Source organism: Pygocentrus nattereri, chromosome 6 (assembly GCF_015220715.1).
Source record: "Pygocentrus nattereri isolate fPygNat1 chromosome 6, fPygNat1.pri, whole genome shotgun sequence".
Lineage (NCBI taxonomy): Eukaryota > Metazoa > Chordata > Actinopteri > Characiformes > Serrasalmidae > Pygocentrus > Pygocentrus nattereri.
The window spans coordinates 48682007-48754095 of NC_051216.1; the positions used below are offsets into that span (position 1 = coordinate 48682007).

At 44.6% G+C, this 72089-nt stretch overlaps 2 protein-coding genes and 1 long non-coding RNA gene across 4 annotated transcripts in view; 2 read left to right on the forward strand and 1 right to left on the reverse strand.

Moving 5' to 3' along the window:
- Positions 1-4739: 4739 nt before the first annotated feature.
- On the forward strand, positions 4740-34952 carry LOC108440487 (GRIP and coiled-coil domain-containing protein 2). Of its 2 annotated transcripts, XM_017719363.2 has the most exons (23): positions 4740-4892; positions 6647-6700; positions 7054-7138; positions 7233-7303; positions 8901-9005; positions 10376-12541; positions 13607-13649; positions 19929-20029; positions 20171-20269; positions 21539-21658; positions 23159-23323; positions 23441-23545; positions 24329-24491; positions 24910-25010; positions 25279-25356; positions 25751-25888; positions 26626-26747; positions 27569-27745; positions 28529-28746; positions 29727-29921; positions 31060-31199; positions 32823-33024; positions 34302-34952. In XM_017719363.2, the coding sequence occupies exons 1-23, from the start codon at positions 4833-4835 to the stop codon at positions 34373-34375; spliced, it is 4782 nt and encodes a 1593-aa protein (XP_017574852.2). In that variant the 5' UTR covers positions 4740-4832; the 3' UTR covers positions 34376-34952. The 2 variants fall into 2 exon arrangements, with proteins under 2 accessions (XP_017574852.2, XP_037395453.1); XM_037539556.1 differs by lacking the exons at positions 23159-23323; positions 23441-23545.
- An 11793-nt stretch (positions 34953-46745) lies between these two features.
- LOC119263643 lies at positions 46746-47716 on the forward strand. Its single transcript, XR_005130423.1, has 3 exons — positions 46746-47046; positions 47197-47370; positions 47483-47716. It is a non-coding gene; the product is annotated as an uncharacterized LOC119263643 (long non-coding RNA).
- Positions 47717-70245: 22529 nt separating this feature from the next.
- The window catches only part of LOC108440498 (high-affinity choline transporter 1), a 19754-nt gene continuing 17910 nt past the window's right edge, over positions 70246-72089 (reverse strand). Inside the window, exon 9 of the mRNA XM_017719382.2 lies at positions 70246-72089. This exon is cut by the window's right edge and continues 2110 nt beyond it. The gene's annotated coding sequence lies outside the window, so the exon portion shown is untranslated.

Below are 72089 nucleotides of genomic sequence, written 5' to 3' on the forward strand. Positions count from 1 at the left end.
GTAGTGGCCGGGTTTAGAGGCAGTGTGTAAAGATGTAGTGACGGGGTTTAGAGGCAGTGTGTAAAGATGTAGTGGCCGGGTTTAGAGGCAGTGTGTAAAGATGTAGTGGCCGGATTTAGAGGCAGTGTGTAAAGATGTAGTGGCCGGGTTTAGAGGCAGTGTGTAAAGATGTAGTGGCCGGGTTTAGAGGCATTGTGTAAAGATGTAGTGGCCGGGTTTAGAGGCAGTGTGTAAAGATGTAGTGGCGGGGTTTAGAGGCAGTGTGTAAAGATGTAGTGGCCGGGTTTAGAGGCAGTGTGTAAAGATGTAGTGGCTGGGTTTAGAGGCAGTGTGTAAAGATGTAGTGGCTGGGTTTAGAGGCAGTATGTGAAGATGTAGTGGCTGGGTTTAGAGGCAGTGTGTAAAGATGTAGTGGCTGGGTTTAGAGGCAGTGTGTAAAGATGTAGAGGCCAGGTTTAGAGGCAGTGTGTAAAGATGTAGTGGCCGGGTTTAGAGGCAGTGTGTAAAGATGTAGTGGCTGGGTTTAGAGGCAGTGTGTAAAGATGTAGTGGCTCGGTTTAGAGGCAGTGTGTAAAGATGTAGTGGCTGGGTTTAGAGGCAGTGTGTAAAGATGTAGTGGCTGGGTTTAGAGGCAGTGTGTAAAGATGTAGTGGCCGGGTTTAGAGGCAGTGTGTAAAGATGTAGTGGCCGGGTTTAGAGGCAGTGTGTAAAGATGTAGTGGCCGGGTTTAGAGGCAGTGTGTAAAGATGTAGTGGCTGGGTTTAGAGGCAGTGTGTAAAGATGTAGTGGCCGGGTTTAGAGGCAGTGTGTAAAGATGTAGTGGCCGGGTTTAGAGGCAGTGTGTAAAGATGTAGAGGGCAGGTTTAGAGGCAGTGTGTAAAGATGTAGTGGCCGGGTTTAGAGGCAGTGTGTAAAGATGTAGTGGCTGGGTTTAGAGGCAGTGTGTAAAGATGTAGTGGCCGGGTTTAGAGGCAGTGTGTAAAGATGTAGAGGGCAGGTTTAGAGGCAGTGTGTAAAGATGTAGTGGCCGGGTTTAGAGGCAGTGTGTAAAGATGTAGAGGCCAGGTTTAGAGGCAGTGTTTAAAGATGTAGTGGCCGGGTTTAGAGGCAGTGTGTAAAGATGTAGAGGCCGGGTTTAGAGGCAGTGTGTAAAGATGTAGTGGCCGGGTTTAGAGGCAGTGTGTAAAGATGTAGAGGCCGGGTTTAGAGGCAGTGTGTAAAGATGTAGTGGCCGGGTTTAGAGGCAGTGTGTAAAGATGTAGTGGCCGGGTTTAGAGGCAGTGTGTAAAGATGTAGAGGCCGGGTTTAGAGGCAGTGTGTAAAGATGTAGAGGCCGGGTTTAGAGGCAGTGTGTAAAGATGTAGTGGCCGGGTTTAGAGGCAGTGTGTAAAGATGTAGTGGCCGGGTTTAGAGGCAGTGTGTAAAGATGTAGTGGCCGGGTTTAGAGGCAGTGTGTAAAGATGTAGTGGCCGGGTTTAGAGGCAGTGTGTAAAGATGTAGTGGCGGGGTTTAGAGGCAGTGTGTAAAGATGTAGTGGCCGGGTTTAGAGGCAGTGTGTAAAGATGTAGTGGCTGGGTTTAGAGGCAGTATGTGAAGATGTAGTGGCTGGGTTTAGAGGCAGTGTGTAAAGATGTAGTGGCCGGGTTTAGAGGCAGTGTGTAAAGATGTAGAGGGCAGGTTTAGAGGCAGTGTGTAAAGATGTAGTGGCCGGGTTTAGAGGCAGTGTGTAAAGATGTAGTGGCTGGGTTTAGAGGCAGTGTGTAAAGATGTAGTGGCCGGGTTTAGAGGCAGTGTGTAAAGATGTAGAGGGCAGGTTTAGAGGCAGTGTGTAAAGATGTAGTGGCCGGGTTTAGAGGCAGTGTGTAAAGATGTAGAGGCCAGGTTTAGAGGCAGTGTTTAAAGATGTAGTGGCCGGGTTTAGAGGCAGTGTGTAAAGATGTAGAGGCCAGGTTTAGAGGCAGTGTGTAAAGATGTAGTGGCCGGGTTTAGAGGCAGTGTGTAAAGATGTAGAGGCCGGGTTTAGAGGCAGTGTGTAAAGATGTAGTGGCTGGGTTTAGAGGCAGTGTGTAAAGATGTAGTGGCCGGGTTTAGAGGCAGTGTGTAAAGATGTAGTGGCCGGGTTTAGAGGCAGTGTGTAAAGATGTAGTGGCCGGGTTTAGAGGCAGTGTGTAAAGATGTAGTGGCCGGGTTTAGAGGCAGTGTGTAAAGATGTAGAGGGCAGGTTTAGAGGCAGTGTGTAAAGATGTAGTGGCCGGGTTTAGAGGCAGTGTGTAAAGATGTAGTGGCTGGGTTTAGAGGCAGTGTGTAAAGATGTAGTGGCCGGGTTTAGAGGCAGTGTGTAAAGATGTAGAGGGCAGGTTTAGAGGCAGTGTGTAAAGATGTAGTGGCCGGGTTTAGAGGCAGTGTGTAAAGATGTAGAGGCCAGGTTTAGAGGCAGTGTTTAAAGATGTAGTGGCCGGGTTTAGAGGCAGTGTGTAAAGATGTAGAGGCCGGGTTTAGAGGCAGTGTGTAAAGATGTAGTGGCCGGGTTTAGAGGCAGTGTGTAAAGATGTAGAGGCCGGGTTTAGAGGCAGTGTGTAAAGATGTAGTGGCCGGGTTTAGAGGCAGTGTGTAAAGATGTAGTGGCCGGGTTTAGAGGCAGTGTGTAAAGATGTAGTGGCCGGGTTTAGAGGCAGTGTGTAAAGATGTAGAGGCCGGGTTTAGAGGCAGTGTGTAAAGATGTAGTGGCCGGGTTTAGAGGCAGTGTGTAAAGATGTAGTGGCCGGGTTTAGAGGCAGTGTGTAAAGATGTAGTGGCCGGGTTTAGAGGCAGTGTGTAAAGATGTAGTGGCGGGGTTTAGAGGCAGTGTGTAAAGATGTAGTGGCCGGGTTTAGAGGCAGTGTGTAAAGATGTAGTGGCTGGGTTTAGAGGCAGTATGTGAAGATGTAGTGGCTGGGTTTAGAGGCAGTGTGTAAAGATGTAGTGGCCGGGTTTAGAGGCAGTGTGTAAAGATGTAGAGGCCAGGTTTAGAGGCAGTGTGTAAAGATGTAGTGGCCGGGTTTAGAGGCAGTGTGTAAAGATGTAGTGGCTGGGTTTAGAGGCAGTGTGTAAAGATGTAGTGGCTCGGTTTAGAGGCAGTGTGTAAAGATGTAGTGGCTGGGTTTAGAGGCAGTGTGTAAAGATGTAGTGGCTGGGTTTAGAGGCAGTGTGTAAAGATGTAGTGGCCGGGTTTAGAGGCAGTGTGTAAAGATGTAGTGGCCAGGTTTAGAGGCAGTGTGTAAAGATGTAGTGGCTGGGTTTAGAGGCAGTGTGTAAAGATGTAGTGGCCGGGTTTAGAGGCAGTGTGTAAAGATGTAGTGGCCGGGTTTAGAGGCAGTGTGTAAAGATGTAGAGGGCAGGTTTAGAGGCAGTGTGTAAAGATGTAGTGGCCGGGTTTAGAGGCAGTGTGTAAAGATGTAGTGGCTGGGTTTAGAGGCAGTGTGTAAAGATGTAGTGGCCGGGTTTAGAGGCAGTGTGTAAAGATGTAGAGGGCAGGTTTAGAGGCAGTGTGTAAAGATGTAGTGGCCGGGTTTAGAGGCAGTGTGTAAAGATGTAGAGGCCAGGTTTAGAGGCAGTGTTTAAAGATGTAGTGGCCGGGTTTAGAGGCAGTGTGTAAAGATGTAGAGGCCAGGTTTAGAGGCAGTGTGTAAAGATGTAGTGGCCGGGTTTAGAGGCAGTGTGTAAAGATGTAGAGGCCGGGTTTAGAGGCAGTGTGTAAAGATGTAGTGGCCGGGTTTAGAGGCAGTGTGTAAAGATGTAGTGGCCGGGTTTAGAGGCAGTGTGTAAAGATGTAGAGGCCGGGTTTAGAGGCAGTGTGTAAAGATGTAGTGGCCGGGTTTAGAGGCAGTGTGTAAAGATGTAGTGGCCGGGTTTAGAGGCAGTGTGTAAAGATGTAGTGGCCGGGTTTAGAGGCAGTGTGTAAAGATGTAGTGGCCGGATTTAGAGGCAGTGTGTAAAGATGTAGTGGCCGGGTTTAGAGGCAGTGTGTAAAGATGTAGTGGCCGGGTTTAGAGGCAGTGTGTAAAGATGAAGTGGCGGGGTTTAGAGGCAGTGTGTAAAGATGTAGTGGCCGGGTTTAGAGGCAGTGTGTAAAGATGTAGTGGCCGGGTTTAGAGGCAGTGTGTAAAGATGTAGCGACAGCAGCGCCATGCTGCCCTCCGAGCTCAGCAGCGCTGAGAAGATCACCGATAAAAAAACAAAAACAAAGCAGCCTTTTGTGTTTTCTGGCCTGCAGAGCGAGAAATGAAGGTTCTGCTCAGGTACAGTTTAGTTCCTTAAGCTCCGAACAGTGTAAACATTCCTCAAAACTCCAGCAGTGGTTCTAAGGTTCTTCAGGTGAGAAGCCGGATGTTTTAAAACAGGACAGAAGAATAAAAGCCTGGACACTAAATAAATGAATGATAATGGAAACACACCGGTGGGTCTTCCTTCTACTGTGGGACATTAAAGGGAGGTTCTGGGTGATTAGAGGCTGTTTTAACTGCTCGTTTTCAGCCGTTGGGTTCCATTCACTCCCATTCACTGAGGACTCGCTCGCGGGCGCCCCCTGCTGTTCAGCAGCCCTGTTTCTGATATAATGGGGGAAATAGGAAGCGGCTCCTCATAGACCGGCTCTGCTTCCGCCCCTCAGGCCCGCCTCCCGCGCACTGCGCATGCTCGCACACTTTCTGGCCCGTGCGCTTTTCGGCACACCCCGCGGCATGACGCACTGCTGACGAAGGCGGAAGTGAAGCAGGTCCGGTTTCCAGGTTTAGTCTTAGTTCGGCTGAAGTCGGTCCAGTCGGTCCAGCTGAGATGACCATCGGAACCGCTTCATGAGCCGATCAGGACTCAGTTACCCAGCAGGCGAGGCGCGGACCGGCGGCGGCATGGAGGTGAGCTTTCATCTCAACGCGGAACCCGGCTGTGCTTTACTGAGCCAGCATTAGCCGAGCTACAGAGGGGCTAATGGGCCACCTTAATGGACCACCACGAACCCTAATGGAGTAAAACATCACGGCTTTCTAATGGCAGTTGTCTCAGTGGGTACCAGTACTGACCATTAGTGACCATTAGTGGTTTCCTGTAGGACACCTTTAGATCCCATTAGGAAACCATCAAACGCAGGAGTGTCTGGTCCTGGTCCTGGTCCTGGTCCTGGACATCTCCCACACCTGGCTCTGATACTCAGATGGCCCTGAATGCCTTCATTACCTGGATCAGGTGTGCTTGGTCTGGTCTGGTCTGGGCTGGGCTGGACTGAGCTGAGCTGCGCTGGTGGGTCTCCAGGACCAGGACCAGGTCTGGTCTAGTGAGAGTGGAAGCCTCTGGTCGCCTGTTAAACCCTCAACACCCCAGGCTGTTACCTGCTGAGGCGCCCTGCTCAGTGGCTGCAGGGCTTCGGTGTGGACCAGCGGAGCTCGTCTCAGGGTGTAGAACTGAGTTCAGCACTTTGGCTCTGTAAGGCGTTAAAGCGTCCCTTACACTGTGATATCAACCCATTAAAAAAGCCAAAAAGCATTACAAAACCATCAGGAACCAACAGAAACGAGCCGAGTGTTGGTCAGACTGGTTTCTGTGCTGGGATTGTGTGGAGTGATCATTACGGAAAGGTTCTGCTGGTTCCTGCTGGTGTCCTATCACTAATGGTGTTCTGTGTCCTAATGGGTTGATATCAGAGTGTAAAGGACTCTATTGGTCTAGGTGTTCTACCTCCAGGTGCTTTTGATGGTTCCCTAATGGGATTTTCAAGCCAATTAGGCCAATTCCAAACCATTGAGGCTGTTCCCATTAGGAAAGGTTTTAGTCCTATTGGCGCTTATGGTCTTAAGCAGGTCAGCCCCCGAATTTGAATGAGTTGAATTTAAGTGTTCTAGTGGGATATCTAGAACGCATTTCAATTAATCTGACTGGATTTATTGGTCAGAGGACTGGGGTGACCGGTCATCTCTCTTAATGCTCTGGTCTCTCTCTTAATTGTTCTGTTGTCCTTAAAGGGATTTCAATTAATCAAATATCCAATTAATTAATCAGTTAATTAAGTTGATTATTTTTTAAATAAAATAACATTAATTTATTGATTTATTTTCTTTTTTTTCCTTATTTAATGATGAATGTGTGGTGCGGGGAATGACGGGGGGCTGGGTGCTCCGGGTGCTGCATAGATAGATAGATAGAACTCTGTTGATCCCGGAGGGAAACTGCGGATACGAGAGCTGCAGGACAAGCCGGACGCAGGGAGCGGCCGCTGGCGGACACGGACGTGTTTCTGCCCGGGATCGAACCGGGGGCGAACGTGATAACCTGTTGCCCACTGTGTTTGATATTACACTGGAGCTTTATCTTAAAATGAAAACATTTGATCACAAAAAAGGATGAAAACCTGATGGTTTTGATTTCTAATGGGAATTGGCTTCATGATTGCCATTAGAGACCAGGACTTTCCTGTAGAACACCTGTAGGTCCCATTAGGAATACTTCTAGGTACATTCAGAATCAGAGCACCTGTTGAGTCCTCTGTCATATCAACCCATCAGGTCATACATAGAAAACCATTAGAGGCTGTTCTGTGACACCACCAGAACCAGCAGGAACGTTTCCTGGTTTCTGTGATCGTTTCACGTCTCTTTGTTTCTTCGCTTGTTTGCAGCGGGACGGTGAAATGGAGGGTGTGAGTCCGTCCCCAGGCCTGGGGAAATCTAAGGTACGGTTCATTTTAATTTGTATGTAGGATGTTACTGGATACACTGACCAGACACTTCATCCTGACCACCTCCCTGTTTCTGCGTTCACTGTCCACTTTATCAGCTCCACTGACCGTATAGCTGCACTCTGTAGTTCTACAGTTACAGACTGTAGTCCATCTGTTTCTCTGATACTCTGTTACCCTGTTCTTCAGTGGTCAGAACCCCCATGGACCCTCACAGAGCAGGTACTATTAGAAAGAAACAGGGAGAAACAAGGAGGTGGGCTTAACGAAGTGGCTGGTCAGCGTATATGAGAGTGAAATCAGTTTAGTCTCTAATGTGATGTTTTCCCTGTCGTGGCTCATCGAAGCTGGACACGCTGTCCAAAGACGACCTGATCAAGTTTGCGAAGAAGCAGATGGCTGTGATGCAGAAGCTGAAGTCGAAATGTTCAGGTGGGCGGATTAAAGGTGTAGCTGCTGCTCCCGCTCGTGATTTGAGTCCGTTGTCCAAACGCTTGCTCATACTTGCTTGTGTGTGTTTTGGAAGATTTGGAAAAGGAAGCTGAAGGTCTAAAGGCCCGTCCGAGTGGCAGTTCAGACACCGCAGGTGTGATACAGGTGAGTGTTTAGTGTGTACGAACAGGTGATGCATTAAAGGAAAGAACAACATAGAGACTGGACCTCAGGTGTTGTGATCTTTACCCCTTGTTTTGGAGCGCTGCCCCTTGTTCCTGAGCTACAAGGCAGTGGTTGAGATCTTCCTCTGAAATGAGACCCTGTAATAAAAGAGCATCACTTCATTAACAGCTACTAGCGCCGCTCTGTAGGCGACCCTGCCCGTCTGCAGGGGCAGCAGAGGAGGGGAAAGTCCAGCTCCTCACTGGTGACCATCCTTAAAAGCTGTTCTTCTGGTTTTCTCACATCACGCTAGCGTATCATCATCGGACAGTGTCCAGCCTCGGATCTGCTTAGTTTATCCCAGTTTAAACATCCTTGGCCATCTTGACCGGAAACTCTCTGAACTGATGATGAGCACAGGTGTCCCAGTGGGAGCTACAGGCTGATGTTTATGCAAATCCGTATTAAATTCATTCTAAAAATGTAGCTGTAATGGGAAGTTGGACTAAAGCACCGTCTCTCAGCGGCTACTTCACATTAGAACTTCAACAAAAAGACAATAAGACTCATATAATGTGTGTATGTTTAACAGGAGGCACTAGGATGCGCAATATCATCATATTTTACATGAAATATGTAAAATATGAAGACTCATCTCTTTACACAGCACTTAAATGAGGATTGAACTATAAGCTGCACTTATTTTATTGTCCTGCACTCTGTACTGTAGTTTATTGTATTGTAGTTTATTGTATTGTAGTTTATTGTATTGTAGTTTATTGTACTGTAGTTTATTGTATTGTAGTTTATTGTACTGTAGTTTATTGTATTGTAGTTTATTGTATTGTAGTTTATTGTACTGTAGTTTATTGTATTGTAGTTTATTGTACTGTAGTTTATTGTACTGTAGTTTATTGTACTGTAGTTTATTGTATTGTAGTTTATTGTATTGTAGTTTATTGTTATTGTATTGAATGGCTCAGAGTTCTGCGTTCAACTCTGCTCCTTTTCTCTTGGTGTCTCAGTGACTGTGTTTCTATCAGTATCTGAGCTCAGGACCGTCTTTCTCTCTAAGCTACTGGTAACTAGCAAAGATACTTTCTCTAGATTGACAAAGCTCTTCTTGTAAGTCGCTCTGGATCAGAGCGTCTGCTAAAAGCTGTAAATGTAAATGAAATTAAACGTTTACCATAAATTTAGTGCTGAGGGACGCAGTCGACCATCCGCCTGCAGTTAGTTCCCGTCTAAAATGTCATTATGAACAGGTAAATACAAACAAGCTGACTATGATGATTTATTCTATTTATTACGTGTGTGTTGTTGTTTATCACGTGTAACGCGCAACATTTCCCATCCTCATTAAACGGGCTGTGCTTTATGAGCTGTCCGTGTTATAAACTGGACAGTTACAGGTCACTAAAGCTGCACGTGACTCCGGTTCTGTCGTTTTTGGGTTTTTATATGATGTGAAAGCGCCTGTTGCTCCTTTACTAATAAATCCCAGAATTCCTTGGTGAAAATCTGGTTCCGCTGACTTACATTAAAAATGAGGAGCGCGTGACGTTCACTGTAATATATTAGTCCTGTCCTGAATCAGGAGCTGACCGAGAGGATGGACGCTGTGCTGCTGGAGAAAGCCGAGACCCAGCAGACCCTCGTGTTGCTGCGCAAAGAGAATGAGAAGGTGAAGAAGCAGGCAGAGGTGAGTTCATGACTACATTTATCTAGAGCCTCTGGTTCTAAAGAGTAAAGCTGCAGGTTATCGCGGTTTGTTCAGCCTGAATCCTTCACTGATTTACATTAATGCTGCTCAGAAATCTGATCTTTGCATCTGGTTCCCACTTAAACATGATGGTTCCTCAAGGGTTTTTTAGTAAAGAAAATAGTTCTATATAGAACTACGAACACTTAAAGAACCCTTTGCATGGTTAAAGGGCTCTTTGCATCATGAAAGGGTTCTTCAGCGTGATTTAGAACGTGTTGGAAAAGGTTCTTCTATTATTTCGAGGTTGTACATAGAAACATCTCCATCAATCTGAAGAAACATGGTCATCTTCTTTACTAAAGAACCCTTGAAGAACCGTCTTTTGAAGCATGTAGATCAGTGTCGTCTATGTTTTGTCACTATTTCGCCGTAGATTATGAGGAAACTGCGCATAATCCGTCCATTCATTTGAGTGAAGAAGTTAAAGAATGAGTGAATTCCAGGTAATTCCGAGTCAGGAAGATTGGGTGTGTCAGTGTTTGAAAGTCTCTGCTGCTGCCAAGGCTGGATCGTTAAAGCCTAAACAGAATGGCTTGTGTGGACACGGAGCAGGGCTTACTGTGTCCCGGAACAAGCCGGATCCGGACCTGGCTCCTATTTTAGTGGAACCAGCAGCTCCTTCACACGTTAAACGCGGTCACCTGATGATCTGTATCAATAAAATCATAATAATCTTTCTAATCATAATAATCTTTTTTTGATTAAAGGGACAGAGCCAGCAACATGGACAGGGTTGCCAGATTGGGCACAAACCCCAGTTTGGTATTTTAATTCAACTTGCGATGGAAATTATTTATCAGTTAAAGTTTTCATTACCTTTCAGAATTCAAATTAAGGTGTATTAAAAAGCAATAATTATGCTAATTGTATGCAAAATAGTACACGATGATAAGTAATTACAATATTTATATTCATAAGTAAACATAATATTGTGTAATAATAACTCTATAATGTAAACAGTAATATAATGAGTATAAAAAGTTCTTTTATGCTGAGCAAATCATTTTATTTGAATAGTGAAGTTAAAGTTAAATGGACTGTTTAAAAGTAAAGAGTCCATATTTGCCGCCCGTTTACTGTAACGCTCCACTTCTCCATCAGACAGCAACGCCACACAGCACAAGACCTGAAGTGTAAAGGTTTCGTTTCGTCTTTCACAGTTTGGCTGCAGGCGACGGAAAAGGCAAAATTCCGTGTTTGTTTTGTGAATTTCTTGGTTTTCTGTTGCATCTGCTTGATTGTAACACATCTGTATTAATATGATAAACATAGCTGTCATCGTCCATTTCATTGACCTCTGTCAACAGGAGGCGCTGGAAAACGTCTCTGCCCTGCAAGAAAAACTGGACCACGCCAAAAAAGAGCACATGGAGAAGATGAAGGTCATGGAAAACAACTTTGAAACCTCTGAAGCAAAATACAGAGAAGAGCTGGAGCGCTCTAAGAACCGGGAGAGCGAGCAGAAGGAGAGCGAGGAAGCCCGGAGACAGAGGCTAACGGACGAGTTTAATTCCAGTGTAGAAGCCATTCGGCGAGAATATGAGAAAACGATCTCTGGCTTGCAGCTGGATCTGGAAACAGCCAAGAAAGAGTGGGCTGCTGAAACTGAAGCTCTGACGGAATCTCACAAAACGGCGCTCCGGAAATCTCAGGAAGATCTGGAAAGCCTGCACGAGGAGATCACGAGGCTGAGCAAAGAGCACGAGGCCGAGCTCAGAGACCTGGAGGAGCAGCTTCAGGAGAATGCGGCGCACTTTGAAATGGAGAGGGAGCGGCTGCTGTTGATCCAGGAGGAGCTGTCGGAGCAGCTCGCGGTGAAAGAGAGCTTCCTCCAAGATGTCCAAGAGGAGGAAGAGGACCTCAATAAGAACGGAGCCCAGAAGGCCTCAGGAACGATGGAGACGGTGGATTCCTCAGCGCTAGAAGAACCAGAGAATGAGACGGACAGGCTGAGGTTAACACTGCAGGACCTACAGTCCCAAAACACGATGCTTCAAGAGGAGCTCACGTTCCTCAGCAACGTGAAGACTGAGCTTGAGAGCGAACTGCAGCATCTGAAAGAAGAGTTCACCGTGGAGAAGGAGGAGCTGGAGTTCAAGATTAACGAGCTGCAAATGACCAAAGAAGACACCTGTCCGGAGAAGGACGCTCCTGCTGATAATGAGCAGGGAGCTGTAAGTGTGGCCCAGCATGAGCAGCAGCTCCAAGCGTTAAAAGAGCTGCACCAAACAGAAATGAAAGATCTAGAGTCTCGCCTGAACTGCAGCACCGAACGTGAAAAAGAGGTTGTTATGGAGCTGAAAGAGTGGCACTTTAAGTGTGAGGTGCTTTCCGAGGAGAAGAACGCTGTGATGGGTGAATATGAGCACACCAAGGAGATACTCCGGAACATTGAGGTGGAGCTCGGAGAGAAAACAAGTGACTTTGTGAAGCAGTACAACGTTATGAAAGAGCAAGCAGCGTCGTCCATCCAGGAGCTGCAAGAGCAGCTAACCGAGAAAGACAGATTGTTAGAGGAACTGAGAAGTTCTCTGACTGGTTCTCAAACAGTCCTGAGCGCGAATGAAGATCTCCCACAACCTCAGCTGCAGCAAGAGGAAGGTTTGGCTCCAGAGGTTTCAGAAAACCTTCTGGCTGTGACCTCATACGAAGAGAAGCAGGTGCCACCTGAGGAAATAACATCAGATAAAGGAAACAAAGGTGAATTTGGACAGACGGACACTGCCCAGCTCAGTCTTCAGAAGTTGGAGGACCTGTCAGCAGCTCTGGAGGGTTCCTTAGTGGAGAAGAACAGGCTTACGAGCTGTGTAGCTGATTTAGAGGCCCAACTGTCCACCACCATTGCTGAAAAAGACCAACTGGCCAAACACTGCAGTGCCTTGGAAGAGGACTGTGCTGCTCTTCAGGCCACGGAGGAGCAGACTAAAGCAGCTCTCGGGCAACTCCAGACGATCACGGAGGAGAAGGCTGAGCTACAGAAAGATCTCCAGTCTGTGTTAGAAGATAGAGATGCTCTGAGGAAGGAGCTGGAAATGAGTAATCGAAGGCTTCTCAACGCACAAGCACACGTCTCTGAGATACTGCTTCAGAGCTACTCTGTGACCTCAGGAGGAGACGATGAGATTTCTGTGCTGCTGGACCAGCTCCTGTCCAGAGTTCAAGAAGAAAAGACTATTTTGATGCAGCAGCTTGATGAACAGGCGGCACAGCTGACCGAGATGCGCTCTCAGGAGCGAGATGGCCGTCTAAACGAAGACACGGGAAGTCTGCGGGAAGACCACGCTGAAACGGAGACCCAGTGCGAGAAGCCTTCTCAGGTCACTGAGGTCGTTGATGAGCTGGTGGTCAAAGAACTTCAACCTCCAGACGAAGCAGGTGCTCAACAAACTGATGACATGAAAAGTTTCCAGCAGAAGCTCAGCGAGAAGGAGTCCATCATCTCCCAGCTGAGGGAAGAAATCGCCCATCTGCAGGTACGTATGGACTGTGTTCCGCTGAAGGTGGGGCTTAAATCTTTGACGTCACTGTGATTTGATTAGATTACGGTTCTTTAGGAATCATTTAGGAATGCTTCAGTGTGTGAAATCTCAGATTTCCCCATGATTCAGATGATTTGATCGTTTGGAATTATGCTTAAAATGCACCGAATGGCCTAAAGTACACTCTTACAAAATATGGTTCTTCAAGGGTTCTTTAGTAAAGAATGTGGTTCTACAAAGACTCATGAATACTCAAGGAACCCTTTGCATGATCAAAGAGTTGTTTGCATCATAAAAGGGCTCTTCAGAAAGTGCTTTAGAAGGCCCTATATAGTACCTTATTAAACATGGTTCTGTGTAGCACTTCAAAGCTTGCAACAAGAGAAAACCCTTTTGGGTTCTGTATAGAATCATCTACAGCACATTCTCTATCAGTCTGAACCTTTTCCTGATGCAAAGAACCATTTAATCATGCAAAGAGTTCTTTGAGTGTTCCTGGTTCTTTACAAAACCATTTTCTTTACTAAGGAACCCTTGAAGAACCACCTTTTTAAGGGTGTAGCTGGAGGTGGTGTTCACACAGTAGAGAAATATAGACAGTGAACAGAACATGGGATTATTTTAATGGTTTAATGTTTGCATGTAAAGATTTTTACACATTTTTAAACAAACTTCATAAACAGTTATATATATTAATATTACTGTCAGCTGTATTCGACTCTAGCGTTGAATCTCTGCGGCCCTGGCGATGCTCGTGATGATGCATTGGTGCTTTGTTTTAGCCCTAATTGAAGGCTTTGATGCGGCCGGTTTTAACAGTAGTCCGTTTGGCAAGGCATGAAAAATTTGTATTCATGTTTTAAATATTTTATTTATTAGTGTGTTTAATGCTGTTTCAGACAGATCTGGTCTCAATTCTACATTCCATCAACGTGTTTATATTAACGTCAGCAGAGCAGATACGTCCCTGTAAAACACCGAATAGATGCGACTGTATTCGACTTCTCTGTGTGTCCAGAAACTCTCGATTGACTCAGTGTTATGGCTCTTTATTTTCAGGAATCCAGATCGTCCAGCCTTCATGAGAATATGAGGCAGATGGGTATGAGCTTATTATTCCGTTTAATCTCCTGGTTGTACAGATTAACGTTTCCTCACAGGCCTGTTGTGTGTTTATCTGTTTTTTGTGTGCAGTTCAGTAAAAACTGAGTGACTGTGAACATAAGTACACTTTACCTTCACTGATCACTGATCACATTGATTTATCAGTCTACTCAGGCTTTAGCAGAGCTCAGTAACACTGAGATTAATAACTGATCACATTGATTTATCAGTCTACTCAGACTTTAGCAGAGCTCAGTAACGCTGAGATTAATAACTGATCACATTGATTTATCAGTCTACTCAGGCTTTAGCAGAGCTCAGTAACGCTGAGATTAATAACTGATCACATTGATTTATCAGTCTACTCAGGCTTTAGCAGAGCTCAGTAACACTGAGATTAATAACCGATCACATTGATTTATCAGTCTACTCAGGCTTTAGCAGAGCTCAGTAACACTGAGATTAATAACCGATCACATTGATTTATCAGTCTACTCAGGCTTTAGCAGAGCTCAGTAACGCTGAGATTAATAACTGATCACATTGATTTATCAGTCTACTCAGACTTTAGCAGAGCTCAGTAACACTGAGATTAATAACTGATCACATTGATTTATCAGTCTACTCAGACTTTAGCAGAGCTCAGTAACACTGAGATTAATAACTGATCACATTGATTTATCAGTCTACTCAGGCTTTAGCAGAGCTCAGTAACACTGAGATTAATAACCGATCACATTGATTTATCAGTCTACTCAGGCTTTAGCAGAGCTCAGTAACACTGAGATTAATAACCGATCACATTGATTTATCAGTCTACTCAGGCTTTAGCAGAGCTCAGTAACACTGAGATTAATAACTGATCACATTGATTTATCAGTCTACTCAGGCTTTAGCAGAGCTCAGTAACGCTGAGATTAATAACTGATCACAATGATTTATCAGTCTACTCAGGCTTTAGCAGAGCTCAGTAACGCTGAGATTAATAACTGATCACATTGATTTATCAGTCTACTCAGGCTTTAGCAGAGCTCAGTAACGCCGAGATTAATAACTGATCACATTGATTTATCAGTCTACTCAGGCTTTAGCAGAGCTCAGTAACGCTGAGATTAATAACCGATCACATTGATTTATCAGTCTACACAGACTTTAGCGGAGCTCAGTAACGCTGAGATTAATAACTGATCACATTGATTTATCAGTCTACTCAGGCTTTAGCAGAGCTCAGTAACACTGAGATTAATAACCGATCACATTGATTTATCAGTCTACTCAGGCTTTAGCAGAGCTCAGTAACACTGAGATTAATAACCGATCACATTGATTTATCAGTCTACTCAGACTTTAGCAGAGCTCAGTAACGCTGAGATTAATAACCGATCACATTGATTTATCAGTCTACTCAGGCTTTAGCAGAGCTCAGTAACGCTGAGATTAATAACTGATCACATTGATTTATCAGTCTACTCAGGCTTTAGCAGAGCTCAGTAACGCTGAGATTAATAACCGATCACATTGATTTATCAGTCTACTCAGGCTTTAGCAGAGCTCAGTAACGCTGAGATTAATAACCGATCACATTGATTTATCAGTCTACTCAGGCTTTAGCAGAGCTCAGTAACGCTGAGATTAATAACCGATCACATTGATTTATCAGTCTACTCAGGCTTTAGCAGAGCTCAGTAACGCTGAGATTAATAACCGATCACATTGATTTATCAGTCTACTCAGGCTTTAGCAGAGCTCAGTAACGCTGAGATTAATAACCGATCACATTGATTTATCAGTCTACTCAGGCTTTAGCAGACCTCAGTAACACTGAGATTAATAACTGATCACATTGATTTATCAGTCTACTCAGGCTTTAGCAGAGCTCAGGAACACTGAGATTAATAACTGATCACATTGATTTATCAGTCTACTCAGGCTTTAGCAGAGCTCAGTAACAGTGAGATTAATAACTGATCACATTGATTTATCAGTCTACTCAGGCTTTAGCAGAGCTCAGTAACACTGAGATTAATAACTGATCACATTGATTTATCAGTCTACTCAGGCTTTATCAGAGCTCAGTAACGCTGAGATTAATAACTGATCACATTGATTTATCAGTCTACTCAGGCTTTAGCAGAGCTCAGTAACGCTGAGATTAATAACCGATCACATTGATTTATCAGTCTACTCAGGCTTTAGCAGACCTCAGTAACACTGAGATTAATAACTGATCACATTGATTTATCAGTCTACTCAGACTTTAGCAGAGCTCAGTAACACTGAGATTAATAACCGATCACATTGATTTATCAGTCTACTCAGGCTTTAGCAGAGCTCAGTAACGCTGAGATTAATAACTGATCACATTGATTTATCAGTCTACTCAGGCTTTAGCAGAGCTCAGTAACACTGAGATTAATAACTGATCACATTGATTTATCAGTCTACTCAGGCTTTAGCAGAGCTCAGTAACACTGAGATTAATAACCGATCACATTGATTTATCAGTCTACTCAGGCTTTAGCAGAGCTCAGTAACGCTGAGATTAATAACTGATCACATTGATTTATCAGTCTACTCAGACTTTAGCAGAGCTCAGTAACGCTGAGATTAATAACTGATCACAATGATTTATCAGTCTACTCAGGCTTTAGCAGAGCTCAGTAACGCTGAGATTAATAACTGATCACATTGATTTATCAGTCTACTCAGGCTTTAGCAGAGCTCAGTAACGCTGAGATTAATAACCGATCACATTGATTTATCAGTCTACTCAGGCTTTAGCAGAGCTCAGTAACGCTGAGATTAATAACCGATCACATTGATTTATCAGTCTACTCAGACTTTAGCAGAGCTCAGTAACGCTGAGATTAATAACCGATCACATTGATTTATCAGTCTACTCAGACTTTAGCAGAGCTCAGTAACGCTGAGATTAATAACTGATCACATTGATTTATCAGTCTACTCAGGCTTTAGCAGAGCTCAGTAACACTGAGATTAATAACTGATCACATTGATTTATCAGTCTACTCAGGCTTTAGCAGAGCTCAGTAACACTGAGATTAATAACCGATCACATTGATTTATCAGTCTACTCAGGCTTTAGCAGAGCTCAGTAACGCTGAGATTAATAACTGATCACATTGATTTATCAGTCTACTCAGGCTTTAGCAGAGCTCAGTAACGCTGAGATTAATAACTGATCACATTGATTTATCAGTCTACTCAGGCTTTAGCAGAGCTCAGTAACGCTGAGATTAATAACCGATCACATTGATTTATCAGTCTACTCAGGCTTTAGCAGAGCTCAGTAACGCTGAGATTAATAACCGATCACATTGATTTATCAGTCTACTCAGGCTTTAGCAGAGCTCAGTAACGCTGAGATTAATAACCGATCACATTGATTTATCAGTCTACTCAGGCTTTAGCAGAGCTCAGTAACACTGAGATTAATAACTGATCACATTGATTTATCAGTCTACTCAGGCTTTAGCAGAGCTCAGTAACACTGAGATTAATAACCGATCACATTGATTTATCAGTCTACTCAGGCTTTAGCAGAGCTCAGTAACACTGAGATTAATAACTGATCACATTGATTTATCAGTCTACTCAGGCTTTAGCAGAGCTCAGTAACGCTGAGATTAATAACTGATCACATTGATTTATCAGTCTACTCAGGCTTTAGCAGAGCTCAGTAACGCTGAGATTAATAACTGATCACATTGATTTATCAGTCTACTCAGGCTTTAGCAGAGCTCAGTAACGGTGAGATTAATAACCGATCACATTGATTTATCAGTCTACTCAGGCTTTAGCAGAGCTCAGTAACGCTGAGATTAATAACTGATCACATTGATTTATCAGTCTACTCAGACTTTAGCAGAGCTCAGTAACGCTGAGATTAATAACTGATCACATTGATTTATCAGTCTACTCAGGCTTTAGCAGAGCTCAGTAACGCTGAGATTAATAACCGATCACATTGATTTATCAGTCTACTCAGGCTTTAGCAGAGCTCAGTAACGCTGAGATTAATAACCGATCACATTGATTTATCAGTCTACTCAGACTTTAGCAGAGCTCAGTAACGCTGAGATTAATAACCGATCACATTGATTTATCAGTCTACTCAGGCTTTAGCAGAGCTCAGTAACGCTGAGATTAATAACCGATCACATTGATTTATCAGTCTACTCAGACTTTAGCAGAGCTCAGTAACACTGAGATTAATAACTGATCACATTGATTTATCAGTCTACTCAGGCTTTAGCAGAGCTCAGTAACACTGAGATTAATAACTGATCACATTGATTTATCAGTCTACTCAGGCTTTAGCAGAGCTCTGTAACGCTGAGATTAATAACCGATCACATTGATTTATCAGTCTACTCAGACTTTAGCAGAGCTCAGTAACGCTGCGATTAATAACCGATCACATTGATTTATCAGTCTACTCAGGCTTTAGCAGAGCTCAGTAACACTGAGATTAATAACCGATCACATTGATTTATCAGTCTACTCAGGCTTTAGCAGAGCTCAGTAACACTGAGATTAATAACCGATCACATTGATTTATCAGTCTACTCAGGCTTTAGCAGAGCTCAGTAACGCTGAGATTAATAACCGATCACATTGATTTATCAGTCTACTCAGGCTTTAGCAGAGCTCAGTAACGCTGAGATTAATAACCGATCACATTGATTTATCAGTCTACTCAGACTTTAGCAGAGCTCAGTAACGCTGAGATTAATAACTGATCACATTGATTTATCAGTCTACTCAGACTTTAGCAGAGCTCAGTAACGCTGAGATTAATAACCGATCACATTGATTTATCAGTCTACTCAGGCTTTAGCAGAGCTCAGTAACGCTGAGATTAATAACCGATCACATTGATTTATCAGTCTACTCAGACTTTAGCAGAGCTCAGTAACACTGAGATTAATAACTGATCACATTGATTTATCAGTCTACTCAGGCTTTAGCAGAGCTCAGTAACACTGAGATTAATAACCGATCACATTGATTTATCAGTCTACTCAGGCTTTAGCAGAGCTCAGTAACTCAGAGATTAATAACCGATCACATTGATTTATCAGTCTACTCAGACTTTAGCAGAGCTCAGTAACGCTGAGATTAATAACCGATCACATTGATTTATCAGTCTACTCAGACTTTAGCAGAGCTCAGTAACGCTGAGATTAATAACCGATCACATTGATTTATCAGTCTACTCAGACTTTAGCAGAGCTCAGTAACGCTGAGATTAATAACCGATCACATTGATTTATCAGTCTACTCAGACTTTAGCAGAGCTCAGTAACGCTGAGATTAATAACCGATCACATTGATTTATCAGTCTACTCAGACTTTAGCAGAGCTCAGTAACGCTGAGATTAATAACTGATCACATTGATTTATCAGTCTACTCAGGCTTTAGCAGAGCTCAGTAACGCTGAGATTAATAACTGATCACATTGATTTATCAGTCTACTCAGGCTTTAGCAGAGCTCAGTAACACTGAGATTAATCACTGATCACATTGATTTATCAGTCTACTCAGGCTTTAGCAGAGCTCAGTAACGCTGAGATTAATAACCGATCACATTGATTTATCAGTCTACTCAGGCTTTAGCAGAGCTCAGTAACACTGAGATTAATAACCGATCACATTGATTTATCAGTCTACTCAGGCTTTAGCAGAGCTCAGTAACGCTGAGATTAATAACCGATCACATTGATTTATCAGTCTACTCAGACTTTAGCAGAGCTCAGTAACGCTGAGATTAATAACCGATCACATTGATTTATCAGTCTACTCAGACTTTAGCAGAGCTCAGTAACGCTGAGATTAATAACCGATCACATTGATTTATCAGTCTACTCAGGCTTTAGCAGAGCTCAGTAACGCTGAGATTAATAACTGATCACATTGATTTATCAGTCTACTCAGGCTTTAGCAGAGCTCAGTAACGCTGAGATTAATAACCGATCACATTGATTTATCAGTCTACTCAGGCTTTAGCAGAGCTCAGTAACGCTGAGATTAATAACTGATCACATTGATTTATCAGTCTACTCAGGCTTTAGCAGAGCTCAGTAACGCTGAGATTAATAACTGATCACCCTGGGTGGCGTTTCAGGGACTGATGCCTTTATCAATGATGAATCGTCCCCAGCAGAATATGAGATCAGTGATTGTTTACTCATCGTTTTTGTGCACTGAGTCACAAACACTATGATTCATTTCTTTCAAAATCATTTTTCATAGAAATCCTGGAGAAGGAGAGTAAAGAGAAAGACGAACGCATGAATAAAATCAAAGCTGTAGCTGTGAAGGCCAGGAAGGAGCTGGAGATCAGCAAGAAGGAGGTTTGACATCTTCCTCCTAGCCTCGTCTCTCTGTTAGCGCGCTGTTGGTTCACGTTTGCTCATTTCTGAGACTTGATGTTGATTTTTAATGTATATATTTTAATGTCATGTATTTAAAATGCTAAATCTCCTTGTAAACAGGCTTCTGAGCTGAAGGAGCAGCTGGAGGCTCTGAAGGCTGAGCGGGAGAAGCTGTCAGACTCGATGAAGGGCATCATTCACGGTGCTGAGGACTACAAGGTATAAAGCTCTTAAAGCTGAACGGCGTTTCACTGCTTTTGGAATATTTTATCAAAGTGATTTCATTTACCTGCTGTGGAATTATAGTGATGTTATTATTAGTAGTAGTGGCAGCATTAGTAATTACTAATATTATTAATTCATAATGAATGAATAATTAGTGGCAGCATTAGTAATTACTAATATTATTAATTCATAATGAATGAATAATTAGTGGCAGCATTAGTAATTCCTAATATTATTAATGAATAATGAATGAATAATTAGTGGCAGCATTAGTAATTCCTAATATTATTAATGAATAATGAATGAATAATTAGTAGCAGCATTAGTCATTCCTAATATTATTAATGAATAATGAATGAATAATTAGTAGCAGCATTAGTCATTCCTAATATTATTAATTAATAATGAATGAATAATTAGTGGCAGCATTAGTCATTCCTAATATTATTAATTAATAATGAATGAATAATTAGTGGCAGCATTAGTAATTCCTAATATTATTAATTAATAATGAATGAATAATTAGTGGCAGCATTAGTAATTCCTAATATTATTAATGAATAATGAATGAATAATTAGTGGCAGCATTAGTAATTCCTAATATTATTAATTAATAATGAATGAATAATTAGTGGCAGCATTAGTAATTCCTAATATTATTAATGAATAATGAATGAATAATTAGTGGCAGCATTAGTAATTCCTAATATTATTAATGAATAATGAATGAATAATTAGTGGCAGCATTAGTAATTCCTAATATTATTAATGAATAATGAATGAATAATTAGTAGCAGCATTAGTCATTCCTAATATTATTAATGAATAATGAATGAATAATTAGTAGCAGCATTAGTCATTCCTAATATTATTAATTAATAATGAATGAATAATTAGTGGCAGCATTAGTCATTCCTAATATTATTAATTAATAATGAATGAATAATTAGTGGCAGCATTAGTAATTCCTAATATTATTAATTAATAATGAATGAATAATTAGTGGCAGCATTAGTAATTCCTAATATTATTAATGAATAATGAATGAATAATTAGTGGCAGCATTAGTAATTCCTAATATTATTAATTAATAATGAATGAATAATTAGTGGCAGCATTAGTAATTCCTAATATTATTAATGAATAATGAATGAATAATTAGTGGCAGCATTAGTAATTCCTAATATTATTAATGAATAATGAATGAATAATGAATAATTAGTAATGCTTTTAGTATTTGTTGTGTCCGATTTGACTTCACAGAATCTCATGATTGATTACGATAAGCAGACGGAGCTGCTGGATAGAGAGAAGGAGAAAGTGGACGCAGCCGAGAAACTGAGCGCAGACTTGACCAGACGACTGCAGGCGGCTGTCGAACAGGTTATTGATCATCTGTACTGCCATTTATTCAAATAACATTAAGAGAATGAAGTAGAGACGTGGCGTACACACTTAAAAAGATGGTTCTTCAAGGGTTCTTTAGTAGGGAAAGTGGTTCTATAGAACCTTGAACATTCAAAATCCCTTTGCATTGTTAAAAGGTTCTTCATGTGGACGGAGATTGTGTTTAGAATCTTTCTGAAAAGTGTGGTATGTAGCATTAAAAAGGGTTCTTCTCTTCTCTTGGTGCTGTATAGAACCATATACAACACATTCTCCGTCAATCTAAAGAACCATTTTAACGATGCAGAGAAAGAGGTCTTTGAGTGTTCATGGTTCTATACAGACCCATTTCCTTTACTAAAGAACCCTTGAAGAACCATCTTTTTAAGCGTGTACGCCGCCTTTTTGAGGTGAAAATTGACTTCTACTGTAAGAGGAATGATGTTCAAGCAGTAGAACCCGAGAGGGAACATCCCGGCTGTGATCTGGTGTCTGTAGATCATCCCAGCCGTGATGTTATTGGTGATAACTCCCTCCTCGAGTGCTCTACTGCTTTAATACAGCAGTTAAATAAATACAGTAAGAAATGAATAAACTGGCCGTGAACGCGGCTTTAATATGTTTTAATGTTCAGCTCCTTCCTCCTAATTAGAGCTCCTTAACGAGCAGCTCGTTGCTACGTCAGGGTAACGAGCTCCGCCCACTCGCTGTTCAGCCGGCAGTTCGTTCTCCAGCTCCTTACACTAAATTCCCAAACTGTCGTCTCCACTGAGCAGCTTTTCAGTCGGCAGCTGTGACAGAAGAACAGCTGAACAACCTGGAATCAGCCAGAAATGAACCCAACACCATTCGCCAGACGTGTCTGATCTTCAGAGTCGGACCAAATCAGACTGAGCCGTAAAACTGACCCAATATCAGGTTCAGCTCAGTTTGGTCAGTTTGTCCAGATCAGTATTAATGTTGTTTTGTTCCAGCCGGTCTGTAAAGCTTCTTACAGCCCGTTTAGTTTGGCGAATGGTGTTGGGTTCATTTCTGGCTGATTCCAGGTTGTTCAGCTGTTCTTCTGTCACAGCTGCCGACTGAAAAGCTGCTCAGTGGTGACGACAGAAAGTAAATACGTTCAGATGGCTCGAGCGTCTCCTACAGCTGTCAGAGTCGTTGCTTAGCAACGGCATCTCAGTGGAGTGATACGGTGTTGGTGAAAAACCCTTTTACTATGAACCTTTCGCAGTTCAGCTTATTCTGAGTGTGGAAACCCGCTGCTGTACTGATCTCTACTCTACACTTAAAACATCTGTATGTCCTGAGGATCCTGACAGTTCCAGGCCGGTGCTTCTGCGGGTGTTTTGAATCAAACTGTTCATGGAATTGAACCAAATCGTGCAGGCCACTGTTTAATCATGTCACGTTATTGATCAGCCAGTGCATTTTAATAATCATCATAAAACGCTTTACAAACGTAATAGAAACTAAACTAAGGCTCTGTCTGCCTGTCAGAATAAGCAGCTGCTGTCTGAGAGAGAAGACCTGATGGCCCGCGTGGAGACTCTCCAGAGTAACGTCCGACAGCTGGAGGCTCAGACGCTGGAGCTGCACAAGCTGAAATCTGGGCTGGAGAGAGACCTGGAGACGGAAAGGCTTTTAAAAGAGCAGAAAACAAAGGTAGGAGCAGCCGAACCGAAGCTCTGAGAGCTCTGCCCTGTCTGTACGCTGCTCATGTAGGAAATCTGCACAGCCTTTTTAATGAACCGTACAACTGGGTGTCTGTTGTGTCTCCAGGACCACCAGGCGGCCGTTAAGGAATCTGAAGAGCTGAACGCTTTACTACAGAAACAGAAGCAGCAGCTCCAGCAGACGGAGCAGCAGCTGGAGCAGCTCAGAAAGGCACGTCCAGAACCCACACAGTGGACTTTACCTTTAATCTCTGACAGGTTCTTTAATGTGGGAATCGATTTACGCTAAGCATACGTTTATATACACGCCCATGCTTTTTAACGGGAACTCCACCAAAGTTATAACTTAAGCTCAGAGATGTGTACAGAGCAGAGTCTGCAATATAACGATGTTTGATCTTTATCCTGATAAATTAAGCCACAGTGCAGTTTTTTTTTGTTTTTTTTTTTAACGGCATTTGGCTGACGCTCTTATCCAGAGCGACTTACAATTTGATCATTTTACACAATCGGCCTGACTGCATGTCTTTGGACTGTGGGAGGAAATCGGAGAACCTGGAGGAAACCCACACAGACACGGGGAGAACATGCAAACTCCACACAGAGAGGACCCCGTTCGCCCGGCCGGGGAATCGAACCCAGGCCCTCCTCGCTGTGAGGCGACAGCGCCACCCACCACGCCACCGTGCCAGCAGTTTACAGAGCATATTGTGGACCTCGTCAGTACTTAAAGAGCACCGACTAACAAGTGTTTCATTACAAAGTGAACATTATCATATGATTGTGATGCGTGTCAGATACTTTGATTAGCTTGTGATTTATAATGTTTTTTTCCATATCGCCCAATTCGTATAATTCTGAGTTGCTCTTGAGTGGCCCAGCTGCCTAAGTGTCGTCAATGCAGTTGAATCATCAGCCACTGAATCCCCCAGCAGCTGTGATGATGATGTACCACCAGACCTTTTCATTTTATTTATTTATTTATTTTTCTCAGGATGTCCAGCAGAGCGCCCTGTTGGACATGGAGATGGCCGATTATGAGCGGCTGGTTAAAGAGCTGAACCACCAGCTGTCCGAGACGAACAGGCAGATAGAGGAGCAGGAGAGTCGCGCTGAGGCTCAGAGAGACCGAGAGGAGAAGCTGTTGCAGGAGATCGGTGAGATTCTGACGTCTCTACATTCACAGCCAGCGCAGGGTAATATTACTGATCCTCGACGAGCCAGAGGTTTCTGGACAGCTGTGTGACCGGTATGTGTTATATATACGTTCAGTATTAGAGGGACTGTAGAAAAACAGCCAGCCATCAAGGCTACAGCTACACCGTGAGATCTGCTCCGATTCGCCTGTTCCAGCAAGTTTCCGCTCACAGCGACTCTGGCTGGAAACTCGTTCACAGTCCTGGGGTTGTAGGCGATCCTCTATTCAGCCGTCTTTGTGTGACAGCGCACTCTGCTGGGCAGCCTGTCGAGAAACGTTGTCATTAAATCTAACCTTACATTAGACCGAATGAGACCTCACAGAGCGTCTCTTCAGATCATCACCACGGCTGAATCTTTTCCTTTACTCTTCCTCAGCGTCTCTAAAATCACTGGCAGATAACGCAGAAGAAAAGGCCTCAAAGATAAAGCAGCTGCTGGTGAAGACCAAGAAGGATCTGGCGGATGCCAAGAAGGAAGTGAGTCGAGTGATTCTGTGAAAAAGTAAACAAACATTTACATTTACCTCAAACTCTCTGCCTTCTAGTCCAGGCAGTCAGTTGGCTTCTCTGTGTGAGAGAACAAAGCTGTGATTCTGTGACTCCAGGTGTAATCAGTGCTTCTGGACAGCTGTATGTGTCCATTTCCACAGACAGATGTGGAACAGTGATAGAGCAGAACCCTGTGATGTTTAAGGATTTTGTCTTCCGGTGTAAAAAGCCTTGACCGTGATTGGTTGTTTGGCAGGAAGCGTCTCAGATGATCGTACAGTCTTCTCTGAAAGGAGAGCTGGAGGCCAGTCAGCAGCAGCTTGAGAGCTATAAGGTAAGTCCATGAACAGGATCAGCGCAGACGTAAATCCAGGAATATCCACTTTTCTGGCATGAAGCTTGAACAGACCACCAGTTAGCTGAGATGGCTGTGATGTCACACATCTGATCTCAGAGGTGTTCTGTAGCTTCTGATTGAATCTTTATGAAGTAATTACAGTCAGTCGTGGACAAAAGGTTTGAAAATGAAAGCAAGTTGTCTTCTAAGTGTCTTGGTCGTCGTTCTGGCACCGCGCTCTGTTGGAAGCGGCGGAGCGGCACAGAGTGGGGGACCGTGTCTGACAGGCCTTCAGTGTTTACATTACTGTCAGAACTAACTTGTAGAATCCAAAGGCATTTCAGCAGTGAGACTGTGTCATTCTCGTGTGTGTGCATGTGGTCTGTCTCAGATTCAGTGCAGCGACCTGACCGCAGATCGGCACCGACTTCAGGAGCAGCTCAAGTCGGCGAACGACCACCATCAGAAGGTGTTTAGCTCATACCAGCACCAGCTGAGCGCTTTACAGGACGAGCTCAGCTCCAAAAAGGTGTTTACTCTTTTCCCTGATGCCTTCTGTGTGACGGAACCGTCTTCTCTCACTAGCTAGAACCACACAGAGAGGGCTGCGTGTCCTTAAAGCGATAGATTAGGAACAACACCACGCCAGGAGTTCTGTAGTCTGTGGGTAAGACGATGCTTTATTAGTCCCACAGCAGGTCAGAGCAGCGAAGGGAGAGCAAGACTCTGAAAAGACGAGAATTATTGATTATTACTCAACAGGGTTACGTCTTACTGCATAGACAGTATATAACATAGATAAAACTACAAACTGTCCTTCACAAGAATGAACAATATAGACCATATAGACATTTACACTGAGGATATTTTACCCAACTTGCTCGTGAGCTACTGCTTTAAATCACACATGGATGGTGAAGAGTTAAGAATATAAACATTATTAATAGCAAATCTTTACACTAATGAGACATTTTACTAATGTCTGAAGTTAAGTTTACCGTTGTGACCCTGTCCGGATTATACGGTCAGTGACGATGATGATGAAGATGAAGTTTAGTGTCTGAAGGTATTTTAGTCTGGCACTGCAGCTACAGGCTAAACTGCAGACTGTGTGACCGTATGGCTGTATGACCGACACAGTGAAGAGCAGCAGGAGTCTTTCTGAAGGGCAGTCTTGGTCTGTAGTCCTGAAAGTGGTTTGTTGTGCTTTATTGACTAAACTAAGGCAGGAGATTTTCGAGTTGATGTGAATAATCTGACCTACAGGCTGAACTTGAGTCCACGCTGTTGGAGTTTGAGGGCTATAAGGTGCGGGTCCACAACGTTCTGAAGCAGCAGAGGAGCAGGAGCTCCACTCAGAGCGATGCAGAGTTCTCCAAACAGGAGAGGTGAGGAGCTTTACTGTGTCGCCCTGCTTCGTGCTGAGACGCCGTGGTATGTGTGACGTCACAGCCACTGTGATGTTCTCTTATATGGAGACAAACTGGCCTGCCTCATTAAGCGCACCTGATTCAGCTCATCAGCTAGTTAGACCTTCAGCTGGGTTCGGAGCGTTGGACGAGGGTAAACCCTGATGAGCTCGTGTGTCTCGCTCTGAGCTTGCGGTTCAGTTATATCAGTGAGATAGGCGCCCACGTAACATCAGCTAGATAGCCGTGGAGACGGCGGCATCAGCCAATCAGTGAGCCGCATTCCTGAACCCTCGGCTCTTTTGCATGGTTGCGGTTTTGTGGGTAATAATTTGGCTGGCTGGCTACAAGGAAAGTACCTGCCTCTGACTTGAAACACAGTCTGTATTTTATTTACTTGCTCAGTTATGTAAGATAATCTTTCTTACGTCTCTTTTACTAGGAATGTTTCTTCCGTACGTTGTTTAAAAAGTCTAAAAGCTCGTTTAACCCAGCTACTAAGCCCCTGAACAAAGGACCACATTTCTGAAATGGATGAGTGTTTATTTTGTTATCAGTACAGACTCTACGGCGTTTGGAGTCACAGAAGGCCTCCTCGTTTATATTCGCAGGCATTGGTACATAAACTGGCCACTGTCTCCAAAAGCTTGGTTTCCTTAATCAGCGACAGCAAAGTCAAACGTTCAGTTTCGCTTGCTGAGTTAAGAACCCTGTCCTGTGTAGCTGCTGCTGGTGAGGTCAGGTGTTTCTGCTCTACACTGAGAGAGAATTTCAGGACTGTGCTGCGTCTGTCTGGTCAGGGAGCACATGGAGACGATGCTGGAGCAGCTGCGCTCCAAGCTGCAGGAGAGTCAGCTGAACCTGCAGAGCGGCACCGCGGAGCTCCAGCAGCTTCACGCGGAGCACGACACGCTCCTGGAGCGCCACAACAAGATGCTGCAGCAGACGGTCACGAAGGAGGCTGAGCTGAGAGAGAGGTAGACCTTCTCCTTTCACGAGGATTAAGCTTTGTTGGTGTGGACGTGGCCTGTTGGGTGGGTTTAGTGCAGAGACAGAATAAAAATCGTGGCTGAAGATTTTTTATCATTATTATTGTGTTTGTCTTCCAACTCAAACCAAACCTCAGAAAAAACTGGATATCGCCTTCAGGTTGATGGAGAACGTGCAGGAATGAGAACAGAAACGGGTTCTTCTGTTACTGCAAGCCTGACACCATGACTATAGTGGAACCCATTTTGGTGCTGTAGAGAACCCTTTTCAAAAAGGTTCTGAGTAGAACTCTCTACAGTTCATTCATGCACTTTCTCAATCCATCTGAAGAACCATTTCTCCCTAGAAAGAACCCTTTAATCATGCTAATGATTCTTTGAGTGTTCATGGTTCTGTAAAGAAGCATTTCCTTTCCTAAAGAACCCTTGAAGAACCATCATTTGAAGAGTGTAGTTCAGTAGTGCTTTGATGTGTAGCCGAGTGTTTATGGACTAGTTTAGGACTCGACTCAGCTGTTCTGACTCGGGACCGGAATCGAGGCTAGACTGTTTAATTTGGGCCTCGAGTGAAGATTTCGGACTTGTTCCCGCCGCCGGGCAGGACAACATGGAAATCCCCTAAATTTGAGCACCATCTCCAAAAGAGATGCTAAACTAACAGCGGAGACGTTTTATAATGTGGCCACGTTTTGGCTCGAGAGTCAGTGTGATTAGATATTTATTATTCCGCAGGTTTATTAACGTTTTATCCTCCTTTTCCTCCCTTCTCAGGGTTCTGTCCCTGCGCTCGGAGAACGTGGCCCTGAGGTCTGAGCACAGTCAGTCGGTGTCTCAGCTCACGGCTCAGGCGGACTCTCTGCGCAGCAGCTTCAGGGAGCAGGTGCACCACCTGCAGGAGGAACACCGCAGCACCGTGGAGACGCTGCAGCGGCAGATCAACAGTCTGGAGGCCCAGCTGTTCCAGCTGCAGAAGGAACCGGCCAGCACTGGTATGAGCACAGCCGCTTCAGAACGACCCAGCTCTGAAAAAGGTCTGACCGTCTCAGTCAAAGACTTCAGCAGCTGTGGCCTCTGCACACCTGAAGAATCGCATGTCTTCAGTTTTCACATGAATTGAGCGCCTAATGAGTTGGGATGGTTTACAAAAGCGTCAGAACTCTTTCGTCACCACCTCACATGGTCTACTGTAAGAATGACCACGGCCGGTGTTTCAGGGCCAAACGTGCAGTACATTCACAGAGCACTGGAAGACAAAGCAGCTGCGTACAACAGTAACGAGCATCCAGTGCAGCATTCTCAGGTTTAATGAAGTTAGTCCCGTTTTATTCAGCATAATTAACCAGTTAAGATGTAAACACAGCGGTTCAGAGCGGTTTGGTGTGAAACGCTCTGTTCTAGATAAACTGACCGAGTCAGAACCGCTCACAGTGGTGGTGATGGGAACCAGACGTCCCTCTAAAAGCTCCTACAGAAAGTTCCTACATGAGCTGGTTCTGAATTCACTGCCTGATGACTGAGACGCTGTTTTATGAGAGTTTAGAGAACTTCAACTCCATTCATGGTGGAGGGAGACATGCAGGGCGCTGTGCGGCAAAATAGTCCCCAAAGAAAACTCATTATTCCAGATTTTCCACTGTTTTCCATCATCAACATTCCATATAAGCTCAGAAGACTCGTGTAGGTTCTCTGGTGGTTCTGGATGGTAAATAAAGTGTCTATATCTGTGTTGTAGTCATGGCGACGCCTGGTTCCCATCACCACCACTGTGAAGAAAGTTTAGTTTCTCTACAAATTAATATTTTCAGATATTTTGAAAAATCAGTGGAGTTCCCCTTTAATGTATCAGGAATGAGGCACTCAGACTGTCAGGAATCCTCATGGCCAGCTTTCGGCACCTCTGACCCGTCTGTAGATGATGTTTCTGTTGTTATTTGCTGTTTTATCGTCTTCACTCTTCTCCCTGTTCCAGGTTCGGCCCCTGTGCAGCAGAGCAGGAAACCCCAGGCGGACAGGAAGCTTACGGAGCTTCCTCTGTTTGACCTGCAGGGCATGGCTCGGGAGGAGGGGGAGGGAATGGAGATGACGGAGACAGAGTCCGTTTCCACAGCAGGTACCCCCCCGCCCACGCTCGAGCAGCTCCTCACCTCCCCAGACCCCAAGCAAGGTACCGTTTTACCACCTATGTTCCTTTCTAAGTCTCTGGTTTAATTTAGACGAGATTTCCACGGTTTATATTTAAATATGTGCTTCAAGAGCTTTTTCATTTAGTGAATTTGTGGTTTAGATGTGGTTTTGATAAATAGAGGCTTGTTATTTATTAGTACTTTTAATGTGTATTAAGCCGATTGTTGGACGAATAGGTTGCATTTCAGCCTTAATCCACAAGATGGTGCTGTTTCTCAGGTTCTGGTTTTCTGTCAGGAACAGTCAGATTACAAAACGAGTCAGAAACACTAAAAACAGCAGTAAGGCGAGATTATTAAAGACTCAGGATTAAACCTGTTCTTAGAGTGATCATATCATCCTGTGGGGCCTGTAGTGACCCCCCCAGACCCCCCCCCCCCAGACCCCCCGTAACTATTGCTTTAGAACAGAGATTTTTTTCAACTGTTACACAGAAATGAGATTTTTAAAGCACATCATAGCCCCTCAAACTTCACCACGATCTGACTGATTATTTTGGTACAATTGTGAATTATTTTTAAAAATACACAAATATGACTGAAGAAACTTTGTGCACCGGAGTTTAGATGATTAAAACAGTCCAAAAGCTTCTACTCATTTAAATAAACCAGGAACTGTGTGTGTGTGTGTGTGTGTGTGTCTGTCTGTATGTGTGTGTGTGTGTGTGTCTGTCTGTATGTGTGTGTGTGTGTGTGTGTGTCTGTCTGTATGTGTGTGTCTGTGTGTGTCTGTGCGTGTCTGTGTGCGTGTGTGTCTGTCTGTGTGTGTCTGTGTGTGTCTGTGTGTGTGTCTGTGTGTGTCTGTGTGTGTCTGTGTGTGTCTGTGTGTGTCTGTGCGTGTCTGTGTGCGTGTGTGTCTGTGTGTGTGTCTGTGTGTGTCTGTGTGTGTGTCTGTGTGTGTGTCTGTGTGTGTCTGTGTGTGTCTGTGCGTGTCTGTGCGTGTCTGTGCGTGTCTGTGTGTGTCTGTGTGCGTGTGTGTGTGTGTGTGTCTGTCTGTCTGTCTGTGTCTGTGCGTGTGTGTCTGTCTGTGTGTGTGTGTGTGTGTGTGTGTGTGTGTCTGTCTGTCTGTCTGTCTGTGTCTGTGTGTGTGTGTGTGTGTGTGTGTGTGTGTGTGTGTAGAGCCCTTTGTGTGGCAGGTCGAACCGTCTAAGGAGGAACTGAGTCAGAAACTCAGCACGGCGAGTCGCAGCGTGGAGCACCTGAACAGCTTACTGCACGAGAGCGAAGCCACCAACGCCGTCCTGATGGAGCAGAACAGCGTGAGTCACTCACTAGCAGAGAGGCGGGGCTTAAAGATAAAAAGGGCGAATAAAACACAATAAATAACTCAATAACTCAATAACTCAAATAAAACAGCGACTAAAGCAACAATCGATATTCATCCCTATGATATCAACGCTACTGTCACCTTAAAATGTCAACATGTCTTGATGGTTCACAGCAACAGTGATAATAATAATAATAATAATAATAATAATACTAATAATGATAATAATAATAATAATAATAATAAGGAAGAAGAATAAAGAATCTTATTCAGAAGTGCCTTTCAAAACACCCAAGCACGCTTTACAATAAGATTAATCAGTCAGTCAGTCAGTCAGTCAGTCAGTCAGTCAGTCAGTCAGTCAGTCAGTCAGTCAGTCAGCCAGCCAGCCAGCCTTTATTTCCCTCTGAGCTGCGTGAGGGTCTTTTCCGCTGTAGCTGAGCTTTTACAGCATTAGAGGTTGAAAAGGACATTAAAATGGATTTTAATCCGGTTACACTAAAATGAGCAAAACTACACAAACAAAAAGCAGACAAGATAAACGACAAAATAAGTAGTAGAACTTGTCCATCAGACAGTGTTGACCAGCGCACCCGTGTTGGATCGGTCAGAAATTTCACACCCAGTTTGTTCTCCCCCACATTTAGCCCTAAATTTCTGGTGGGGGTCCCCTGACGCTCTCGATACCAGATCAGTCTGTTCCCGTGAGACGACCACTGTCTCAGTAAGACCCGAGGCAGTAATCTGCCCTGACTTCGTTCCCACAAATACTCCGGTGTGTTTTCACTCTGACTGCGTCGCACTCTTCCTCCATAAAGTGAACGCTGCTGTTACAGAGCTCAGACAGCTTGAGTGGCCAGTTTGACCTGCAGCTCAAATACAGGATTAACATAGTGGTCATTCATTTAAAGTCCAGCATGCAGTACTGCTGCTGCTTCTGTCAGAGGGTCTCTAACACCAGCTATGTTGTGTTTCCATGTAACTGACCCTTCTCAGACTGTAACTGACCCCTCTCAGACTGTAACTGACCCCTCTCGGACTGTAAATGACCCTCTCGGACTGTAAATGACCCTCTCAGACTGTAACTGCCCCTCGCAGACTGTAACTGCCCCTCGCAGACTGTAACTGCCCCTCTCAGACTGTAACTGCCCCTCTCAGACTGTAACTGCCCCTCTCAGACTGTAACCAACCCCTCTCAGACTGTAACTGCCCCTCTCGGGCTGTAACTGACCCCTCTCAGACTGTAACTGCCCCTCTCAGACTGTAACCAACCCCTCTCAAACTGTAACTGACCCCTCTCAGACTGTAACTGCCCCTCTCAGACTGTAACCAACCCCTCTCAGACTGTAACTGACCCCTCTCAGACTGTAACTGCACCTCTCAGACTGTAACTGCCCCTCTCAGACTGTAACCGACCCCTCTCAGACTGTAACTGACCCCTCCCAGACTGTAACTGACCCCTCCCAGACTGTAACTGCACCTCCCAGACTGTAACTGCCCCTCTCAGACTGTAACCAACCCCTCTCAGACTGTAACCGACCCCTCTCAGACTGTAACTGCCCCTCTCAGACTGTAACTGCCCCTCTCAGACTAACTGCCTCTGCTTCCTGTGCAGCTCCTGAAGAGCGAGCTGCGGCGTCTGGAGCGGAATCAGGAGCGAGAGAAATCGGTGGCCAACCTGGAGTATCTGAAGAACGTGCTGCTGCAGTTCATCTTCCTGCGCTCGGGCAGTGAGAAGCAGGCGCTGCTGCCCGTCATACACACCATGCTGCAGCTCAGCCCCGAGGAGAAGAGCAAGCTGGCCGCCATCGCTCAGGGTACGCTTGTGTGTTGAAGTCCCTACTGTAAAAACGTTTATATTCAGCATATTCATCTCCATTCCCTCCCCCTCCTCCCGAGTGTCGAATTAAGTGATACTTTGGTTTCGTTTGGCAAATTCTACTTTCAGAAGTCTGAGAGTTTGAGCAGTTTCTTCACAGGCGTTCATCCAAAACACAAGGTCCCATCACTGAACACGGCCTTCAGTGTTTCAGACACTTAAAACCACATGAACATCTTATGTGGACCTCCAGAAAAATGCAGGATACTGGTGTTTTAACCGTGTGCAGGGGAAATATCCTGACCGAAGGTGGCAGCTCGTTTTCAACGCAGCGTCTACTTGGGGTCCTGAAAATGTGGTGATCATGTTTGTTGTAGTCATGATGCCTAAGAAGAGCATCAGAAACTGTGGTGAACATGTGGTCACCAGATCCTGCTTGACATGGGAAACGGCACTCAGCTGTGATGACCTGTAGGCGCTGAACGGACAGGCAGTGTCAAACAGAGGAATCGCAGTGAATGCTCAGGGATCGAAGCCAGGCTGAAGCTGACTGTAGCCGCCTGGCATCTCTTCTCCTCTCCATCGTCTGCTTTACTATAATAAACGGGACCACCTGCGACTCCAGCTGACTTCCCAGTGCGGACGCCGGGATTGCTGAGCTACTGTGGCCCCGTGACAGCATCTTAGACAGGGCCTTCAGAGGCTTCATATAAAGAACCGACCAATTTGGAGGAACATGCAGCGTGACTGGCAGCTTTAGCTGATGATGTGCCTTCGTTCAAGACCATCGCCAGAAGCCGTGGCTGACTGCAGAGGTGCACACGCTGCTGAAAATCCGACTGCTTCCTCACAGCGAGAGCCAACCTGTCCATCGACTATACGGAGAATCCACAGACACTTTAGGACATCCTCCCACCCCTCACGAGGACTCTTCACCCTCCTGCCATCTGGCAGAAGGCGCCAGAGCATCCGTTCTACCTCCAGACTCCAAAACAGCCCCCCCACCCCCAGAGGCGGTCAGATTACTGAACGCACTGATGCCCCCCAACATCCACCTGGATCAACGTAGATCCTTTCCAGCATCCATCATAGTCTGACCACGCGGCCCATCACTGCACACCTGCACTTTAAATCCTGTAATAATTTGAAAGCTGCTGTGAGACTCAGTCTTTCAGTGTTTGCACCAGTTCCTCTCGTTTTGGACCTTTTCTGTTGGTCTCTTTTAATGTTCCCTCTGTAAAGCTGCTGCTGTACTAACCTGTCTTGTTGGTCCAGGTGAAGAGGAGGCTGCAGCTTCCAGAGGATCAGGATGGACCTCATATCTTCACAGTTGGTCTGGAATCAGATGAGACAGAAGCCCCGAACCAACACACGCCACGCTGGCCGTCCACGCTGGCCGTCCACGCTGGCCGTCCACGCTGGCCGTCCACACACATCTATTCAGCTACATTTATGCATAATTGTATAGAGATATCTCAGAGAATCTGCAGACGCCTGTATTTTTATATGAAGAGTATGTTACTGATTCGGCACATCTGAGCAGTTTGAAGGGAACGTTATGGGCTGTATATGCGAGGCATTAATGATTGTGTGATTAGTTATATAACAGATTCCTCTATTTTTCCTCTGCTTTTTATTTTACATTTCTTTTTGGGGTAGTACAGTTTTAATGATTTTTCTTCTGACCTGCAAAGCATGAAGTTAATGACCAATGTTGTTTAGATTGTAGAGAAAGCTTCTGTCCTCTGGGGGCTTTCAGTAGCTGCGACGGCAGAAACGGAGCCAAACATTCAGCCTGAATGTGGAGAGGGTCTTTAATTTATGTCATTTCCTCCCTGTCAATGTGAATCTGGTGTGTGTTGTGATGTCAGTTGGGTGAGATGGAGTGTCAAGGCCTGTTAGACTTAAACACCGGTAAGACTTGAATCCGCCTGCTTCTCTGTTTCTTCTGTCCACCTGACCCGTCCAGCGCAGTCTTGTTTTGGGAGTGACTTGCTGCTTTGTATTTATCATTACGGCACAGTTTAAATACCACGACCATGCGACGCAGCCCTGCGAGATGTTTCCTCAGCAGGGAGCAGAACATTAAAGGGCTTATTGTGACCTATTAAAACACCTGATTTCACTTAGTTTAATAATTATATAAGCATTTTACCCACAGGGTCAGGGTCAGGGTCAGGGTTAGGGTCAGGGTCAGGGTCAGGGTCAGGGTTAGGGTTAGGGTCAGGGTCAGGGTTAGGGTTAGGGTTAGCTTCAGTGTCAGTAAATCTGTTTGAATCAGCTCCTCTTCTGTAGAGTCTCTGTTCTAGTGCGGTTCTGCACTCTTCCTCACAGTAACTGAGATCTTCCTCGTCTCCTCTTCTGTAGAGTCTCTGTTCTAGTGCGGTTCTGCGCTCTTCCTCACAGTAACTGAGATCTTCCTCGTCTCCTCTTCTGTAGAGTCTCTGTTCTAGTGCGGTTCTGCACTCTTCCTCACAGTAACTGAGATCTTCCTCGTCTCCTCTTCTGTAGAGTCTCTGTTCTAGTGCGGTTCTGCGCTCTTCCTCACAGTAACTGAGATCTTCCTCGTCTCCTCTTCTGTAGAGTCTCTGTTCTAGTGCGGTTCTGCGCTCTTCCTCACAGTAACTGAGATCTTCCTCGTCTCCTCTTCTGTAGAGTCTCTGTTCTAGTGCGGTTCTGCGCTCTTCCTCACAGTAACTGAGATCTTCCTCGTCTCCTCTTCTGTAGAGTCTCTGTTCTAGTGCGGTTCTGCGCTCTTCCTCACAGTAACTGAGATCTTCCTCGTCTCCTCTTCTGTAGAGTCTCTGTTCTAGTGCGGTTCTGCGCTCTTCCTCACAGTAACTGAGATCTTCCTCGTCTCCTCTTCTGTAGAGTCTCTGTTCTAGTGCGGTTCTGCGCTCTTCCTCACAGTAACTGAGATCTTCCTCGTCTCCTCTTCTGTAGAGTCTCTGTTCTAGTGCGGTTCTGCGCTCTTCCTCACAGTAACTGAGATCTTCCTCGTCTCCTCTTCTGTAGAGTCTCTGTTCTAGTGCGGTTCTGCGCTCTTCCTCACAGTAACTGAGATCTTCCTCGTCTCCTCTTCTGTAGAGTCTCTGTTCTAGTGCGGTTCTGCGCTCTTCCTCACAGTAACTGAGATCTTCCTCGTCTCCTCTTCTGTAGACTCTCTGTTCTAGTGCGGTTCTGCGCTCTTCCTCGCAGTAACTGAGATCTTCCTCGTCTCCTCTTCTGTAGAGTTTCTGTTCTAGTGCGGTTCTGCGCTCTTCCTCGCAGTAACTGAGATCTTCCTCGTCTCCTCTTCTGTAGAGTCTCTGTTCTAGTGCGGTTCTGCGCTCTTCCTCGCAGTAACTGAGATCTTCCTCGTCTCCTCTTCTGTAGAGTCTCTGTTCTAGTGCGGTTCTGCGCTCTTCCTCGCAGTAACTGAGATCTTCCTCGTCTCCTCTTCTGTAGAGTCTCTGTTCTAGTGCGGTTCTGCGCTCTTCCTCACAGTAACTGAGATCTTCCTCGTCTCCTCTTCTGTAGAGTCTCTGTTCTAGTGCGGTTCTGCGCTCTTCCTCACAGTAACTGAGATCTTCCTCGTCTCCTCTTCTGTAGAGTCTCTGTTCTAGTGCGGTTCTGCGCTCTTCCTCACAGTAACTGAGATCTTCCTCGTCTCCTCTTCTGTAGAGTCTCTGTTCTAGTGCGGTTCTGCGCTCTTCCTCGCAGTAACTGAGATCTTCCTCATCTCCTCTACTGTAGCGTCTCTGTTCTAGTGCGGTTCTGCGCTCTTCCTCACAGTAACTGAGATCTTCCTCTTCTCCTCTTCTGTAGAGTCTCTGTTCTAGTGCGGTTCTGAGCTCTTCCTCACAGTAACTGAGATCTTCCTCGTCTCCTCTTCTGTAGAGTCTCTGTTCTAGTGCGGTTCTGCACTCTTCCTCACGGTAACTGAGATCTTCCTCGTCTCCTCTTCTGTAGAGTCTCTGTTCTAGTGCGGTTCTGCGCTCTTCCTCACGGTAACTGAGATCTTCCTCTTCTCCTCTTCTGTAGAGTCTCTGTTCTAGTGCGGTTCTGCGCTCTTCCTCACGGTAACTGAGATCTTCCTCGTCTCCTCTTCTGTAGAGTCTCTGTTCTAGTGCGGTTCTGCGCTCTTCCTCACAGTTACTGAGATCTTCCTCGTCTCCTCTTTTGTAGAGTCTCTGTTCTAGTGCGGTTCTGCGCTCTTCCTCGCAGTAACTGAGATCTTCCTCGTCTCCTCTCCGGTCTTCAGTGTGAGGAATGAGGAACAGTCTCTCTTCACTCCAAACTCTTGGGAAACTGGGCGAGTTTTCCGGTTTTCAGATCTGCTGCAGCTCATTGGAAAGAGTTTCAGAGAAATTTGGGCAGAGTTACGGTTTCTAGGCTATGAAGGACCAACTGGGTGAGCCAGTCTGCTACAGCGCCACCCTGAGGCAGAGCAGAGCTGCAGCTCTAGTTAGTTAAGACCACCAGAGACAGAAGCTGATGAACTACATTTGAGTGTCTATTTTTTCCTTTATAATTAGTTTCTTTTCATGGATTTTGTTTTTTGAGACATTCAGGGAGTTAAAGAGATCAGTTAGTGGGTCCCGGACCCCCAGGAACCCCCAGGAACCCCCATGTTTGTCACCTTGATTTTACTGTAACAGTAACGGTTGTTCCATCTGTTTATTTGTCGTTAAGCATCCGTTTAGAATATTTTCGACACGTTTGTCAGCTGCTTGTTTTCTGAAAGTCAGCTGGTGGAATCTCCTCGTCTCGGTCTGATGCCAGTTCTGTCCTCATTTAATGGAGATTATTATTGATATGAGTATCAGTTGCTTTGATATTGTGTAGATGTCCAACTAAAGCCTTATTTTTATAAAGTAGAAGCATTTTGTTCATTTAGCTGGTCTGTCATGACGTTCTGAATTCACAGTGGTCAGCAGGGTGAGGACACTGTGCTGACCGTCGCACCAGCACCTATTATTTTAATCATTGATTGTATAGATGCTGGCGTATTGCACATCAGGGCATTAGGTCACAGCGTGATTGCGATGGGAATTTACTGCATTCAATATTAATAATGATTAAATGAGTTTTACTTCTAACAATCGGGAAATGATCCTGAAGTCCTGTAAAGCAGACGAGTCTGTGGTGTGGGTTTCCTGAGGCAGCGGTTTTCGGGGATCAGGATTCCTGATATTTGCCTGTCATATTCATGGAGGTTGATCTGGAACAGAATGTAGTTTATACGCAGTGCAATGATGGAGAACACATAAATAAACAATAAATCCAGGAGCTGGAAAAATGTACTTATTTAACACACGGTGCTTCCCATAATCTGGAAAGCCTCCCAGCTTCCAGTCATCAGCAGGACTGATGTGGAATATTGTGGTGCACTAGATCCACAGATGAACTGCGAATCGGACGCTTTCCTTACTGGAAGCATGAAAAACATTAAAAACCATTTAAGAAGACGTGAAGCTCAAATGGGAGGTGGTGCTGATGTACGAGCTCCGGATCTCTAAACAGGTTCCTGCTACAAAAGTCTACAGAACCCTCGGACGTTCTGGTGTCAGTATGGTCAAAAATATATTCTCTCCTTTTTATTAATGTATATTTTATCAAAAAGGACGAACGGTCAGTGTCTTAGGTCATACAGCGAGGCCAAAACAGAAGAGGCTGTGCCTCGTTTACTCTCGGTGAGGTCGGGAGCGTCGAGGCTAAAGCTGTAGCTATGAAACGGTCAGTTACATCAGTCCAGTTAATGTAGCGGCTGTTTATAAGTCATAATAATAAAACTGTAATCATGACAATATTTCATGAATATTAATAATTGTGAAATTCTGTCATGATATTTGGTGGTGGTCAGTAAATGACTGTAGTGTTGCTGACCACAGCGTTGAGGGAGGGTTTTGCTCGCCATATGAATTAAAATGACTGGAGATTGAAAACATCAGCAGTTGGGCCCCAGAGATGTGGTGAAAACAAGTTGTGTGTGAAGTGCTAACAAAACAAAAATCAGTATAAACTCAGTTTGACCTGAATTACATTGAAAATGGTACAGCAGCATTTTATATTTTGCTTTATGAACTTTTTGTAAATATATAGTTGGGACAGCAGCATGTTTACCAGCGTGTGACGTCACTTTTCCTTTAACAGCACCTAGTAAGCATGTTGGGCACTGAACACGCAAACTCATCGTGGATTCACTGCCTTCTGCGTTTATTTGCGCTTTACTTTGGAATTGGGTTTTATCACGATTCACTAAACGCGCCGGATGTTTTGTTTTCCTGAAGTTTAATAAGTTAGAACAGAAAGAAAAGGCCAGTAGGGCCAGCGGTCAGAAACACTATAAGAAGTCAGGAATTGACTGGTTTTATTCACACTCTGAATAAGCCGAGTGAAGCCCACTGTGATGGTGTCATGATGATGCGCTTCGTCTTTCTGCTCACCCACAGTTCACCACAATAAACCCGAAGACGCGTGGGGCCGAGCGCTCCCAGCTGACCGTCACGCTCGGACTGCTGCGCTAGATAAGCTGACTGGGTTTCTGAGTCTAATGGTGAAACATCATCAGCACTGCAGTTTGGTTCAGGACTAGGCTTAGTCTGATCACAAGCCCCTCGCGAGGCTGAATCTGTGGCAGCTGTGAGGACACTGTGTTGACCATCACGCCATGCACCAGTTATTTTAATCATACAGGATCAGCTGCGGGTCCAGAAACGCTGCCATGCGTCATGCTCTGGTGGAACTGACCACTGGTGTGGGAGTTAAGCAGGCAGGCGGGTCAAACCCCAATAAACCTCAATAAACCTGACACAGGCAGCCAGGTGGTCTCGGGCTGGTACTCTGGGAGAGGCGGTGACTGTCAACGAACACTGACCACCCCAGAGGTCATTTTAGCAGGTTGTTTTAAATAAAACGTCCAGTTATTAAACCGTTTTAACAGGATGCTGACCGGTACGTTTACATCTACAGCGTTTAGCAGACACTCTGGTCCACGGCTACTGAACTGCTCTGATGTCCACTCCAAGCCGGAGCTGAGAACTAGAAGGAAATCAACTTTAGATATTAGGTCTAAAACCGGTTCATTCCGCTAAAAACATCTGGATTAAACAGAGTGAAGCAAAATCAACAGACTGGATGTTTTACATGAACGCAAACCTCAAACGCACCGCCCCACTTTTTACAGTGTAAGATGGACTGTACTCTGGTCATTTGTTTGGCCTTTAGTCCAGGGATGTGTGTGCTGTGGATTTTATTTTCTTCCACTTTTCATGAAAATGAGCACGTGGTCAGGTATGTACCTGTGAAGAAAGACGAAACTGCATTGCTGTCGAGCTGCTCTGGACAATGCTGACCACTGTGAGCTTAATAGTGGCTGCTCACTGTGGACGGACGGATCAGAACTTCAGATGTGTTTACACACAGACAGCGTCCTGGTACTGTATACAGTGAAAGGCCTGATGTCCGGCGACTTTAATCATTTAAACACCCAACGTATCTGGAAATATCCCCTGTTGGAGGTTGAGGCTGGACTGATATAGAGACTTTCAAGCCCATGTTTGTGTGTAAATGACGGTTCTGACAGTGGGTGGACGCTCCTGTCCCTGCATGGCTCAGGGCTCTGCTGATTACCCTGCTGCTCGTTACTGAGTGAGGCGAGGCGAGTCTGTCTGTAAAGGACTGACAGACACTGTAGAGCAGCTCTCTCTCAGCTCGGCGGTCAAGCCTGACTGCTCAGCACTGCCTCCGCCGCAGGCCAGAGGCAGCGGATCCATCTGGGAGGCAGCTGTTCTCGAGACATTGAGTCAAATGTGCCCCTCCGTCAAAAAGAGCTGTCTCCCTTCCAGCAGCCCGTCTGCATATCAACACGGCGCTTTTCTCCCCTCTGCGGCTGTCAGAACCGCCGCGGCGCCGGCCGTGTTTCATTAGGCCGGAACAAACGGCTGCCGGAATCAGTCGCATTCAACAGGCTCTGCTCTGCCGGCGCCACACCAGAGGATCCAGCCCCGAACAGCAGCCCTGGGTTCTGTTCAGTCTGTGTGGAGCCTGGAGCTCAGTATGTTCTGTAGCTAAGCAACATCATGGGGACCCCAATAAACCCACCTCAATCTACATGAACAGTTATTTTCACATAAATGTTTGATTTTCAGTAAAGCATCTTGTCTCAGAACCGAATGAAAGATCAAACGTAATCGAGCATGTTTTACAGTGAGCGGTGCGCCTCGGGCGTGGGCCGCTGCAGCCTGTAAGCCCAGATGTGCTTCTTCACGCCCAGTCAGGGTTTTATGTCAGAGAAAATGTAATAATGTAGAAGTGTATGAGCAGCAGGGGCCGTCTTACACCAGGAATATCCCTTTAATCTGGGAAACACCGTTAATGCACATTTTTATCATTTTAGGCGTTTACGCCGCGGCTGCGCCGTCTGAGTCGACCAGTCGTCCAACATTTAATTATCTCATTTTTTCAATTTTGTGCAGATTTTAAAATGTATGGGAATATTCGCTATTTTACCCGCATATCAGCGTCCAGACACAACATGCTCTGTTAGGGCTAGGGTTAGGTTTAGGGCTAGGGCTAGGGTTAGGGCTAGGGTTAGGGCTAGGGCTAGGGTTAGGTTTAGGGCTAGGGTTAGGGCTAGGGCTAGGGTTAGGTTTAGGGCTAGGGTTAGGGCTAGGGTTAGGGTTAGGGCTAGGGTTAGGTTTAGGGTTAGGGCTAGGGTTAGGGCTAGGGTTAGGGCTAGGGTTAGGGCTAGGGTTAGGGCTAGGGTTAGGGCTAGGTTTAGGGCTAGGGTTAGGGCTAGGGCTAGGGTTAGGGCTAGGGCTAGGGTTAGGTTTAGGGTTAGGGCTAGGGTTAGGGCTAGGGTTAGGGTTAGGGCTAGGTTTAGGGCTAGGGCTAGGTTTAGGGTTTGGGCTAGGGCTAGGGCTAGGGTTAGGGTTAAGGCTAGGGTTAGGTTTAGGGCTAGGGTTAGGGCTAGGGTTAGGTTTAGGGCTAGGGTTAGGGTTAGGGCTAGGGTTAGGGCTAGGGTTAGGTTTAGGGCTAGGGTTAGGGCTAGGGTTAGGTTTAGGGTTAGGGCTAGGGTTAGGGCTAGGTTTAGGGTTAGGGTTAGGGCTAGGGCTAGGGTTAGGGTTCTGTTAGTCTTAATAATAAAACTAGCTTTGGGTCCCATTCATGTCTGAAACGGGAATTTCATCACGTTGCAATGACTTGTGGGCAAAACTACATTCACACTGACTCACACAAGTGTTGTTGAGCTAAATCTGTCTGTCTGTCTAATCAGGGTGAAACAATATAACAGGAAGAATGAACATACAGATCCTCTCTACAGCCGGATATACACCTGCAAACGTACAACAGCCTGGAATCAGATCTATAGCCTGAGACGAAAGACGCAGCGCAGTAATGACCGGACAGGTAACGGCGTATAATGACCACTGAATCTTATTGGTACTAATATAAAGTGTCTAGTGTGGAGTGTCCAGATGTGTGAGATGTGCGATAGGGGCTACAGAAGGTGCGGTATGTACAGTAAAGTGTCCAGATGTTCAGATGGATGAAAAGGAGCACAAGATTAAGCCTGAGATAAAACCTACGATTTAACATGAGGTTCAGATTCAGCCCCCACCCCCCCCCCTTCTCTGCTGGTCCCCCTGGGAGGAGCTGAAGAGCCTGATGGCTCTGGGGACGAAGACCTCCTGAATCTGTGGGTTGAGCAGCTCTGTGACAGCAGCCTGCCACTAAACCTGCTCCTCCTGTCCCTGATGATGGTGTGCAGTGTGTGGCCATCATCCTCCATAATGGAGAGCCAGTTTGTGTAGTGTCCTTCTCTCAGCCACCTTGACCACAGAGTCCAGTTCCACACCGACCACTGACCCTGCTCGCCTGACCAGCTTGACCAGTCGCCTCTCCTCTCTTTTTCATGCTTCTGCCCAGTAGACCAGCATAGTTGTAGCCTAAAAAACTACCATAAGAAATACCTCCACTGTATAGCCAGAAGTATGTGGACACCCCTCCTAATCACTGAGGTCAAGTGTTTCAGCCACACCCATCACTAACAAGTGTATAAAATCTACACTCACACACACACACACACACACACACACACACACCAAGGGGCAATTTGGCATCTCTAGCTAGTCTGACTGCGTCTTTAGACTGTGGGAGGAAACCCACGCAGACACAGGGGGAACGTGCAAACTCCGTACAGAGAGGACGCTGGTCACCCGGCCGGGGACTCGAACCCACACCCTTCGTGCTCTGAGGCGACGGCGCCTCCCACATCATTTTAAAATGACATCATTTTAGGTCTGGGACGTTTAGCAAGCTAGCAAAGTATCCAGTGTCCACTACATCCCTGTGGAACTCTTGGAACCGAAGGTGCTGTCTGTGTTAGGACAGCTACACCAGCAAGGAAGACTTACCAGCTGGGGGTTTCAAATCAAGGCCCTCTCCGGTGGTCTGCTGTACATGAGGGGCTGTTTAAAGGCTTTGTTTTCTTCCAGTGTTGGAACATCTGCCCAATCAGTCTCTCCTCCCAGCACGCCTCAGAGACATCACCAGCACGGAGACCGACTGGGCCAGCCAGCCACGTCGGACGGACCCCTGCTGAAATAATCATGTGCACGCACAGACACTCAGGCACTTGTCGTGATTGGCCCAGGGCCCAATCGCGCTCCAGCTGAGTGATTGTGCACTCCAGGCTGTAGACGTCTCGTTTTTGTTCCTACTGTACGAGCTTTTCTTTTTAGTGATGCTGACGTTGTTAGAATGAACACAGATAGTCAATAAAATGAACGGCTTTATTTTCTCAGTGAGACTAAAACTCCCAGTTAAACTCAGAAATGAGCTGCAGGAGTAATCAGGGCAGAGTGTGGTTCTAGATACACTGGTCACGTTTGTATAATTAAAAATAAGAGAACAAATAAGACCCAGATAAAACCCTGTAGCCAAAAACACAGACAGTGTGAATATTTATTCAAATATGGCCTTTGACTCCATCCAGAATTTTCTGTGTGGTCTGTCAGGTGGACGAGTTTGACGCCCTAATTTAAAGCAGCAGAGATGCTGTGGAAACTCTCCCTGCATCCCGAAACGCTTCATCATGCTTGTTGTGGCTGCTAACAAGCCGTGTCAGTCAGCCGTGCTCGGCTGTCCTTTCTGCCTGCCTGTCAGGTAAACACAGCACTTCTGTCAGTCAGAGAAACGGCTCACTCCGCTCTGCATTCATCAGCCAGAGCTCATCAACAGGAAAACGCTACATCGACAGAGGCTTTCCGTGCTCCGGTCCAGCTCGATCCCCAGCCACAGTCTTTACTCGTCCAGCTGGGAAGAGCAGAAACACCTGAGACGCTGCACCTGCTTCAGTGCGAGTTTTGCGTGAGTTACAGAGTGTGGAATATTTATAGTCCCTGGGAATTATTTGCATCACAATGCTCTGACGAAACGTTGGGAGACATGAAGAGGCCGAATGAAAACACTCATTCATTCAGTCACCCACTCACTCACCCATTCACTCACTCACTCACTCACTCAATCGCTCACTCACTCATTCACTCACTCACTCACCCATTCACTCACTCACTCACTCAATCGCTCACTCACTCATTCACTCACTCACTCACCCATTCACTCACTCACTCACTCAATCGCTCACCCACTCACTCACTCACTCACTCACTCACTCAATCACTCACTCACTCATTCACTCACTCACTCACCCATTCACTCACTCACTCACTCAATCGCTCACTCACTCATTCACTCACTCACTTACCCATTCACTCACTCACTCACTCAATCGCTCACTCACTCATTCACTCACTCACCCATTCACTCACTCACCCACTCACTCACTCACTCAATCGCTCACTCACTCATTCACTCATTCACCCATTCACTCACTCACCCACTCACTCACTCACTCAATCGCTCACTCACCCATTCACTCACTCACTCACCCACTCACTCACTCAATCGCTCACTCACTCATTCACTCACTCACTCACTCACTCACCCATTCACTCACTCACCCATTCACTCACTCACCCACTCACTCACTCAATCGCTCACTCATTCACTCACTCACTCACCCATTCACTCACTCACTCACTCACTCACTCACTCACTCACTCACCCATTCACTCACTCACCCACTCACTCATTCACTCACCCACTCACTCACTCACTCACTCAATCGCTCACTCACCCATTCACTCACTCACTCACTCACTCACTCAATTGCTCACTCACTCATTCACTCACTCACTCACTCACCCATTCACTCACTCACTCCCCCATTTATTCACTCACTCACTCAATCGCTCACTCACTCATTCACTCACTCACTCACTCACCCATTCACTCACTCACTCACCCATTCACTCACTCACTCATTCACTCACTCACTCACCCATTCATTCACTCACTCAATCACTCACTCATTCACTCACTCACCCATTCACTCACTCACTCACTCGCCCATTCACTCACTCACTCATTCACTCACTCACTCATTCACTCACTCAATTACTTACCCACTCACTCATTTACTCACTCACTCACTCACTCATTCACTCACTCAATTACTTACCCATTCACTCACTCACTCATTCATTCACTCACTCACTCACTCATTCACCCACTCACTCACTCACCCATTCACTCACTCACTCACTCATTCACTCACTCATTCACTCACTCATTCACTCACTCAATTACTTACCCACTCACTCATTTACTCACTCACTCACTCACTCATTCACTCACTCAATTACTTACCCATTCACTCACTCACTCATTCATTCACTCACTCACTCACTCATTCACCCACTCACTCACTCACCCATTCACTCACTCACTCACTCATTCACTCACTCATTCACTCACTCATTCATTCACTCACTCACTCACTCATTCACTCTCTCACTCACTCATTCACTCACTCACTCACTCACTCACTCATTCACTCACTCAATTACTTACCCATTCACTCACTCACTCATTCACTCACTCACTCATTCACTCACCCACTCACTCATTCACTCTCTCACTCACTCACTCATTCACTCACTCACTCACTCATTCACTCACTCAATTACTTACCCATTCACTCACTCACTCACTCATTCACTCACTCTCTCACCCATTCACTCACTCACTCATTCACTCACTCACTCACCCATTCACTCACTCACCCATTCACTCACTCACTCACTCATTCACCCATTCACTCATTCACCCATTCACTCACTCACTCATTCACTCACTCATTCACCCATTCACTCACTCACCCATTCACTCACTCACTCACTCACTTACCCATTCACTCACTTACTCATTCATTCAGTCACCCACTCACTCACCCATTCACTCACTCACCCATTCACTCATTCACTCACTCACTCATTCACTCACGTACTCATTCATTCAGTCACCCACTCACTCACCCATTCACTCACTCACCCATTCATTCACTCACCCATTCACTCACTCACCCATTCATTCACTCACTCACTCACTCACTCACCCTTTCCTGGATATCTAAGCATGCCTGCATCACCTGTTTAAGATGCTTTACACGTCACAGTGTTTGTTTTTAATTTCAGGATGAATGTCCACAAAAAACAGCACATTTGAAAATATCCTGTACTGTTTTGTTCAAATACAGGCCAAAGTAGATTTATAACTCCCTGTTTTTATTCTGCTGTCCTAACGTTTTTGGAATAGGGGTTGTGGATATTATTCTGGGTTACTTTGTTAAATTCCTCTCTAGCACTAACGTGTAAGGTGGAGTAAGGGAATCTGCTTGTTGACATGCACACATGACCAAGTGCCTCTGATGCATCTTGCCGGTCAAGTCGGCACACGGGGGCTGATATATGAAGCACAATTCTAATAAAAAATGATGCACCAAAACTGCAAAGACAGAGAGTCACGACGCTGGAGGAAGACGCCCGAGACCGAGGCCATAATTGACGATAACTCAGAGACGAGGCCGTGAATAATGTGTGTTCAGTGATGATGACGGCTGAGGGATGAAGCTGTAAGTAAAGCGCTGAGAACTGATGACGTTCAGTTACTCGGTTTTATTGTCTTTATACGTCATACGTCTTTTCCTGTGTTTAACATCTCTGTTCACTTGAAACAGGTATTAAGGTGTTTTGTGTGGGTTGTTTGGCTGTTTAAACCACAGGATCTACTTGGTTTGGGTGACTTTATTAAGTGGACCATGTAAGAGTAACCAAGCCCACCTCAAGCCCAGTAAACGTAACAGACAGAGGCTTCGTTTCACCATGTAGGACATACTGAACCCGAATATTAGAGAAGATGACGACGGTCTTCAGTGGTAAATGTCCATAATGACGTGGTGAGGCAGAGTGAGAGATTCCCAGCTGTAATTGTCTATCATTTGATTTCAGAAGTCTATGACTGTGTAATGTCCACAAAAATGATCTAATGTTCAATTTGTGACCCCATAGGGACCCTGCACTGTTTTGGTTTATGGGAAAATATTTGGCATCTGAACGATGAAGTCACGGAGCCAGAACACCAGCATCACTGCAGACACCAACTCACTGCTCAGCAGAGGGAATTTTATACAATAGTTCAAGAATTCTGCAAAGGAGAAGTGAATAAAATGATGAATAATGTACTGTAAATCTGTCTACACTGTCATTATAACTTCATTCTCAGCGCTAAACTGCTTCCCTGGAGATACAAGGTTTTGTTATAACAGCAGCGATATATTTATAGACAATATTATACACAATATATACATTTTATACTCTAATGTCCAGAAATAATGTTAATAAAACGATTTTATTATTTTCTGAAACACAGGACATGTTCAGTGTACAGCTTGGCTCTGTGAAAATCTCAATGATAATAAATATATTCATATTTCAGATCCAGAGGGTATGTATGCTGTCCTCGTCAATCAGCGATAATCGATCAGACGACGGCTCCAGGCTGGGTGTAGCGGTCAGTACCCTGTAATATGGTGGGGCTGTTGATGTTTGGGTAACAGACTGTGTGCAGCTCCAACACCACAAACCTCAAACCCCTTAGCCCCCCGAGCCAAACGCTCTTAAAGCCCCCCTAACTGTCCTCCACAGTGGCCATTAGCATGGCGTGGGCTTTAATCAGCTCAAGGACCCTCAGTGGATGCAGCTGCTCCTTCATTTAGCCTTCACTCCTCACAGCACCGCCTCCATCCAGGCCGCTGGCCTTTCACTTGCCGCCGTCCTTGATATCGGCAAGTGGTCAACAGCCTTGGACCAAGCTGTGTGAGGGGCCAGAGTCACCGGGCCTCTGTTTACCCGATCAATACAGATCAATAGCCTGAGAAATTGGAGCAGCTTGTTTTTGTGGCCATGAGGCCGCGTCTGAAGTGCGTCACAAACACTTAAAGGTGTTTCAGGAGATCTCGGTTACACATCAAAGACACTTCAGAACATTGTAGCTGTTATTGTTTATTTCAGTCCTTGTTTATAATAAATAAAAATCAAGGTCAAAACAAAAGACCGTGTACATGTTTATTTATATTTCTATATGTACTGGAGTTTACGCTTATTTCCTGTCTGATGCTCTTCACTGTCTGATTCCTTTAGAAATGAGTTTATCAGCTCCATCTGAAAGTGGAGGAACATCTCCAGAATCCTGTCTGATGCTCTTCACTGTCTGATTCCTTTAGAAATGAGTTTATCAGCTCCATCTGAAAGTGGAGGAACATCTTCAGAATCCTGTCTGATGCTCTTCACTGTCTGATTCCTTTAGAAATGAGTTTATCAGCTCCATCTGAAAGTGGAGGAACATCTCCACAATCCTGTCTGCTGCTCTTCACTGTCTGATTCCTTTAGAAATGAGTTTATCAGCTCCATCTGAAAGTGGAGGAACATCTCCAGAATCCTGTCTGATGCTCTTCACTGTCTGATTCCTTTAGAAATTAGTTTATCAACTCCATCTGAAAGTGGAGGAACATCTCCACAATCCTGTCTGCTGCTCTTCACTGTCTGATTCCTTTAGAAATGAGTTTATCAGCTCCATCTGAAAGTGGAGGAACATCTCCAGAATCCTGTCTGATGCTCTTCACTGTCTGATTCCTTTAGAAATGAGTTTATCAGCTCCATCTGAAAGTGGAGGAACATCTCCAGAATCCTGTCTGACGCTCTTCACTGTCTGATTCCTTTAGAAATGAGTTTATCAGCTCCATCTGAAAGTGGAGGAACATCTTCAGAATCCTGTCTGCTGCTCTTCACTGTCTGATTCATTTAGAAATGAGTTTATCAGCTCCATCTGAAAGTGGAGGAACATCTTCAGAATCCTGTCTGCTGCTCTTCACTGTCTGATTCATTTAGAAATGAGTTTATTAGCTCCATCTGAAAGTGGAGGAACATCTCCAGAATCCTGTCTGCTGCTCTTCACTGTCTGATTCCTTTAGAAATGAGTTTATCAGCTCCATCTGAAAGTGGAGGAACATCTCCAGAATCCTGTCTGATGCTCTTCACTGTCTGATTCCTTTAGAAATGAGTTTATCAGCTCCATCTGAAAGTGGAGGAACATCTCCAGAATCCTGTCTGCTGCTCTTCACTGTCTGATTCCTTTAGAAATGAGTTTGTGTTCCAGTCTCTTCATGTTAAATCTGATCTAATGGTCCTTTAGCAGGACAGAAGCGAGGGCTGTAGGTACTGATACTCTGTGAAATGCAGGGCTGATCTGATATCTTGTTTATGTGAAGTACATTGGGTGTGAGAGTCTGATTGCAGCCATACGTGGTTAATGTAAAGTACAATGCAGATCACAGCCAGTACGTTTAGCTACATCTGTTTTAAAATAAATACTGAACAAAAACATTTTGGCCATTTTCACACATTGCAGAAATAAATGTGATAAATCCGTTAGGAATGTCTTATTTTTCAAGTCTTTATTTTTCAAGTGTTATAGTGCAACATTTGCTTATTGGTTTATTTTTAGGGTCCCCAGTAGCTGCTATCACGATGGGGTATTGATGGGGTAATGTATACACACTAGAGCAATAACAATCAACGAGACTGGTCCTAGAAAATAAAAAGAAAAACAAAAAGTAACTAAGAGAAAATACATAAAATATTTTTTGCATTTTTCTACATTGCAAATGTACTTAGTAGATATATAACATATTGTCGCTGTCAAAGGAAAACATGTATGTCCAAAATAGTAACTTTACAGGAGACGGTAAAAACCCTCTTCACTTTCAATGTGAGTCCAGGCAAAGAGATTTTATTCCAAGAGATTTTGGAGCATTTCTATTGGTCCATGCTTCATGATATTTCCACCCACTGTAAAGGGGCTGCTGAGCTCAAAACATGCAGAAAAGTCAAAATCACAAAAAATTGGAGTGCATGTTTTTCACTGGACAGCGGCGATATGTGAGATAAACTCACTGGCTTTACATTTATACCGAGTTTCTGCTGCTGATGTGCAAAGAGAGGCTTCTTAACCCTAAACAGTCCAAACACACTCAGAATCCCTGTGAAACACAGCCTGCCCGACTGACCAGCAACACACAAATTACATTACAGTGACCACAGAGGAAGGGTGGCGGCCATCGCACTCACGCTGATTTCATTAATACATGAGCCTGATGGGGGGGCGGGACAGGGGTTACGGGGGGAGGGGGGGGGGGGGTGCACTGCCAATCCTGTTTGGTTCTTGGAACCTGTGATGATTCCTGATGGCTCTTTGAATAGTTCCCTTTAAACAAGCTTCCACTGAGAGGGCTGAACAGAAGGAGGTGGAGCCGCCCTGGTGGCGAAGCTCTAAATTACTTCTGAAGATTTTTGCATTTGCACACATAGATTTCTTGAAAGAGGCCTCAGAGTTCAATTTCGATTGGCTCCTTTCCATTCGTTTCTATGGATACCACCACAGGATGCTCCTGTGTTCAGTTTCAGATGTGCTGATATGATCTGATCACAGTGATGGAAACTGTTGATGTTGATTCTGATGAACATTAGCAGGACGTGCTAGTCTAGCATGCCAGCCTTGCTGACGTCAGCAATGTGGTAAAAGATTATGGCTTCAAAATAAGAGCGAATATTCAGCTTTAATAAACCGGAGGCTGGCACTGATGACAGGGTTAAAAAGGGTTATAAACTATTACAGTTTCAGTTTGTGAGTCTGACAGATCTCTGACTCTCTGACTCTCTGACTCTGTCACAGCAGTGCAAGCCCAGCATGCACCAGTGTTGCGCAGTAAACTGTATGCAAATGAATAACTGTGTTTCAGTATTTCAGCTCCAACAACCAATAACATTAAAACCTTTATGTATATCACACACAGCCATATACATACTTATACACACTGTTAGAAATAATGGTCCTATCAATAGTTTACAGGCAGCTTGATAATCCATTAATAATCTGACTAATCGCTCACTTGGAACATAATACATCCATGTAAACACCTCAGTCTGATCGAGGTGGATAATCCTGTAAATAATCTGTTAAATAGAAGAATAATATCCGTGTAAGCGCCTGTATCCGATTACATTCCCTATCGGAAAGTTTCAGTCCGTTCTGCATGAGCGTCGCGTCACAGTGAGAGTTTATACCGTTCGACACGGCGGAGCAGAAACTGGTCTGCAGAGGAGACGAAGTTCATGCTCTGATCTTTAAAAGACGGCGGTGGGACGGACGTCCAGCTTATGCGTCTCAGAGCACGACGTCTTCCTCTCGGCCTTCTTTAATAAGGACGTGTGAAGGACGTTTTCCTGAGTCTGACGTCATTTTAAAGCAGTTAAAAACACAATCACTGCTCACTGCTGCTCATCTCACGCTGACTGGACCTCACGGGATGCTGGTTGTCATGGTGTAGTGTAGCATGTAAACAGATTTTTGAGTAGAGTGAGAATAAAGGCCTCAGTCTGAGTCTGTAATCGGAATGAATTCAATCAGATTGGAGAAAGTGTTTGCATGGAAACAGAACCAATGTAAGTTAATGTAAGGAGAATTAACGATAAGTGGTTTCAGAGCATTTCTATTGGCCCATTCATCATGAACCTTTTACAGAATGTAAAGATGCTGAAACCATGTAGAATAATAAAAATCAACAAAAACAGAGATACATGGTTTTATATATATATACATATACATATATATATATATATATGTATATATATATATGACAGTAAATAATGCTATTCTTTCTGTAGAAACATGCAACAGTAGCAGAGCTGAATATATAATAAATATATGGCTGTTGTCAGAACAGAGCCTTGAAGCTTGGATCTCCATTTTTTGTTGGTTCTCCAGTCGTAGATCTAAAATTTAAAGTGTCTGTTGTTCTTTACATTGTTTGTAAATTTCATGATGAATGGACCAAAAGAAACAGCCCAAAATGACTTGATAAAAATTCTGGTACCATTGACTTCCATTAGAAGTACAGCATGATTTTCCTTCTCCCGTAAAGTTACCGTTTTGGAGATATGAGGTTTTGATCCGTCATCATCTCTCTGTACACACACCAGCTGTCCTGTATCTGTATAAACAGCAGGTGTGAAGATCCTGTGTTACCTGTAGAAGCTACAGTCCATCCCTCTGTATTAAGTAGACAGCGTATTTTATCTCACGGGCCTGGCGGCTCCTCGGTTCCCTGTTTGACACTCGAGATATCAGAGCTGAAGGGAAGGCGCTGTACAAGGCCACTGCTGGAGCGTTTTACATCAGTGACTGAATGACGGAGTGTTTTGATTAATATACCAATTAGAGGAGGCTGGCGGCGGAGACAGCCATCCTTTACAGACACGAGCAGGAGGCAGGAAATAAGCTGTTTCGCCTCGTCCCGAAAACTGTGAGCCAAACAAGGCTCAGATTTCATTTGACTGTTAACTTCTAAGAATTAAAGCAGTGCTCCAGTGTTTTCACTATAATCTCCCTGATCTTAGAAAAGACATCAAAACACACTAATGCATTATATAATTAGCACATAAATCCGCCCGTTTGTGCCATTTGATCTGATATTTGCACTTTTATACATAATTCAGCGACATAGTTCATGTAATACATGCTGGTCTGCCTTTAAATACAGTAACTGACTTCATTTTAATGTAAGCAATGATTAAATGATCAATACTGACTGAATATTATCTGGAACAGATTTGTTTACGTGTTCTCTGGCACTGCTGAGGCCCAGTGCTCTGATCCAGGAGCTTTTAAATTACTCTTAGGTGCTCGATTAGTGACTCCATGGATGCACATGTTCTCCTTTCCAGCTGCCGCCAGTAAAGCAGAATGCTGCGATGATACTTTTGTTTTCAGTCCTTTGTGACTCGCGAGTGAAAAACACCTGAGCTGAGCTGCAGAGGCTGAGATTAGGCTGAAAAATAATAAGGCATTTCTTTATCTACTCTAAATTTGCACTCGTACGGCCTCGTTCACCAAACGTGCGAAAGAAGAAGTTCCTTGTTAAACCCACTTACGCGGTTGTGACGAAGACCCTGACTCACTAATGTTCTACACACTCTAAAGAGCACAGAGGTGAGAACCGTTCTGCGCTTTAAGAACATGACAGGAGCCTGTGGCAGACTTTTTCTCAGGACCTTCATCAACAACACACTTAAGACCAGACTCAGGAGGATGATGGTGAGTGAGGCCCAGTGTTCTCAGAATCGGATCTTCTGCTCAATGCTGAAAAGGATCTGAACCAACACTGAGCTGATCCAGTACTTTGGATAAATATTCATAGGTGCTCGATAAGCGGTTCCACGGCCCAGTCATCGCATTAACAAACTGCGTTCTCGCTGAATTCATGCATGTAAACAGAATAAAAGCCCAGTGTAAAGCTGCCGTGTCAGTCCAGACAGACTAACCCAAAGAGCAAATGGCTTTTTGATGTGCTTTCACCTTTTCACCGCACTCATTTACAGGGAGGGGAAACCATAGCGGAGGACGGCTCATCCATCCTGCTAACAAACACGCTGCCAGCGTCCGTTCGCAGGGCCCAGTTAATGCTTTACCGGGGTGTCTTTTAAGATGACGCATGGAGGGTGAGATGCAGCCGAGCAATATTGGCGACAGCGGCCCGGACAGCTGAGGCTGCTGCGGAGGCGGATGTCGGGCGGCTGATGGATTGGCTGCTGCTGACCAGAGGCGGTTATTTATTTGGTTATTTTTCCCAGGTTTAGTTTGGACATGAATCATAGGAAGGGAGCGGTGGCTGAAGCAGGGCTCCACGCTACGCTGTCAGACCTTCTGAGCGAACGAATTGAGCTGATACAGCTGGACTGGCCAGCAGCCACAGCGTAAATCACTATAGTATCAACACACTGTGTCGGCGTAAATCGTCTGCGGCGTGTTATATGAGGCCATACATCCAGGAGGCTATGAGCCAAACCACGACCTGTTAAATGGGAATGGTCATACATGTTCCTCTCATAGTGATATTCCAGCGTTTTATACTTTATCTCGATCTGCCCTACCTGAAGCTCATGATTCACTCCTGTAAACACACACACACACACACACACACACACACACACACACACACACACACACATTATCTAAGCCGCTTATCCTCCTGAGCTGGAGACTATCCCGGCATTCACCAAATGTTCTTAAGAAGAAGCTTCTTCTTAAACCCACTTGCTCCGGGCAAGTGTGCTCACTGCCCCCTAGTGTGTGTGTTCACTAGTGTGTATGTGGTGTTTCACTGCATTGATGGGTTAAATGTGGAGGTCTAATGCAAAACACAGTAGGCTAATGGTTCTGATTTCTATTCTATTCTATTAAAGTAGTGTATGTAGTGTATAGTGGCCTTTGAGTATAGAGGATATAGTTTGCAGAAACCATGTAATAATTGTATGTTAACACTAACTATACAAACAATAGAACAACGCTTCTCTATAGAACCATTTTAAAAAGATTCTATATACTGTCGAAGCATCTACAGCACAAAGGGTTCTTTGAGTGTTTATGGTTCTATATAGAACCATTTTATTTACTAAAGAAGCCCTGAAGAACCGTCTTTTTAAAGAGTGTGTAAATGTTTCTTTTCATTTCTTTCTGTTCTTTTCTAAATTCACATGGGAAGCGTCGGGATCACAGTCTGTGGTTTTCACTGGTTTGATACACCGACAGGTTTAAAATCTCAGGTGTATCACTGAAAGCAGACAGACAGGTTCTCCTGTACACACACTGTTTTAATCAGGTTCTCCCGGGAGATCTTCAGCTCGGTGAGCAGGGAGCTCTGAGGGGTGAACATTTAGATCATTTGTTTCTAAAGAAAAACAGGCTCCTCAGTTTGCTCTCAAGCTGCTGTGCATCCTTTGCTGTATTAGGCTGTGTTGTTATTATTGCTGTTATACTGTTTGTGTAAATCCCAGACGCTGGTGATAAAGACCCGTTTCTCACTTTCACTGATTCTCCTTCTTAACTGACGCAAGTTATTTGTTGATATTAATATTCTTGTATTCATCTGCTCTGTCAGTTCCTCAAAACCCAAAACCCAAATCTGGTCCATTTCACTCCGGGGACAGATGATGGACATGGCCCAGTGCTTTTGAAGTGAGAATTGATTTTCTATCCCCGCCTCTCGCTGTGACGGAGGGACGCAGTCACTGTGCTGAATTGAGGTAAATGTCCTTGTTTGTACTCACGTCAGAACCAGGCTGAGAATGCATGACCTCAGTCTAATACTCTCACAGCTGAGTTCACAGAATAACACACAATGTCATTCACATGAAGTCCAGCGGCAGCACTTGGGCTCTGGTTAGCTAGTTTTTACTAGGATGTGTAAACGTAAATAATCCGAAACATTAGCAACGGTCAGTAACTGCTACGTATTTATGGCTCAGCAGAAACTGAGAAACACTGGATTTGATGAAATGATCAACAAATCAGGTGCAAATAAGGGCAACGACATAGAAAAAGGTCTTGTGAGGAAACACAGTGAGCGGTTAAACATGAACTCAATAACTGCGGTTATCCGATTATTCGAGTAGTCATGTAAACGCCGTAGTCTGATCTAGAACTGTGATTCAGAAATCTGATCAAGAGGCTGGATTTTAGCTCAGTAGTCAGATTCTCAGTGCTGTGAACTCTGATTTATATTGGATTTCTCAGTCTGCGCGAGATCAGACGGTGGACCAAACACTAGATAAAGGGTTTAAATGTCCTTCATCTTCTAGACGATGTGTGTTCATGTTTTTAGGTAAAGTGGTTTTACGTTGCGTCTGATTCTGTGAGTTTATCGGCTGGTTGTAAAGCAGAAATCTGATTACTGTCTGACCCAGTTCCTGTAGACCCAGTTTCCCCACTGTCTGATTACTCAAGTGCATGTCAACGTATTACTGACAGAATCGGATGTTCTGCAGTTATCAGATTATCGAGTGCATGTAAACACACTCAATGATGAGCAAAAACACCATGACCACCTAATATGCTGTTGGTCCTTCAGGTGCTGCCCAAACAGCTCTGACCCACCCATGGACCTCTGTAGGTGCCCTGCAGTGTCTGACACCAAGACGTTAGCAGGACTTTTAGGTCCTGTAAGTTTTGTAGTGGAGGCAGCACAGATTGGACTTGTTCCAGTAAATCCCACAGATGCTTAATCAGTGTTTTTATACATTTGACTCTCCTGGACGCTCCTATTACACTCAAGCTTGACTGAATCACTGGATTAGGGTGTTTTCTGAACCTGTTCCTGGTCCTCAGTTTTCAGTTGCCCCGTCCAACTGATTTATGAACGCGTTGCAGACATCAGTTTCAAAATGAGCTTATATTGAAGAAAAACAGTGAAGTTGATCTTTGTATTTTTTCATTCAATCACAGGTAAAAGTAGATCTACAAACCACTGTTTTCTGTTTTTCACTTACTGCTCCAACTTTTGTGTAACTGGGTTTGTATTCACTCCAGGCTTATTATGTCCTAAGGTCTAATAGTCAGTAACTACATGGAAAACGATGCAAACCACCCGATTACTATTAAATCATTGATTATGAAATGAAAAGGTCCATAGCCGACTGCGTACATTTAGTAATCATATCACCCAGCAATGCAATGATGTCTAATGGTTCATATGAAATAGTATCTACAACTAAACGACAGTAATAGGCCAGTCTGTCTGGTATCCACAGTCAAACTGTCATGAGTACAGAAAAACACTCAATGCTGTCAAGGGGCAGTCATTGGCTGGAGGTCAGGGAACCTATATATATATATATATATATATATTAGCGTCTTACACTATCAGATCTGATTATAGATTATATGGATTCTTGATTTGTCTGAGTTATCGGCCGATTAGCCCGGAGTCCTGACTGTCCACAGAGATGGACTGTGTACCGCCGGGCCTGTTTCCTCTCCCGCTGCACTGTATAATTAGTACTTGTGTTACCAGATTCTGTTCAGCTCCTTCATTAATTAATAGCCTCCTGCATGTTATCAATTAGAGATCAGCTGTGGGAATGAGGCATCTCATCTTGCGCTTCAGCAGCTGTGCCTACAAAACTCACACCATCACTGTGAGATACAGAGCGAATATATGGTGGAACACATCAGTCACGGTGGACTTCAGGCCCACCCAAATACGCATGTATAAATATTTCAGAAGATTCTACTGTAAAGTCTAAGGCTATGTTGTGTAACGTGACGTGCCACATTCAGAGCTCAACGTCTAACCAGAAGAGCCGCTGCTCTAAATGCAGTTTAACGCTCACACAGATTTACTTTCACAGAACTTTCACAGGACTTGCCTGGTCGCTGTGCAGCCCACAACATCTTAGGACAGTGAAAGTAACTGGAACTAAATTTTCATTGTGGAAAAGTTTCTTTAAGACATTCTCTTGTTTTTTCTCATCACGTACAGAGAGCCTTGGTCACAAGTGTGTCCACTACTGTGGTGTTTTCCCTATTAAGGCGACTTCAGCTGGTTGAATATGGACGTGTAAAGGGTCAGTTGTTTTTGTGCTGTTGTTTCTAATTTTCATTACACAGTTACATATTTCCAACATTTATTACAGTTCTCCTTCATCACACACACACATTTTCTAGGCCGCTTCTCCCCCAGGGTCTTGCGGGGGGTAGGTGGGGTGTTGGAGCATATCCCAGCTGTCATTGGACGGAAGGCAGGACACACCCTGGACAGGTTGCCAGGCCATCACAGGGCAGACAGACACAATCACTCACACCTAGGGGCAATGTAGCATGTCCAACTGCCTGACTGCATGTCTTTGGAATGTGAGGGGAGACCGGAGAACCCGGAGGAAACCCACTCAGACACGGGGAGAACATGCAAACTCCACACAGAAAAGACCCTGGTTGCCCGGCCGGGGAATCGAACCCAGGCACTTCTTGCTGTGAGGCGAGTGGTGATCTAGCGCTGTTGCCTCACAGCACAAAGGGTCTGGGTTCGATTCCCCAACCGGGCAATCAGCGTCCTCTCTGTGTGGAGTTTGCATGTTCTGAGTGGGTTTCCTCCAGGTGCTCTAGGTTCCTCCCAGTCCAAACACATGCAGTCAGGCCAATCGGAGATGCTAAATTGCCCCTAGGTGTGAAAGGGTATGTCTGTTTGTGATGGACTGGCAGCCTGTCCAGGGTGTTTCCTGCCTTCTGCCCACTGAACGCTCGTGGTTTGGCTCATAGCCTCCTGGATGTTATGGTCTCATATAACACACCACAGACGATTCTGTTCTTACCTCAGAACAAACCCCAAATAAAGGACATTAGTGAGTCAGGATCTTCATCAGAACCGCGGAGCTGTGGGCAGCCCTATCCACAGCGCCCGGGGAGCAGTTGGAGGTTAGGCATCTTGCTCAAGGGCACTTCAGTCCCAGACTGTCAGCTGAGGGGATCAAACACAGGGCTGGTTCCCTGACCTCCCGCCCACGACTGCCCCTTATTAATTCAGATATATGGGTAGGTTGAACTGCTCATTTGAGGCCCTGACAAACAAAAAGAAAGATTTTGAGAAGGGCACTCTAAAACCATCCAGATGTGCACATTGTTATACAACCATTCACGTATTAAACTGTAGGGGGCGCACCGAACAGCTCGAAAACATACCGTGCACCGCTGCATCCCTAGACTATGAGATTTGAAGGGAATGTGTAGAAACGACAACAATGACTGTTAATTTCCGATGTTTCCATTGTTGTATCTAATTCATGAATAAGTGTCATAACCAATACGGCCGTTACAAGTTCAAATCCGTGAATGTTATATTTTAACGGTCTAATATTTTAAAATGAATTGCTTTATTTTCAGGCAAATTACAGAAATATTGAGGTGGAGAAATGAACGTTTTCCTAAAATTGGAGGTGGAGGCCCCCTCCCCAAAGATCTACGCCCATGTTTCTATCGAATGGTCATGGGAAGAATAGACAGACACCTGTGCGAATCCCGCAGTCGATTTTTTTGTTGACGAGCTGCTGCTGGGGGTGATATTGCTTGGGAAGCTGTCACCTCAGCGTCTCTGGCAGGGCCCTGAGACGAATTACTGGAGTCAATAACCTGCACCAACTTTCAATTCTCCAGTGTCAGGTGGGCAAATTGAAGTTTATTACCTCAGGTAACATATTACCACGGCAGCGCGTACCGGGTGTAATGTTACAGACTGAAACACAGCTCCTCACTGAAAAACCTGCTGTCTGTGTTTTGTTTGTCACTCAGATAATTACGCTGGGATAATTGCAAAAAGCTGTTGCCTGTAAAAAGAAACAAAGACTCTACAGAATGACTTCCACTGTGATCCAGACAACCGCAGTTCATAAGAGAAACCTGGACATGTTTCCTTCGGCCATTAAAAGCTCAAAGCACTGATGTTGGGATGCATTGCTACCAATACTGTTATCGGGTATTGGGCCAATACTTCACTCATTTACTCGTACTCATAAATATTCACTATTAACATTCCTATTCCAGCTGACACCGTGTGCCGTGTGCTCGCATGTGACTCCTGTTGTTGCTGTGCTGCTGCTGAAAGAGACAGATGAGGATCAAAACTATGACACCTACTTTACTCACGGCTGTACAGAATAGCTTTTCTGAGGGGGAACTAAACCTCCACTGCAGTGCTGCTCGATCAGAGATCACTGATGAAGCAGAGCTAGTTAATACATGTCATTTAACATCATGCCAGAAGAACCTTACCTACCGGAATGCAGAGCCAGCAGTAATGTTTGGTGGAGGAGGGATGATGGGCTGGGCTGTTTCTCAGGGTTTGGGCTCTCAGTTCCAGTGAAGGTTGATATTGATGCTACAGTACAAAGACATTTTACACAGCAGTTTGGGTTCAGCAGTTTTGTGGTTTCTGCAAGCTAAATACTCTGTAATTAAAGGTCACTACATACGACATATACTACTTTAATTCAGATGCATTAGTAGACTGAACTGCTCATTGATCCAAAACAGAATTCATAGTTCCTTCAATAACAGCGAGGGGTCCACATGCCAAGGTGGCAAACCGTCCCCACATCTTCCCACTACCACCGCCATGTTTCATTGTTTGTAGGATGTTCTTGTTGTGAAGAGCAAAACCCGCTTTACAGCAGTTGTAAAGAGACCTGTGTTGTCCAGAAAGGCACGGCTCACGCTGGTCTGACTGTAGAACCTGCCAAAAGCTTAGAGATGTCTGGCAATTGTGAGATGAGCAAGATTTCTCTTTTGGCCGGCAGTGTTCGCTGCTCTTCCTCGAATGCCACTTTTGCCCAGTCCCTTTCTAACAGTGGAGTCAATAACACTGATCTTACCTGAACCTAGAGAGACCTGCAGTTCCTTGGATGTTCTCTGGGAATCTCTGGGGACTTCCTGGATGATTTGCCTCTGAGCCCTGTGAGACATTTTGGGCAGCCAGTCCTGGGAAGATTCACCAGTGTTCCTCAATTTGTTGCTAATGGCTCTGACTGTGGTTCAGTGATGTTCTAGTCAGACCTTTTGTTTTGTAACCCTTTCCAGGCTTTTCTGTCTCATCTCTTTTGATCATGGCTTAGTTTAATTGTATAAGCTTGGCTGCATCTCTGATGGTAAACTTCAGGTTTCTATTCAGCAGCACTGCAGCATTCAGACCTGACTGTGTTCAATCAGCTGAGCATCATTCTCAGTTCAGTTTGTTGCATCAGTAACTAAGAGGGCGTTACTTTCTCACATGAGTGATTTGCATAATTTAGAAGTTTGATATTTGTTTAACGCCTTGTGGTCTGAGGTCATCGTCTTGATGTGTTCATCTCCTCTTAAACTCTCCTCTAAAGGTTCTTTGTAGAACAGGATCCTCATCTCTTTCATATCTAAACGCTCCGTTATCTTCATCACTGCTTTCCAAACCCGCTGCAGCAGCTTCAGCAGCTGGAAACTCTCTGACGCCGTTTCACACGAGTCTCCGACGTGGACCGAATGAATAAACTCAGTTCATTCACCTCAGTGTTTCTTCCTGCTGGAGGAGCATCAGGGCCACATCAGAGTGGTCTGCCAGAGGGATAATGGAATCAAAGGGAATAAAAATGGGCTGTGCTCATTCAAGTGTTTAAGACCTGAGGGTCACTTCTTTGTCTCTTCTTCTAATTCGTGCTAGTTATATTTAGACTAAAATGCATCTGCTGCATTTGTTGACATATATACATAAACAATGATGCTTTCCTTTATTCCAGTTAGTGACTATTTCAAAGGCAAACAGACTAGTATTCCCATTTAGTGAGAGAAAAGGGTCAGAAACACATGGTCAGTCAGACTCCAGAGTCCCTGACCCACCTACGGTTTGAGTGCCCTGCTCCAGGGTACACTGGTAGTAGGAAAATAGCATGGGAAATATTGACCGACAAGTCCAGGAGCGAAGGATGCTGAGTGAGACAAACCATGCAGTACAGCTCCTCACTCTGAAGTTTCCGGCTGTATCAGAGCTTTTTATTGTGGTTTTCCTGGTTGAAGGTCAGACATTCCAGGCTACAACTCTTAGTCCAACCCCACATAATTATCAGAGAGCTAGCCAGGAGTGAAAAGTGCTTGAGTAAGTGTAATTTAGAACTGGACTTAAGTGTTTTGGGAGGTTTGAGCTTCACTCGTACATATTGTTGAAACTGGATACTTGTATTTACCTTAAACTACACAACAACAAAAAGGCAGGGCTTCTCTGTTTATCTCTGAGTTTTAATGTATTTTTTCAATGCAAACATCCAAATTCACACCTGTTTAAACTGAAACTGCCTACAATTATGCTACATTATCTTTGTGTGAGGACCAGCGCAGCATATCATTCACCAAACTATCGATTATCATCAGACAAACAAAGAACACTTTGAATTTAGGAATTACATTATTTACTTTCACTCATGTATATCATTTATTCTATAGTTCCACTTTTACTTCAGTCAGATTTCAGTGTTTGAATCTCTGGTTGCCTCGACCTCACGCTGCCATGCGAATGTGCACATGTTCCATAGCTAAAGGTTCCTGGATACCACGTCACTGTGCTTAATTAGCATATTTAAATATATTTGGCATTAGAATGTAGATCATACGCAGTGCTCCGCCCATCATTTCTATACAGAAGAAATGAGAACGTCTCTGTTGTGGATGGAAGTGTAAAATTGGCGCTGTGGCAACAAGTTTGATTCAGTCTGCTGCTCAAACCCTGATCTGAGTAATCATAACAAGCACTGCGAGAAAAGACCAGCAGGTAAACGGCTTGTTTTATACTTCACTGCAGCTCCATCATTTACCTTCGACCTTCCGCAGTGAACAACAAAGTCATCATGTATAAAATTAGATGATAATTAAATGAAAGAGAAAAACAGCTGAGCAGGATCACTTCAGGATCACTTCCTCCTCCTGCCTCCGCGCATTTCCTGCGTCCTGTGCAAACTGTGTGTTCAGCGTTCAGGCGCTGCGGCTTCCAGCCTCATAAATCTCAGAGTAATTCATCCTGCAGCCCAGCCACTCTGCCTAATAAACTCCGGCCTGTCGACGGTGGGCGGTGGAACTGACTCAGGCTCTCTTTAACTAACTCCACACTTCAGTCCTGACGGTGAACAATGAGAGATATTATAGCCAAGGAGGCGGCTGGACCCTCTGGGGGCCTGCGGTCAGTTCACAGAGATGAGAAAGTTAATGCAGGTTTGAGTTCAGTGATGTCACAAATCTCACACTGCGAGCTGAAAGCAGTGAGACGTTAGTCTCCTTTAAGGCTAAATATCTTTATAAAGGAGAAGCAGATGAATCAAAACCTCGTGCATTGACTCTGAAACAATAACTCAAAGAAAAGGATTGGCTCGAAATCTGATTCACACGATTTCACACTGACCTCAGATGTGGTCAAGCAGAGCTGTGACGCTACTGCTGCTATCACTAGGAGCCAGTGGTCACCCAAACGCTGCTCTTCAGCCAGATAACGCCTGTTTACCCCACCGTTCAGCTACACGGTGACGTGCTGTTCATGTTTATAGTCACAGGAAGAAAACCACATCAGCAAACCTGCACCGCTTTTACGAACACCTGGACGTGGCCTGAATGAGGTCAGAGAGGTTTGGGGGGTGTGTTAGTGTTACTAGCTTTGTAGCTCCTGCACTAAACTAAAGAGGTCAAATCTTGACCCAAAACATGTTTCAGCTGACCAGCCACATCTGTAAGACATGGACAGCTGGACTTTTTAAATGGGGCTCCCAAATGGAGGAGCTGTCTAAGTGTTGGCTCTATCATCAGTTCGGTGATGCTGCAGCCGCCTGTGTCCGGGAGTTCGAGACGGCACAGTGGAACCCTTTCCTTTACTAAAGAACCTTTGAAAAGCCTCCATCCATCCTTTTTCAGAGTGTATGAGTTCAAAACAGCAGTAAAACAGGCCAAACCTATATCCCAGCGAGCGAATCATCACCCATGTCACACCCTCTGTATCTCTTTATCTGACACAGAAACCACCTGACCGCGCGACAGGTCAACGAGTTCCTCCTCGTACAAAACTAACACTGCACTTGAAAGCAGTATTAATACGTACTGTAGACACTTTGGAGCTAAAAAACAAAAATGTCCCGTTAAAATTCTCTCCCAAGGGCAGGAAAGAGTGACTGCAGTTCTGAAATGACCCACTGGGGGCACACTTGTAAGGACCTGATACGGTCTGCAGGTATATATATATATACACACACACCTTTAAATATTTATATGAAGGTTTACTGCAGGTGCTGATATTTTACTGTTGACATTTTGGATATTGTGAATAGACAATGGTCAGTTCAGGTTTTAGCAAAACGTTATTTAATAATGAATTAAAGACCCAGATGTTCTCTGGCCACACATTTTTAATATGACCCTATTAGTGGATGGCTTTGACACACCTGATCTTAACTAACCAGCATGGCTCGGTTCTGGTGCGGCCCAGCAGGATGGGCTCCTCTCCTGAGACTCGGCTCCTGTCAGAACTGAACCTGAACTGAACTGTATGTTTCTGAAAGCTTATGATTGTTTACATTATACTGTAAAGTACTGAAACTCTAATAACAGAAAGCTGATGAGGGAAAGTGAGCGGGTATTAAAATTGTGTGTGGATTTATCAGAATGTGTAAAAACCTCACAGCCAGCTGACTCAGCCAGTTTAACTACTGGAGTTCATTTCATTAATTATATCCGTTCTTATCAGTTTCAGATCTTTGTCTACATTTCAGTAGAGCTGGTGTCTCTATCAGTGACGACAGACGTACCTGTAGAAATACTTTAGGGCTCCAGTTTCTTGACCCTGATAGTGATTATTAAAGTGGCTCTGCTGCTCAGGACGTCTCTGTAGATCATGCTTCAGTGGTCAGTTGAGCGGTCGCTGTAATGGTGCTCAGTAAATGGTGGGGAGGACGCTGGAGGACAGATTTCTCTCTGGCTCTGTGTGTAAACACCCACAGGCCGCTGCAGCTCCGCTCTCTGTTCAGACTGCGTTGCTGCTCGTTACATCACGTCTGCTGCTCTGAAGCTCTCAGGCGGGAGGCTGAGCGGCCGAGTGACGCTAGGTTAGAGCGTCCCGCGGCAAACTGGGCCGGTTTGAGTGCACTGTCTCTAAAACTCCCCCTGGGGAATCAGTGGGTGGGTTTGGCTCTTATGGAGTTCATTTAAAGTTTTGTGAATTTCATGATTTTTCAGTTCTCCGACTCATAAATGCAACACTACCATCTCAAATGAGTTACAACCAGCGTTTGAAACATTCGTGACACACAGCAATGTCCATCCAGACGCTGTGCCACGTTACGTTTTGAGAGAGCTCCTATTTAGAACAAACTTTAAAAAAAAAACATCACGTTAAAATCACAAAACCATGTCCAATGCATCCAAATACAGACCAAAAACTACCAGAGCTGCTAAGAATGCTGGGAACGTCCACCCTCAGCACTGCACTGTAAACATAATCAATCTGAATATTCTCTCAGAATACTTTATTTTTACTTTCTATTATAATTGCAGGTAGAATATCCCTCATTTCCCACATCCCATTTTGTTCTGGAGCACAGGGGCGCGGTAGCAACTGCAGTAGCAATATTTCATCGACATTATCTTTGTGACGACTAACATGTCGAGATATGTGCACTCCAGACATTCATGCGCCAGTTTAAGCAAGGGTGGTCTCTTCACTCCAATCTCTTGGGAAACTGGGCGAGTTTTCCAGTTTTCGGATCTGCTGCAGCTCATTGGAATGTTTTCAGAGGAATCCAGGCAGAGTTGCGGTTTCTAGACTATGAAGGACCAACTGGGTGAGCCGGTCTGCTACAGCGCCACCCTGAGGCAGAGCAGAGCTGCAGCTCTAGTTAGTTAAGACCACCAGAGACAGAAGCTGATAGACAATCAGCTTCACTGAGTCTGGACGGATTGGAATGTCTGTTTTTCTAACACAGCATAACGTTAACATAATTTTATTTTGTGGAAGCCCCAAGAATTTAGATTTTGGTTTGATTTTGTATTTCACTCCGTGGTTTAAAACTACTTTGCGATTCGATTTGATTCCAGACTTTAGCCTGAAACATCCAAAAATGTAAGCTGCCCTCATTCGCGGGGTAAACGAGCTCTTTTACTGACATTAGCCTGTTGAGTGAGTGCAGCTGAATGATATCAAACTCGTACAGATCAACATCACATTCGCGCAGCATTTCTGAGAAAATAATGATGTGAAAATCAGAGATTCTGTCCAAATCACACGTATTGAGACACAGCCTGCGAGCTCAGACCGCTCTCACAAGGTCTGCCACATTAAAACACCACGAAACGTGGAATCTTAGTGAAGTGAATCTGGCACTGAACATTAGAGCCTCAGGAGGAGAAGAGAATCCCTCTCCGTCTCCTTTTTCCACCCCCACGTCCTCCCGAGTCCCGCTGTGCCGGCGCGTGATCCTGTGTGTGTCTCTGCTGCTTCACTGTCTCTGACCCACATGATTCCCACCGGCTTTCACGGCCCAAACAAACACTGCTGTTAATCCTGAGGAACCTGACCTGACTCTCTCTCAGCTCTTCATCACCGTCATCGTGTCTGCAAAAACGTCCGTCCTCACACTTCAAAACCAGGACACACTTCTACATCTTTGGATTTATGAGCTTAATTTGTGCCGGATGAAGCCATATCCCGTCTCCTCCACCTCCCCAGGTCGGCCCCGGCTCCTGTTTCAGTGGCTCCCACTTTCCATTAATCACATGTTCATCGCTTCACACTACAGTAAACGCTTAAAGAACATCCTGGCTATTAAAGTTAGTGCAGTCGGTGAGCTGGGTTAGACTTGTTTATGAAATACAGTACAATCACACCTTAACTCACCTGGTCTTCCTCAGGTGTGTGTGTGTGTGTGTGTGTGTGTGTGTGTGTGTGTGTGTGTGTGTGTGTGTCATTAGATTTGTTAATTGCCATTTAAAAGTCTATAAAAGGGCCTAAAATGTTGCTGACAAAGTTGGGAAGCTGAGTTGGGATGATGCCCATAGTCAGAGGTGCCTGGGCCTGGTTACAGTTGCTAGAATACGATGAGATAATCAGTATCCGGAGCAGGAGTTCAGCAAAGGGTCAGCTGGACTGAGACAATAAGCCGTGCTGTTTACGTGATCATATCATACTTAGACTAATATCAAATCACTGCTGTGTATGTAAACATGGCTTCACTGCTGTGACCAGCGATGGTTAATTAAAGGGTTAAATACCATGTCCATGGATATCAGCTCTATTCAGCTCTATTCAGCTCTATTCAGCTCTATTCAGTTCTATTTACACTCATTCTATCAGTCTAAGTAATCCTCGCTAAGAAGGCCGGGTCTCCATGGTGGAGGGTGAGCTGTAGCTCAGCTCTGATGGAGCTCGTCTCATCACCGTTACTGCAGATGCAGCCCTGCAGGAGAATAAACACCAACAACACTGACCAGAGTGACCACAAACACATCAACTGACATGAGGACACTAGAGGCGTCTCCAGAAACACTACGAGGAGAAGATCAGCTGACTGGTGGATCCGTATGACCTGCACATCTCCAGAGTTCAGAACATTCCAGTGTGAGATTTTATAAAAACTAATAAAAGCGGCTGCAAAACCGCCAAAACTCTCAAATAATAAACTCACACAGAAATAAAGACGAAGCTTCTTATTCACCAGATTCTCACCTGAATTTTCCGTTCCACCTTAAATGGAGCTGCAGTTACACTGAGGTTCCATAAGCGGAGAACGACATATGAACGGTTGTGAATACGAAGCAACATCAGCCTCAATAGCTACATTCATTTACCCCAATAACTGCATTCATTTACCCCAATAACCGCATTCATTTACCCCAATAACCGCATTCATTTACCCAAATAACTGCATTCATTTACCCCAATAACCGCATTCATTTACCCCAATAACCGCATTCATTTACCCCAATAACCGCATTCATTTACCCCAATAACTGCATTCATTTACCCCAATAACTGCATTCATTTACCCCAATAACCGCATTCATTTACCCCAATAACCGCATTCATTTACCCCAATAACCGCATTCATTTACCCCAATAACCGCATTCATTTACCCCAATAACTGCATTCATTTACCCCAATAATCGCATTCATTTACCCCAATAACCGCATTCATTTACCCCAATAACTGCATTCATTTACCCCAATAACCGCATTCGTTTACCCCAATAACTGCATTCGTTTACCCCAATAACTGCATTCATTTATCCCAATAACTGCATTCATTTACCCCAATAACCGCATTCATTTACCCCAATAACCGCATTCATTTATCCCAATAACCGCATTCATTTACCCCAATAACCGCATTCATTTATCCCAATAACCGCATTCATTTACCCCAATAACCGCATTCATTTACCCCAATAACCGCATTCATTTACCCCAATAACCGCATTCATTTATCCCAATAACCGCATTCATTTATCCCAATAACCGCATTCATTTACCCCAATAACCGCATTCATTTATCCCAATAACTGCATTCATTTACCCCAATAATCGCATTCATTTACCCCAATAACCGCATTCATTTACCCCAATAACTGCATTCATTTACCCCAATAACCGCATTCATTTACCCCAATAACTGCATTCATTTACCCCAATAACTGCATTCGTTTACCCCAATAACTGCATTCGTTTACCCCAATAACCGCATTCATTTACCCCAATAAAAGTTCCTTAATCATCAAACGCCTCAGTCTTTCTCTTGGAGGTGTTTAATGGCAGCTCAGCAGAGCAGCTGTTGATCGCGTCTCACTGGCTGATCTAATGCCGCATCCCAAACCACACACTTCTGTACTTCACCTACTAATGAGTGCACTTCTAATGGGATACGTGCTCCTTGTACACACCAATTAGCTAGTATTCGTTTATTCGTTTGGGACGGGGCGCTAATAACACAGCGGGAAATCTCAGTCGTTTAGATTTCAGCTTTCATTTCTTATCAATACAGCAACCAATCAAATAAAATCAAAACACCACACTCAAATATATCAGTTAATACACTTTAACAATTAGATTTAAACATGGGATTAAAACACGTTTTACTGCCTTTGCTGGACCAGTTATGGCTTTATCTCATTGCAGCCACAGCACTGCTGAGTGAACTATAGCAAGCGTCACAGCTGTGTGTAATACGGTCAGATAGTCAGGTCAGACCCTCAGTGGACTGTCTGTGAGTTAATATTTTAAAAAGCACACACTCTGCAGCGCCAAACAAGATCATTTATTCCTCACACCTGATTTATTCATCACCATACTGTACAATGTAGTAAATAGAAAGACAGATATTTTCTCACAGAGATGGTTTTCAAGATGAATAAAGCATTTCTACTGATGCACCTCGAAATATTTCACTTTCTCAGATGCTAACTGTATATCTATATCTATATCCATATATCTATATCTATATCTATATATGTACACGTATCACATAAAAATATACAGCTCTTCTTACAACAAATAATACAACAGATAATCGCTAATATGTGCCTGTCAAGCAACAAACACAGTGACTCCTGGCCACGACCTCCAGAGGAATAAAGAGTAATACTTCATTTTCCTGGAAAGCCGAAAGGAAAGCATACATTCTCATTTAAGTCTGGACGGACTGTCGGTCACCACAGGCGGACACACTGTGTGGTATCAGGCCAGGTGCACGAGTGAAGGAAATTAAGGCAAATTTAAAACACACTATTCCACATCAACAACAACAACAATAACAACACAACAACAACAACACATTTGCAGAAAAGTGACAACACTAATATCATCCAGAGGACAAACACACGCTTGTTTGTATTTATTTGACTGATTCTATCACTGAACTCTTTAATAAACTGATACATTTTGGTAGCACTTTATTTTATAGCGTAGTTCACAAACTGGCCCAAAGTGTTTATTACACACGTCTATAATCTGAGAACAGCTCAGTCAGTCTGCGCTGGCGTCCCTGTATTACTGAACAATAAGCCTGAGATCTTCAGGGGTTAAACATTAAATCATTTCAGTAAAACTTCTCAGCTGTGGTGTAAAGTTTTTGGTATGCACAACAATAATCGGTGCTACAATAAAATAAATACTCAGCAAGTATCACATATTCATACACTCTCAGAAATAAAGGTTCTAGACTGTCTCTGGGTCAGTTCCCCTCCTGTCACTGGGGTGGAACCCTCAAAGCTCCATCTCAGCACCTTTAGTCAGGGAACATAACTGAACCATAATCCACTGAGATGATCTGTTCTAAGCTGGACTGACTCTACACACCCCGCCTCGCCTCGCCTCCAGGCTTTTACTCTACTGCTCTGTTTTAAAACATTCGGTTATGAAAAGGAACAAATACCAACTTTTCACCTGGAGGAACTGATTTAAGCTCCACAATCAGACCTTAAACCCACTACTGGAGCTTTGAGGGAACATCTACCTGAACAGAAGCTTCGTTATTAACAGTGTATTTAATTCTGAGTAATTATTACATTGTAGCAAGTACTGATGTGCATATACTGTCAAAAGTAACAATATAGTTTGATATATATTGAATTATGTACTGTGAAGTACTGTAATTACTGCACACTAACAAGCAGGTTCTTCGTCCTCACCGCTGGACAGAAGCCTCATGTCTCCAAAATCTCCAACATGAGAGGGTAAAACAGTCTTGTGGTGAGAGCTGGGGGTCTGGTGTGACGCCAGCTGGGCAGCAGGTATGGGATGGAGAGTTTTGGACAGAGGAACAGGAAACTGGCCCTATTAATGTAGAGAAGTAGAGGAAAACAGCCTGAGTTGGTGTGTGAGGGGAAAGGTGTGGGCACACCGTTGGTCCTGGTGGCGAAACTGCAGATCGGTGTGGTCTTTCTACGCTAGGCTGTCCGAGGCTGAGGGCAGCAGAGTGGAGTTTTTGCCTCTGTGAGACTCTTAAGTCTCAGAGAGGAAAACGCTGATGCACCAAGTCGCAGTGTGGACGATTCAGCCTTCTGGGAAAAGCTGGGCCAGGTGGTTAAATGTGTGCTGTGTCCTGATTTGGGCCAAAGGTCAGTGATCGGTTTTGTGATCATATTGTCTGATGTGAGGCCAAATGGTTTGGACACTTGAGGAAAGAGACAGATGTGTCATCTGATCACCACTTGGTGGAGAGTTGAATTAGCAGCTGGATGAGCCTGGTAGACCCAGGAGAGCCTTCCAGGCTTCCAGATGAGGTCACTGAGTCTGACTGGAACATGTATTACTACAGCACAGCAGTCCTAGGACATGGAGGTGGACACCAGTGGTGTAACTCTCAGAGAGGAAAACGCTGCCAGGGTGAGGAGCTTGGAGCAGCTGCTACTACGAATAGAGAAGAGTCAGTTGAGATAGTTTGGGCATCCCACAGTGATGCTCTCTGGTTGGCTCCTATTAGAACAGTCCAAGACACACCTCACTGACAGGAGCCCCAGACAGACCCAGCACCCTTTGGAGGGATCATATCTCACAGCAGATTTAGGAACGTCTGAGGATCCCAAGGAGGAGCTGGGATTTGTGGCCATGGACAGAGAATCCTGGACTGACTTTTCAGCCTGTTGCCGCAGCAGCTCTCGCCCGGAGAAATGGGTGGAAGATGAGATGATGAGATGGTAAACAGGTACATATTTAACCATTTAATACTACATTCTTACTACACTGTAAAATAAAGTGCTACCAAAACTTTCTGACAGAAAAAAGTATCAAAAGTAACCCGACAACATCGCACAACTAGAGACGTATAACACACCACCTGCACCAACGTCTGATCACCTGAAGATCAAACGATTCAGGATATTCGACAGAGACACTCAGCGAAGACACGTTTTCCCATTTCAGATCAAAACCCAGATTATTCTACAGGAAAAGCTTTGTGATCCACAGTGACGGAACGATTACACCTAAAGCGCAACGACACTTTGGTCTCATCATCAGTGACGAGGTCATTTGGCACGGTTAACTGTGCTAATCGAGCAGCTGAGCTGGTGATTTACTCGCTTCCTCATGTATATGAACCACAGAGATACTAATATATACACTACTGTGCAAAACATTCAAATCAATACAAATAAACATAAAAACAGTGCCGATTAGCAGTAATGTCTCATTTCCAAATCATTTAGTAATATCTTGGTTCAAAGAGTACAGCAAGAACGGTTCTGCT

Excerpts from the sequence above, each read along its gene's own strand:
- LOC108440487 (XM_017719363.2), top strand. The coding sequence starts at position 4,833 with ATGAGCCGATCAGGACTCAGTTACCCAGCAGGCGAGGCGCGGACCGGC. Across the intron at positions 23,546-24,328 it reads AGCTGGAGCAGCTCAGAAAG|GATGTCCAGCAGAGCGCCCT; the intron begins GCACGTCCAGAA and ends TATTTTTCTCAG. Across the intron at positions 25,357-25,750 it reads AGCAGCTTGAGAGCTATAAG|ATTCAGTGCAGCGACCTGAC; the intron begins GTAAGTCCATGA and ends GGTCTGTCTCAG.